This window comes from Arachis ipaensis, chromosome B4, assembly GCF_059453495.1.
Source record: "Arachis ipaensis isolate K30076 ecotype BB chromosome B4, ASM5945349v1, whole genome shotgun sequence".
NCBI classification, from domain to species: Eukaryota; Viridiplantae; Streptophyta; class Magnoliopsida; order Fabales; family Fabaceae; genus Arachis; species Arachis ipaensis.
In genome coordinates this window covers 128,136,714-128,208,802 of record NC_142439.1, presented here as the reverse complement: position 1 = coordinate 128,208,802, position 72,089 = coordinate 128,136,714, and the positions used below count along the sequence as shown (strand labels likewise).

The following is a 72,089-nucleotide window of genomic DNA, read 5'->3' as shown; positions in this document are numbered from 1 at the left end:
CCATTGATTATGTTAGTAATAGTTAGTCTTTGATTATGACCCATCTGATTCTCATTTCAAGGCTAAGATACATGCAAGAAATTTTATGTTATGCATATAGATACATGTGTTATTCCTTTGTATGTACCCTATCAGCTTCTGCACAACCAATATCATAGTTGGTATTTTTATCATATATGCCGAAGGGAGGGAGTATCATGATATCGGTTTATGGTGCAGGGTGTCTGTGGATGCGATAGGTTCGAAAATGGTTCAATTGCAGAAGTTTTAAAAACAATAGTGAAAAAGGATGGATACAGAGGGCTCATGCGAGAATGGATTCCAAGGATGCTGTTCCATGCTCTTGCAGCCGCAATCTGCTGGTCAACGTACGAGGCTGGGAAGTCCTTTTTCCAAGAATTAAATCAGAGTAAAGACAGTGGTTAGTTTATTTGTCAACATCATTAGTAAAGAGCTTCTTCAATCAGGGGCATGGCCTAGCTTTTCAAGTCCTGTGGAACCCTGAAGGATTACATAATTATGAGGCAGGCGTTAGCTTCAGTTAGGGGGTACATTCTTTTTAGTATTGTACACCCTGCCAATTTTGATAAAATATTCTTATAATTATATTTTTTATTATTTTTGTTTAGCTCATTGTAATATTTATACCTTTTACCACAAGGTTATTCCTTGAATACATCCCCTATCCCACGCTTATAGCAAATCCATAGTTTAAGGATTCATGATAATGCATTTGTTTCTTTACCTTTGTATTATTAACATTTGACTGGAAGGGTGGCCCTTAACACTTCATGGAAAGTTCTCTCCTTTGAAACAACTCTTTGGTGTTGAGAATGAGTTTATAGGACCCACCACACACAAAGACTTCAAATTTTAGATTCCCACTCTGTCTTTTTTGCATTTCTTCAATGATCAAATCCATTGTGTGGTTGACTCTTCAACCCTTTTAGGTAGTTCTTATTATTATCTTGTTTTTCTTGAGATTTATACTTTTTAACCGGTCATTTTCCTTAACAAGGTTTTCAAGAGATAAGCATATCAATGGTTTTTGGAACATGCAAATGTGCCATGAATTTTTCTTAACCATTGGCCTTATTATTTCCTTTTTTTGTTTGATATGCTACCTGACACTACAGAATTTTTATTTGTTTGTGGAGGTTTTTTAGTAGGAGTTATTAAAACTTCTATAGTATATTTTATTATAGTATATTTTATTTATGATAATTTTAAATAATATAATAAAAATTCCCACTATTATAATATTCTTAACTCAATTAATTATTAAAAGGCCAAACCAAACAAATTTTAACTGAACATACAAAAGAAAAATCAAGTATATACCCATTTTGGTCCTCAAAGAATTTCAAACTAGACATTTTAGTCTCCAACTAAAATTAATTACTCGATTGGTCCCTAACAATTAATTCCGTCAGTCACTTAGGTCCTTGGCTCCGTCAACTCTAACGGAAGACAAAATGGTCCCTGAAAATTCTAACATGGACAAAATGATCTCTGACAACTCTAACAAGGGACAAAATGATCCCTGACCCCTATATTCGAAAACGACACTGTTGTTCCCCAATTTTTATCATATCTCGCATAACCCTAACATTCATACTCTCCTTCTTCACCTTCACAGTCTTTTTTTTTTCATCTTTTTCTTCCTCCTCTTTAGCTCCAAAATTAAATCATGGTGTAATTGTCACACGTGTCGCACCTACCTCAACATGTCATAGACCATACACTTCCTAAATCTTTGTGATTGGTACATCCACCTCCTCTGCACTTCACCCACCAAAAGCATCCACTTCCACGTCTTTGATAACATCATTCCAACCCCCACAACGTCCACGACATCCTCAAGACCAAGTTCCACAACTACTCCAAGCGCACGCCTTTCTCCACTCTCCGGCAATCAATATAGATTGTTGGACATTAGGACATCATGAGAAGATTATCCTTCAACATCATATGCAAATTCTCATTTGAAATAGACAACGAGTACTTCATTCCTTCTTTTTCGGAGTCTTAACAAATGACTTGCTATCTGGATTCATGGGATCCATCGAAGACGACAACTAGTTGAGAGACATAGGCATTAGTTTTCTGAGTATGAGTTGGTTGAGAACAAGTTGAGAATTTTTTTTTCTTTTTTTTAGATAATTATATCTCCACCCAATTCCAAAAAAAGTGGGCGTAGTTCCAAAAAATAGTAACAAAAACAGAGCAATAACTACAAAGAAAACATAAAAACTAGCATAAAACAGCAAGCAGGGAGCAAAAGATTGATCCTGGCCAAAACCAAATCACACTCCAATCCACCAAGATTGATCCCCACAACTTTCATATACAATCACATAAAAAAAATAAGTGATGTACCATCTTCAATCTATCCTTACATAAGACACAAAAAGATTCTGCTTCTGGTACAATCTTAAACTTACATAATCTATCTCTAGTATTCAATCTTTCTAAAATTACAAACCACATCAGCAACTCAACCCGTGGAGGATTTTTTTTCTTGCGAACATTAAATTTATAGAGTGTGCATTGTGTAGTTTGAAGTTACAATGCTAGACTGTTAGTGTTATGCGAGATATGATGGAAATTGGGAGATAATAGTGTTGTTTCCGAATAAAGGAGATCAGGGACCATTTTGTCCCCTGTTAGAGTTGTCAGGGACTATTTTGTCCTTCGTTAGAATTAATGGAATAAATAACTTAAGTGACTGACCGAATTAATTGTTAGGGACCAATCGAATAATTAATTTTAGTTGGGGACTAAAGTGTCTAGTCTGAAATTCTTTGAGGACCAAAATGGGTATATACTCAGAAAAATCAGAAGAGTTCTAAGAGAGAGAGAGAACGAAAGTCTGGACCCTAAAATATCGATTCTAGCCACTGCCATTCATCTCCTCGCCGCCGTTGCCGCCATGTCTCCACCATGAAAGCGTCGCCGGTGGAGTTATGAGGATGAGGTGATCGTGGAGCTTCTCAATTCGTGTAGCTCTCGCCTCTCGGATGAGTAATGCTTTAGATCTTCCGCTTCTGCGTCGTCTTTCACGGCGGTTGCTGCCGCTGATTCTGCTTTTGCTCCAGCGGCTTGAAGCACTCAGAGAGCGGTTTGGGCGCGGACCCGGTGGCGCTAGCTGAGTAGATCTGTAAGGCGAGCGAGCGAAAGACTTTGGAAGCTTCGATTGAAGCTACGATAGTGCGATCGAAGCTATCAAATCTTGTGGAACTAATTCTCATGTCGTTCCCAGTCATTGAGGTGAGGATTTGTTCCTACTTTGTAAAGGTTTCCATGAACTGAACTAGGATCTTTAATATATCATTGTATAAAAAATAAAAAAGCTTTGATGGAAGTTGTAGTCATATCATCTTTGATTATTTTTGTTCTGTTGCAGATGAGTAACTTCACAAAGCTTTCATGAGGTACAATTTTTTCTTTTGTTTTTTGCTTCAAGTCTTCATTTTTTTTGGTTTTGCTGTGTATTATTTCAGGCATATACGAGGGAATTACAGTTTAAAGTGGATCATTTGCTGGAAGAGAATGCAAGACTCAAGAGATAGCAACAAAAGGCATGCATTATCATTTATATACATAATAAATACACACATTTTTGTTACTAGTGATTTTGTTTGTTTATGTTTTGCTTTAATGGTGATAGTGTGATGATACAACTATCTCTTTTTTGTTTTAGTAATAATATAGTTGTGTATGACTTTCTAAAAAAAAGTGTTTTACCAAATTGAGGTTACAAAATGTGTATGTGATTGTTGCAGCTATGTGAAGCAGCAGTGTTGAATCATCAGCAAAAGAAGAAGAGTACCCTGTACCGAACATTTATGGCACCATTTTGAGTATATATCTAGATTCTTAGTTAGTGTGCCATTAATGCTGCAATGCAATTCATGAAAAAAAAAAAAGCAAGCAAGTTACTGACCATTAATTAAGGAAAGTTGCAAAGACAGAAAATTTGTAGGAATCCCTGGCTTAAGGTAAAAGGGGAGGTTAGGTGAGATGATGTTATATATAAAGGTACACAGCAACCAGCCTTTTTGACTAATTAAGAGCATATATTAACAATTATCAATATATATAATATTATACAGTTGAGAGTAAAGTTACATGGTTAATAGTATGCTTTGTTTACTTCTTACTTCTCTCTCCACTTTGACAGTTGAGGGATGATTTAATAACAATGCTTATTGCTAGTCATGAGACAACAGCTGCAGTTCTTACTTGGGTAACTTTTCTTTTATCTCAAGCATGTTAATCTCAAAGTTGATATAATTGCCTAGTAGTGAAAGACAATTCTGGATCTTTGGTTATCGTAGCTTCTCTTCAGATTTTTCTCTTTGGCCAATACCATCTTACTGATTATTGAACTCAATACAGAACCTGGACAAAATGAGGAAGGCTCAAGCAGAGGTAGATTCACTGTTGGGTACAAGAACACCAACTTACAAATCACTTTAAAAACTGCAGTAGGTGCTCATTTCATGTCAGATTTTTACTTGCTTCCACCTGTTTGATAGCCAATATTTTATTAGGAAATACAAGATATATAAATTTATCATAAACGGTCAATAAATCTTATTTTCTAGGGAAAAGGGAAAGGAAGAGAGGGGGATGCCATGTCGAGATGAAAAACTGGCAGCATTAAAATAGGGACTCTCTTCCCAGAAATTAAAGAGTCATTACAACACGTTTAAATTGAAGATAATTGAAATCCCCTGCTTGCTTTATTTGAATTGTTTTTTAACTGCTATGCAAGCTGTTGGTCCAACTCTTCTCAAGGACTAATCTCTGTTAAAGCTTTATCGCTTGATCAACTTGTAGGTTATGCTTGCTACTGTCCGATGTGAAGAAATTGCCCGGGAGAAGTATAAAGCTGCAAAGGAGGTATTAAGAGCACTTGAAAAAAAGGGGACTCATATTTGACTGAATTAATTGATTGATTTTATTCAATCTACCAACATAAAGATATATATAACTGCTACTGCTGTTTAAAATTTCATCATAATGAAGTTAATTATTGCCTGTATCCTTGATCTATATATGAAGCTGATTAATTCTAATTGCTAGTATGAGATATTTAAGGTGAATGATTATAAGCTAGCTAGCAATATTATTTGTGCATTCCTAATTACTAATGCTAGGGAAGTTTCTTTCAAATCAGGAATTGCATCAACTGGAAGAGGATATGAAACGTAGCCCTACTGAATATTTGAACAGGCTCAGTTCACAAATTGATACTTGTTTGTCAGAGTGAGTACAATTGACTTTTCATGACACCGTAACATTAAATTCTTTGTTCATATTAGACTGCTAGTAGTAGCAATGATTTTGATTGTTCTATGTGTTGGAAAAAGAAGGCTTCATACTTTCCTCCCACTTTAGTTGGAAAAAGATTGATGTTGTAATGTAAGAAATGAAAACCTACCAGGTTCTAGCTCTTAACTGCATGCTTATTGTTTCCTTTGTCATCATTCGTGAAATCGAATAGTAAGGATGGTTGTGAATTTAGGCGTAGTTTATGGGTTAATATTCCACATAAGTTATAACACAAAATGATATAATGAAGATGGAACATCTCTCTGTTTATATTATATATTATTATATTAATTAATGGTGGTTTAGTAACTATTAATTCGTGTCTTGCATCTAGGTCTCTATTTGTTTCTAAGGCGATAAAAGCCGGAGATTGTATTTTGAAGGTTTCTTATAGAGTGGTAGGCATCCACTCTTAATCTTTCCTCGAACTATATGTTATGGCTTGCTTTTTATATGTCACAATGACAAGTCACTCTTGATAACATAGTATTTGTAATTGGTTTTGTAGCAAATAACAGCAGATAATATCCCTGCTAAGATCAAATCTCTGATCAGTGAGGAAGTTGCGAATGTTGCAAAACTTGCTGTTCTTCTTCTAATTGAGGGGAAATTGGGTCATGTACCATTGTTATCATGTTCCTGTAAAAGGTTTCATCTGAAATTTGGGAATTGTTGAACTTTTGCAAACTTTTGAGTTTTGCTCTTGGTAAAATCTAGAAGCTTGCTTGTATGTCTGAAATATCTCTCTCTGTATGCAGGACTCTCAGTGGAATCCTTATATCTGCCGTCTACCATGGCAAGAGGAGCTGCATAACACGGCAGGTTTTCTTTTCATTTTGGTTTTTGAGTAATGATCTTTATCTTTTTAACATGGTAAAAATTGTTCTTGTTACATGGTGTATGACTATGATTTATTTTTCTTTTACACATTTCATTACCTTGTGCTATTATAAACTATATTATTAACTATGGTATTTCTTTTGATCTTAGACTTTTTAGAATGAAAGTGAGCTGGAGATGATTCATCAAAGCTCGGTTTATTGGGAAACAATTAACCAAAAGTCTCAAATTGAAAGGGACTTCTTGGCGATCAGGCCTGTAAGTGCTTTGTGTCGGCAAATGCAAGTCATTTTCTGCCAGGGGAGGAATACACATATATAATAGGATGAAACATCTTAAGAAAAAACTAATCAGAATATAGAAACTTTATACTAGAATAGGTAGTCTTGGAGTATGGAGTATAAGAGGTCATGATGAATTGATTACTTCTATATTTGAAATTTAGAATCATTAAGAGTTCTTTCAATCAAAATTAAAGAAATGTATTGAGGACAGTAGAAGAACAATGTTTGAGATAGAAGATCTTGGGGTTTCTATTCTTTAAGATTTGCATGTACAGCGACAGTCTCTACTGCAAGCAAATAACACGGTAGTGTTTAGCTTTCTTGAATAACTAACGATTTGTCTGCGTATCTTTTGGTAATTAGTTATATTTTAAGAACTATACACCCCTGAAATAAAAACTTAGGCAGTATTTTGACTTTTATCTCTGGAATTTGACTCTCATGTGGTATTTGTATAGTGTGTTTCTAGTTTCTTAACTTTATTTGCGGTTGAAGATATGTTCTTTTGTCTATTGATGGTTATGTCATCTCATGCAGCTTTATGGAGTAATATTCTATAGTTATAATCTCTTCTATAGTTATATTCTATAGTTATGTTCATTGTTCAAGAGTTTGGACATAAGTCTGTATTTTATCATGTTATTTTTAATATTTTGTAGTTGTAATTAATGTGATTGAAAAATGATGGTAGTGTACTATATTTTGTTTTAAAGTATTTCTTTTATTTTAATTTTTTTTTACATTTTTAATGTCTTGCTTAAATATTTTTTTAATAATAAATGATTAGTAGTGTAATAATAATGTAGATTAATTTTTAAAAATTATATTGATAGGTTTGAAACTTCCACAGAATAGCTATTATTTTTAAAATGAAAGTCTTTTTGTGGGGGTTTCAAACCGCCACAAACATTGAGCAATAACTGCCATAAAAGTTCAATATCACCTAAACATACACAACACCCTCCCCCTAATAGATTGTGGAGGTTTTTAAAAACCTCCACAAATTTAAGAACCTCCACAAACCATTCGATGGGGGTTATAAAATCTTGTAGTGTGAGAAAGATTAATAGAAGATTTTTTTTTTGTATCCTTGGTTGTATATAGGGGTATCGATATTTTTTTTACAATCAAAGGTGGAGATTAAATAATAAATTTTATAAATTAAAAAATAATTTTAAATAATTAGAAATTGGAGTTAGTGTGATTCATATAAGGGTATCCATATTTTCCTTTATAGGTAAAAATTGTAAAAAATTAAATGCACTCTTGATGTGAAGTTGATATTTAAGAATTATTAGATGATTTGATATATTTATCATTTAACAATTTTTAATAATTAATTTCACATGTGAATTTTTACTTTTTTATAAATATTTCCATGATTCAAAAAAGCTATCAATTTTAATAAAGTAGTACATTGAAAAATTAATATACTTGGACAATCTGAGTATATTAATTTTTCAATATATTACTTTGTTGAAATTGACCATCATTTCAAAACGGAAGCAGTAACTTTTTCTTTACCTTAGACCTGGCCTCCAATGAATAGGAAGAATAAAAATTTGAATCCATGGCATGAATTCTTGCCAAGTTAGCTAATGCCTTTGCTAGCAACAAAATGAATTTCAGGTTAGCGAAGCTCAAATGGTGGTTTCTAAATTCCTCCAAATGGATCAATCAACAAGAAAGGAAAGAAGGAAGACAATACCAGCCTCAGTAACATCTCTGTTCGTAGCAATGGTTGAAACAATTTCATAGTCAAAAAGACCATCAGACCCCATGACAATTGTATCTCCCTCTATCAACTCCACATTGCTTACCTGTTTTCCCAGCTGAAGAGGTTGGTATGAGAAGACATAACAGAAAGAACCACAAATATCTCGAAGCGAAATTTAGAATATATATCAAAATTGCAAAGCTGTGTGCAAAGGCCAGCACACAATTCTGAGTAAACATTACATGTCTTGAACTTAACCAAAGGAAACAATGAAGAAGTTAAGATGAATGTGAAGTGGTACCGCTGCATCAAGGTATGTTTGGCTGGCCCTCTCGGAGCTCAGTTGGAATGGACAGTCAAAGTAATGTTCTTGTGGTAAAAGTAGAAAAAATTAAACTGCCTGGAAAAAGAAAAACAGCACATAAGAAAACACTTGCTTGATTTTATACCTAATATTTCATTATTATTATTATTATTATTATTATTATTATTTATGTGACTACTAATTTTGTATTTTTTTTTATCCTAATATAGTAATATGTTAAGGAATATAAGAATCAACATCTTTAATTATGTTTAAAAAAATAAAATAATTTATTTATTTAATAATAACTAGGTTCATCCTATTTAATTTTAATAATAGAGTTGCTACAAATAAAATAATTTATATTTTAATTTGTTTGAGTAAATCTAAAATAAAAAAAATCAAAATATTTGAGTAATTCATATTTTCTTTTACTCTAGTATCTTTTTTAACATTTTCTTTTGACATCTTTATTTTTGTTCTATTCTAATAAATCTAGTTTAATTATATATATATATATATATATGACTTCAATTTCAGATACGTTATAATTCAGATTTTACACAGTTATATTATTTTAGATATGTTGTAGAAATTTGATATAATATTTTAAATATGTTTACGACACATCTAAAATAACAAATAACAAAATTAACTTATTAACTAAATAATATCACCTCTTCTCTTTCGTATCCAATTATATCTTAGTTTCATATGTTTATGTTTAAACATTATTTTTTCTTTTTTTCTCGTGTGATTATTTTTGTGGTAGTTTTTTATTATTTTACATATGTTCATAACACATCTAAAATAATAAGATACCACATAAAATACTTTTGGTACACATCCAAAATAATAAGACAATACATAAAATATTTTTGATACACATCCAAAAATTATTTAATTTGTGCTTATATTTTTTTAACAAAATAATTTTTTAACACAAAAAATTCGTTCAAATAATCTATATTTATATTTTTTTAATATAAATAATTTTATAACACATCTAAAATTATAAAATTACACACTAAATAATTTTTTAACACATTCAAAACTCATCCAAAAATGATTATGTTCATTATTCTTATTAATTAGAACTGAAAAAATTATATATACCCATCTTAAAACCGAAAAGAATTTATTTTAATGGGTAAAGTATATTTTTTGTCTTTGATGTTTGGTAAAAGTTTCAAAAATACTCCTAAGTTTTATTTTATTTCAATTTTGTTCCAAAAGTTTTCGATTTGCATTCAAAAAATTTAAGACTAATCTAACAATAACGCATAAAAATTATACTTGATTTGCTTGTGTTGAGGGTTGTTCTTATAAAATTATTGTTGAATTGGTCTTAAATTTTTTGAAAAATTAGCCGTCAAGGGTATATTTGATGCAAATCGAAAACTTTCGGGACAAAATTGAAACAAAATAAAATTTAAGGGTATTTTTGAAACTTTTATCAAACTTTAAGGACAAAAAGTATACTTTACCCTATTTAATTTTAGTTTAGTTAAAATTTGATTTTGTTTTGTTAGATTTAAATTTAAATTTAAATATTTTAATTTTAAAGAGATATAATTTTAAAATTTAAATATATAAAAAAAGGTTTAAAACATAATATCTAAAAATAATTATTATAATGAATAATAAATAATAACTAATTAAAAGATAAATTATAAATTTATAATAGAATATTAGATACCTGATTGCACACTTGCACCGATACTTTGTTAGCTCTTTTGAAATGGAGTCCACTGGGGCAGCGGCTAATCACAAGGGAAAGGGAAAGCTTCATTATACGGCCATGGATTCCTTGCTCCTACATTTTTATAGGTTTATCATTAACCATCATAAAAATAATTACAAAATGTACCCCATTTTTTTTTTTGAAAAATTTATTAAATAGATTTTAATTCCTTTAACTTTTGTTATTTATACTTTTTCCCTTTTTTTTTTAGTTTCAGATTCAAAGGCATTTGGAGAAGAGAGGTCTGCTAGGGTTTCTCTCTTTATCAATTTCTGCTAGAATTTTCAATCTCTGTCTCTCTCTCTCTTCCTCTTCCCTTATTGGAAATCTCAATATCTTCCTCTTCCCCTCGCTGCCGCAACCTGCGTCCGCCGCCGCACAACATACCGCCACCGCGCAAGACGCCGCCGCCGCCGTGCAAGACGAGAAACTGAGAGAGATTAGAGTTCTTGGAGAGCATCAACGAGACTGATTAAATCTCCTTCCGAAATAGAGTTCTGAGTTTTCTCCTGAGTTTTTTTCTGCCGTCGCATCTGACTTTCTTCTATTTTGTTCTGTTGTATTCTGTCAAACAACTTCCGAGTTTTCTTCTGTTTTCTTCAAACCGAACCCTTAGTTTTGGATGTGCTCTAATTTTGAACCATTGCATAACCCAGTTTCAGGAAAGATGAAATGGTACAGAACTACAGATTTTAAAATCTCTCAATGTTGAACTTTTCATTTCAACGGATCCTGCTGTAAGTTTCTTCCTCACTGTGGTTCACTTTTTGATTAGTTAGGACTTAATTAAATTGCATGAATTAATTTGATAGGATCACAGCTTTTTCCTTTGCTGTGTAAATAGATTATGTTTGTTGTTTGTATATTGAATTAGTAGATTACTGCTAGAGTAGGAAGGGATTTGAGCTAATTTAACACGTCTAAGAATCTTAACACGTCGAAAAGTTTTCTGAAGATTCTCTCATCATTATAAGTTGAACCTTGCATCATCTAACCAACCATCCAACAAAGAAGAAAGAAGAAGAGAGCCATCATCAATCATGGCTTTGAGTTTGAAGGAAACTTTCTATATATCTCATGGATCACCCATGTTGGCCATTGATGATTCAATTGAGATAAGAAAGGTGCTCAAATCATGGAAGAACATCTACCCTCAGACCCCCTCTGCCATTCTCATCATCTCTGCTCATTGGGACACTCGTGTTCCATCTGTCAACATTATTGAGAAGAATGACACCATTCATGACTTTTATGGATTCCCTAAACCTCTCTACCAGGTTTCTTTCCTTTAGATTCATTCATTTCCTTCTTTGTCATCCTTCTTATGCAAAGTTTCATTACTTAAGAAAGACAACACTTTTGTATACATGTGTGGACTCAAAGGCATGGAAAAAGGAATTGATGACATCATGGTTTCACTTGCTGCCAGAGTTGGTAACAAACATGAATCTACTTTGTCACTTTAACTTGGATTTTATCAAGAGAAAAAACTTGATTGATCATGGTGTGTTATTTGTGTTGTAGGCATTGATTGAACTGAATACAAGAGGCAATTGAAGAAGGCAGAGCAATGGAATGTGAAAGTCTACTAATTTATATGATCACTTTCTGTAGATATAAAGCCATGTTAGTTTTTCTATGATCATCATGATTTTCTCCTCCTTCATGAAACCACTTCATCATTTTGAGGGTCATACAAATAATATAGATGAAGGCAACATTGTTTTATTTACCTATTTCCCACCAGATCTTTTGTGAGGATTTCTTTAATACCATATAGTTTCCTTAATGATTAAAATCATAGTTTCGACACAGTATAGTTATAAAGCAATAATTTGTTTTCAGTAAGCTATTTTGTATCACTTTTGAGACATTTAAATTTAAATTGAAACTAAATTTGATTTCACAAACATTAGAAACATTCAGTAGTGTTGGTGCTTGAAGGTGGTCAATATAAGGGTTAACTTGGCCATCAATAAATGAGTTTATGGTGGCTGAAGATCATGCCAAACCCCTTTAAGCTAGCCAAGCAAAGTTTCTTAATTGAATATCTTATTCTTGTTTAAATGAACTATGATTTAAATTGTTTCAATGGAACCAAATTTAGGTGCTCAACTGCTCACAGAAACTATATGCATATATAATCAATGAGGAAAATGCTATTTCAGATAGAATTTTTAGTTATTAGCAGAGCTAATCTTAACAAATTATTTTGTTATTTGTAAATTATCAGTCTATAATTAGGAGTTTTAATTTATCTTTTTATTAAATATCAAGAAAAAAATGATCTTTATAGTGATTTTTAATTCAAACAAGTACAAATATCAAATTTCTAATTGACTTGTATATAAGAAAAAATCTTTATTCAAATATATGGGTTTAACATTGTCTTGTGATATGAATTAGCAATCTGGTATATCCAAGAAAAAATCTGGCCAACAGATTATTACTTTTACCATAACAAACGAAGGAATCAAGATCTGGAATATCTCTTGGAATCATAAAATCAACGAGGCATTCTGTTATTTGCTTGTTCTTAGTACTGTAATGATGCCTTGATCTCATTATCCAATTATCTTTATTTGATTATTGTCTTAGTGATAAGTTGGAATTTCTGATGAGAAACAAACAATTTGCAAACCCAGCAGCTTAGTTAGATCATGGCTTCTCCTTCTCAAACTCACTACAATGTTGCAATGCAGGTCCTTCTCAAACATCTAAAGGTCGATTGTCATTTTGTTTGACAAAAAGTTCAAGCGGGTGTGATGAAATTACTTTCAGTTCCTTCTTCTCAACAATTGACCGACATCCTTATCAAATCTTCCTCCACTCAATCGTTTCATGCTAATCTTTTCAAGTTGAAAATTCTTAACCTATATCATCTTCAGCTTGTGGGGGCATATTAAATCGACTATCTTCATATAACCAAAAACAAACTCAAAAAACATAATCAGCATTTCCTTCCTTTCTACTACTATTTTTCATCACATGTTTCTATTCTCATATATTATTCTAAAAATAGTGAGTCATCATAATTCTGTTAGTCATTAGAAATCTCATAGATTTTAAAAGATTTAATGAGTAGTAGATTTTACATAAATTGTATATATATTGCACTCACCTTCTCTGTTTTTTAATAAGAAAATAGAAACACATTTTTTTCTCTGTATATATCATCGTTATTTACGGAAATAAAATATATAGGTTATGAATAATTTATATTAACCGATAAAGTAAAGGAAATTAGTAATATATAGAAAGATAAATTAGTGTAAAAACTAATGAAACATAGCTTAGTAATTTGTCTTTCAAAAAAAATATTAAAAATATCTAAAAAGATAATTACTCATTCCCAAATGTCTTCATGCTGTGCTTCCACCTTGGTCCTATATTGCCAAGTTCCACCTTGGTCCTATATTGCCAAGCATTTTCTTGTATTACTTTTCTGCTTTAAGTTTTTTAGCAAGTAATAACCCTTTTCTTTATGTTCTGAGTGAGATCAAAGTGCTAATAAGAGGAAAAAGCAGTGTTATTTTCAGAAGAAAGAAGAAAAACTCAAAAAGGTGGTTGTGGCAATTCATCAAGTACAAAATGTGCATGATGAGATAGATGAGGTGTTTAATTTTCTCTTTCTCTATTGTGAAAGGCACTTTCCTATGCCAGCTACTGCATCAGCACACAGAAGAGGTTTTGGCCATTTGTATAGAGTGGTGTCAAATTTATAGAGAGAGAGAGGTACTCAAATCCATAGAACACGAATGTGAGGAAATTTATTTATTAAAAGTATTGTGTTTGGAATCTTAGGGTTCTTAATTGCTAATGACTTGGAACAACATGACAACTATTTTGGACAAACCATGTTCAGTGGCACCATTAAATACAACAACATTACAAGCCTTATAATAATTAATAACTATTCATTATTTCAATCCTTTCATTCAACTGTAAAATCTGCATATGTTTTAAATTTTCAAACTTGTATCATGTCATTAAGATACAAGGTCAGAGGACCATTTTGTGACACTTGATTCTCCGTATAAAAAAAATTAACATGATTTAACAAAAAATATATATATATATATATATATGCTTACAAGTTACAAGAGCATAAGAAAAACACCTACTTGTAACATAGGATGGTGGTGAAGTCACAAGATATGGAAGCTGTGATATGTTTAAGAACTAATAACCAGAGCACAAATGAAGTAGATATGTCACATATATGGTATACAATAAATCAAGTGCTACTTCATCCTAACCTTTTGATGTTATCAAATAGTGATCTGCTAGAGTGAAGACTCAAAGAATCCAGATGAAGTATGATTGGCCCTGATTCATCACCTTTATCCGGGATACAAATAATGATCAAGCTCCAATGAAGACTGAATACGTGAAACATTAGAAGAAAAAGAATCCAGAAATGAGAATGGACAGCTGTGAATTGAAAATATTCGAAATGATGAATTGAAAACAAATCTTTAAAGATCGTCTTCACCCGAAGTGGACCATATATCCCTTCCCCTCCAGATGGTGCAATACTGCAATGCTTGACTCAATTATTCTTCTAAAAGCTTATACAGAAAATACATTGTGTTTGATATTGGATACAAACCAGTATTATCAAAGGCAATGAAAAACTAACTGCAATATGAACTGACAATCAATGTACAGAGAAATAGCTTATCCCTCATGCCCAACGATGCACTTATCAGTTATCAATAACATTCTTCTGATGTTTCTTGCTTTATCAATAAGTAGCACAAAATAACAAAGAACATTGAAAGCTTCTCATAGACAAAAATGTGGTGCTAGCATCAGGTGAAAAATAGATAGATAATACAAAGTGAGACTTACAGCAGCGTCAAACCTCTGAACAGTTGTGAGAGGAAAATATCGACCCCCCTTCAATTGTTTCTAAAACGCCGCACAAAAGTATGGTAAGTATAAATTGCCAAGTATAAGCATGCAAAGGGAGAAACAGATTATAGCCAAAGAACGAGCAAACAAAAAAGTAATAGAAATATGTTCACCTCAGCGGTGAAAATTAGCATCCATGTCCTCCCAGGAGATTCATTGCCACCCAGGGTTTCAAGAAAGCCAGAAGGATCAATTTTCGCTTTCTCAATGACAGAAAGTGCAGACAGAATCTTCTCTGCTGCTACCTTTCTCGTCTTAGCTGCATCTTTTAGCACTTTTACACTTTCCTCTACTTCCTAAGCAGACATGAAAATAAATAAATAAAGCATATCAAACTCATCATGGCCATTAAAATAGAAATTAAAAATACTTTGATATTGTTATCCGGCTTAAGCAGATGCATTATTCCATTTCTCTTCTTATGTGGTCCTCAAATATTTATTATCATTATTAATTAATAATTATCATTGTTAGCCGTTGAAATTCGTGACACAAAAAAGAAAGAAACAACAGCCTCTAATAGCAATACCACATTTCCTCGGCTTAGTGTCACTTTGTATTTGCTTTTTCAGTTTTTTCAACTTATAACTGTACTCGCAATAAGAATTTAGGGAGTAAAAACCGTACTTACAAATGAGGTTATCTTGGTTTGAAATTTAATGTGTAATTTCACACATCAAACTCATCCAAAACTATGTAGTCCAAATTGAGTCAATTTGACTAAAAACACATTTAATATTTATGTCTCATTAATTTCCAAATATTTGCTTCTCAAAACCAAATTCAGCATACTTATAATGAGAATTATGAGCAATCCCCTCAAACAATTTTGGCAGCTAAAAAATATTCACTTCACAGATGCGATCAAGAAGACTCCATTAACCACTATAGACGGTGGTAACCCACTTGAAAATTCATCATAAAAATTTCACAGGAATACCATAGAGTAAAATCACATATCAACATAAAAATAAATATACTGGTCAACTGTGAATTGAAAACATACGAAATGATGAATTGAAAAGGCATAATGATTAACTAACCTCCAAGCGTTTAGGCAGAGTCCTGCACGGCGGCGGTGGAAGCAGCGCGCGGCGGCGGAAGCAAGGCGCGACGGCGGACGCAGGGAGTGGCGGCGTCTGATGCGTGTTGTGGCGGCGAACCAGAGATACAGTAGAGGAAGAAGATGAGAAAATGGTGTTGTTTGAAATTGAACCTATAAACCCTAGCAGACCTCTCTTCTCCTTTGAATCTGAAACTAAAAGAAAAAGGGAAAAAGTGTAAATAACAAAAGTTAAAGGGATCAAAATCTATTTAATAAATTTTTTTTAAAAAAATGGGGTACATTTTGTAATTATTTTTATGATGGTTAATGATAAACCTACAAAAATATGGGAGCAAGGAATCCATGGCCTATATATATATATGGCCATGGATTGCTTGCTCCTACATTTTTGTAGGTTTATCATTAACCATCATAAAAATAATTACAAAATGTACCCCATTTTTTTTTTGAAAAATTTATTAAATAGATTTTGATCCCTTTAACTTTTGTTATTTACACTTTTTCCCTTTATCTTTTAGTTTCAGATTCAAAGAAGAAGAGAGGTCTGCTAGGGTTTATAGATTCAATTTCAATCAACGACATTTACTCATCTTCTTCCTCTGCTGTATCTCTGGTTCGCCTATTCTTGCCGCCACAACACGCATCAGACGCCGCCGCTCCCTGCGTCTGCCGCCACTCCTCACAGACTCGGAGGAACGAACTATCAGTATCACCACCCTGTTAAATTTCGCAGAGAAAGAATGAGAACCAGAGCGACCCTTGATGACACTGAAATAGGACAACTTTTCTCAACCCTACTTCTTGTTGAGGACGACAAACCCAGCAAGGTATACTTTTTCCTCTGCCTTTTTTCCAGTTCGGTTTGATTCTTTTAGAATAGTCAAGATGATGAATTTTGAATCCTTAGGGTAGCTTTTCAGGCAATGATTTTTGCCCTGCTTCGAGTTTCCTTGGTGTTTTGATTTGAATTTGATATGCTTTATTTATTTATTTTCATGTCTGCTTAGGAAGTAGAGGAAAGTGTAAAAGTGCTAAAAGATGCAGCTAAGACGAGAAAGGTAGCAGCAGAGAAGGTTCTGTCTGCACTTTTTGTCATTGAGAAAGCGAAAATTGATCCTTCTGGCTTTCTTGAAACCCTGGGTGGCAATGAATCCCCTGGGAGGACATGAATGCTAATTTTCACCGCTGAGGTGAACATATTTGTATTACTTTTTTGTTTGCTCGTTCTTTGGCTAGTAGTTTGATCATGGCCTTGACATTTGTTTTCAGTCTATGGAGTATGTAGTGATAAAATTATGATTCTTCCTCAGCTTAATTTGCTCTGTGCTGCATTATTATGATTATTGTTATTTCTTTGCTCTCACAAATATATTAATGTTTTTGACGGCTCTGATATGTCAATTCAAGTGATTCTTGGGTTATTATAGTGTCACAATCATTCAGTTGGAGTTTCGAGGCTCACTCCCTCACTCCTGCTCGTGCAGCTAACGATTCAGCAGTGGAAGCACAGTCGCCGGGCTCACCTCCTGCCTCCGTCGCGAAGCTCTGTTCCACAGTTGCCGGCGCCATCTCTGTTCCACCAGTCAGCGCTGCTCCCCCTCTTGTTCAGTATCTGCTCTGTTCTAGCTTCTAGCTTCTAAGTTCGATTTTAGGATTTTTTATCATATATCTGTGTATTCTTAATTTACTTTGGTGAATTTGTTAATTATTATAGCATTGTTCTGATTTATGTGATTTATGTTAATTATAATTTATATTTCTGATTCTGATTATTCTTGGAATTTTGATTTTCTTCATTATAATTTATATTTCTGGATTGTTTGTGATTTGATTTCTGTGACTTCTTTAAAATTTTGTGATTCTTGGGACAGGCTTTAATTCAAGATGGTATGGTATCGTTTCTGTGAATCAATTTCATTAGGGTTTGGTTTATTGATTCTTTCACTCTACTCCCAGGGAATGGTGGTGGATTGGATTATTGTTGATAAGATTTTATGACTTGTTTCTGTAGATGTTGTTGTGATCAATGTGGTTGTTGGTGGGGGAGTGGTCGAAACGCAAAGCAGTTTCCATGGCTGAAAAACTTGAACTAGAGAATCTGTATAGAGTTTCATTATCCTTTTTCTTTCAATGCATGTGTACTAGTAATTTGTAATTCAAGGAAGGTAGCTTGCTTAGAATCTCCATTAGCCTAGGCATTAGTAGTGTTATTCTGTTTCAGTAAACTAGTAATGTCTCTTTTGTAACTGCCTATTAACTCTAAAATTCTTACTTTGCAGGAAACTAAAACCAAGATCAAAGAGCTTACTTTGCTAGAAAACATCAAGAGCAACCCATCACAAAGTAATAATATTTTTTATGATCTAAATTTAATGTTAGAATTTATAGATTAACCTTTTTTCTTTGAAGTAAATAAAAATAATATTTTTTCCATCATCAAGAATATATTCAAACATTTCAGGTAAGACTGTTAACTAGAAATATAGCAGTGTTGATGCATATGTTTGTAGTTTTTATGCTTCAGTTCATATGTTGTGATTGTGTTGGTTTTTTTGTTATTTGACTTTTGAATTTGTATTTGAATGAGATAATAACATTGTGATTTATGTAGTATTTTTAATTTGGATAATATTTTAAAATGTATATTAGACTATAATTATGTTTTAATGTGTTTATTTATATTTTATTTATTATTTTATTATAAAACAATATTTTCGGTTGAATTACGATCGAATCAGTTGAACTAATAAACCAGTAAACTAGTAGTTAGAGCGATTCGATAACCGGTTCAGTTCTCAGAACCTTGTTGTAAATAAAACAGATACGAACAAACAAAGGAGTATATATAATTAATCAAAGTTCTGAAAAATCGGATTGGACCGTCCGATTCGACCAAAAACCAATTCTTTGGCCGGTCTGAATAATGCCCAAAACTTTGTAGAAACCGGACGAACCAACGAACCTTTTGAACCGGGCCGCTTTTTAGGTTACTGGTTTGGAATTTTATATATATTAACAAAAACAAAAGTTTCAGAACCCCTTTCCCTTTTCTCCCACACCCACGGCTCAGGCACGGACCTACGTGCAATGAAGAGGGGGCATTTACCCCCATAAAATTTTTAAAATATACACACACACACATATATATATATATATATATGTATATATATATATATATATATGTTATTATATTATGTTTATTTTAAAATAAAATATAAATATTTTTTTTGTGTTTTATGTTAAAATTTTGTTATTAAACTTAACATATAATAATAATAATAATTATATTATTAAATTTGAGTTAGTATAATAATAAAAAATAAATAAATAAATAAATGAACTCAAAAACTAGTAATAATATTAATTTTATTATATTAGTTAATTAGTTGATAATTAAATTAAAACTTAATTTTTTAATTAAATATAACTTAAATTATTAGTAATTTTTTTAAAAATTATTTAAGATAAAAAAAATATATTATCTATATATTAATATTTTATATTAATATTCATTATTAAAATAGTCTTAATTATAGTAATTACTTTGGTTAAAAAAATTATTTATACCATAAAGACTATAATAAATAGACTTAACAGTTAAATATGAGATAATAAAAAATAAAATAATTTTTTAAGAATATATATAAAAAAATTAATATTGTCATGTTAAAAATAAAAAGAAAGTCATTATAAGTGACTGTGTGTATATTTTTAGTTTTTATTAATATGTATAGATAGTTATAATTTAAAATTTTAAATATATCTAAATCAATTTGGATTAGTCGAGTAATCAGCTTAGTCATCGTCCGCTTAAGCAAGTGTTGGGAGTTCGAATTTCATATCGTATAGCAACTTATTGGCCAATTACAGACTTTTAAATGAAATTCAAATTCATAACGGATTAGTCCTTAACTTGTTGAGTATTGTAGAAAACCAAAAAAAATATATCTATACCTAAATTTTATTATATTTTTACCCCGCTGCAAAATTTTTCTGGGTGCGTTACTGCCTCGGCCCCATCCCCAGCCCTTCCCCCTCTCTCTCTCTCTCTCTCTCTCTCTCTCTCTCTCTCTCTCTAAGTTCAAACTCACCCGCCGCCTTCTCCATCGCCAAAAACTCACGTCCACCGCTGTCTCACCGCTGCTGTCGCATATGCTCCAGTCGCCATCCCCACTACTCAAGCTCGTCTCCTCCGTTGCAACGCGTTTCGCGTTGCCACTTGTCTCCTCTATCTCCCCTGTTCTGCCATCGCCACTACTCGTCTCCTCCATCGCACAGTCCCTGTTCTGCCGCGCTCCAAGGCTGACCAATTTGAGCTTGTTGGGCTCTTCGAAGCTTGGGGGTAAGGTTCATCTTGGCGGTACTTGAACTGGGATAACTTCCACTCAAACTCCAAAAGATAGACTGCTGCAGAGAGAGAACTGGCATAAGGAAATTTCAGGAGGGATGGCCCTCCCTGCTCCAGTTCGCCGCGCTCCATCTTGTGTGTGCGTCGTGCTCCCTCTCCCTCACCTTTGTGCTCTATGCTGTGAAATTTATTTTTAGTTATTCTTATTTTCTGAGTTAATTCTTGTGTGTCTGAGTTGATTTGCTGAGGTAGTTATTGTTGATTGTTAATTTTTTGAGTTTAGTGTGTTCTTGAGTTTGGTATGTTCCTTAGCTTTTCCTTGTTGACTGTATGTTGAGGTGTCTTCTATTCTTCTAATTCTTGTTCTGGTTTTTTTTTTTGTGACTAAATAGAAAAAAAAGAAAAAAATAGAGACAAAGCCAAATTAATTGGCTAGATTCATATCTAAATCTATTAGATGTTGAAGCTCACTCCATGGTTGGCTCCAATTTGAGTAAATATCCGCGCCAGAAGCAGCTGCTTTAGCCATACAATCTGCAACACTATTTGCATTCCTCTGAATTAAAAGAATAGAGACTCTCCAATTCCAATTCATAACCTCCTGTATATGCTTTGCCAAATCCCATTCCGGAATATCCTTACCAAGCATTCTTTGGTTTACCAAGGAAAGAGCTTCTAAACAGTCTGTTTCACAAATAACCTCACGAAATCCACTCTCCCAAGCAAGAAGTAAACCTCTCCAAATTGCATACAATTCAGCAAAAAGAATACTGCACACTTCGACTTTCCCAGTGCAACCTTTCAACCAACATCCATCAGGACTGCGAATGATACAACCAAAACCAGCAAAGCCAAAAGGAGCAAAACAACTAGCATCACAATTCAATTTAACAAAATAAACTGGAGGTGGAACCCAATGCAAACAAAGTGAAGGAGGAGACAAAGATTGATGCATAGCAAAAATAGTGTGAAACTCCCTTACTGAACTACGAATCAAACTCACCACTTTACTAGCACTCAAAGAATCATCTATATTAAATAAGTCATGATTCTTGCTTCTCCAAATCCACCAGATGGTCGAAAAGAAAAGAAAAACATCTCCATTCCTTGCACCTTTGTAGAGCCAATCACGTAAATATGAGTTATCTGAATACAGGCCTAAAAGGTTCCAGACCTCCTTGGCACTAGGGCACTCCCGAAGACAATGAAAAATGGATTCAGAACCATTCTGACACCGATGGCAGGTGCTAGATAAAGCTAAGCCATGACCCAAACGAAACTCTGTCGTAGGAATAGCATTATGAAGACTGAGCCAAATCAAAAACTTGTACTTCTTAGGAATAAGCAGTCGCCATACCCACAACCAATTATCATGCTCATTCCAAGGAAACTTTCTTTTTGCTAGCCAACTGTACCCACTCCTAGCTGAGTAGAGTCTAGAAGATGCCATACCCCACGACCAACCCGAACTCTCTCCAGCATTCAAATCCAGATTATAAGCATTCAAACGCTGTTTGACATCTTCTGGAATGATAGAGAAAATATCATGGAGATTCCATTGACCATCTTTCTAAACGTTTCTAATAGTTAAATCAGAGTCAGATATATATACAAAAGGGACATCTTGAGCAATTGGGCCCTCAATACTCCAATTGTCAAACCAAAAAGATTGATCAAGTGACCCAACGCACCAAGAGAAGGCATCCTTAAGAGCACCAAAAACCTTTGAGATACTCTTCCAAACATGAGAAGCGTTGCAAGGAACAGGGCCATCTAAAACTCCCTCATTCCTCAGATACTTCGCCCTCAATAGAGCAACCCAAGGCTTGTCCTGACAATGAAAAAGTTGCCAAACCAATTTATCAAGTAAAGATATATTAACACACACAGGATCTCTAACACCCAGGCCACCAAATTTCTTTGGAGTGATCACGGTCCTCCAATTAACAAGAGAAAGACCTCTACCATCAACTTGACCCTTCCAAAGGAACTGTCTCATCATAGAAGACAATTTATCACAAACCTAATTTGGAAAAAAAGATACCTGCATATGATAGACAGGAATGGATGCTGTAACAGAATTGATCAGGCAAAGTCTCCCTGCTTTATTTAGAAGCCTTCCTTTCTAGTTAGCTAATCTTCCCCTCACCTTTTCAATCATCGAATGAAAAGAAGCCCTACTGGTACGGGAATGATTAAGGTTAACTCCAAGATATCTTCCTAAGTCCAAAGCAAAACGTATTGAAGAAACACTAGTAAAAATATCTCTTCTACGAGCAGTCACATTTTTAGAACAAAAAGCTTTAGACTTTTCAAGATTCACTTTCATGCCAGATGCCTTGCAAAAAAGGTTAAGAGAATGTATGACCATTTGGACCTGACTCTTTGTAGCCTGACAGAAAAGTAAGAGATCATCTGCAAACATTAAATGAGAAAATTTTGGGCCATCCCTAGTGATAGAAACTGGTTTTCACACACCCTCGACCACCTTATGAGATATATAGCAAGCAAGTCTTTCCATACAAAGCACAAATAAGTAAGGAGACATTGGATCACCCTGTCTAAGCCCCCTTCTAGGAGCAAAACTATCCAATCTATTCCCATTCCACATAATAGAAAGAGATGATGCACGGACACAATTCATAATCAAATTAACAGTGATGATAGGAAAACCAAAAGCAATGAGAGTACTCTCCAAAAACCTCCAATCCATCCTATCATAAGCTTTTTCAAGATCAATTTTAAAAGCAAGAGTACCTTTCTTGGATTTTGTATGCTTCATGAAATTCAGAATTTCTTGGGCCACAATAATATTATCAGGAGCACCACGACCCAGAATAAAACCTCCTTGCAAAGGACTAACAATATCTGGAAGAAAAGGCCGAAGTCGATTAGTCAATACTTTGGTGATAATTTTATAAACAACATTACACAAGCTAATATGCCTGAAATCCTTCATAAAGGTAAGGTTATCAATTTTAGGAATAAGCACAATCAGAGTTTCCATGATGCTAGGATTTAAGTACTCTCCCAAGAAAGCGCTCCGGACAATATTCCAAATCTTAGTGCCTACTATCTCCCAATATTCTTTAAAAAAATAAGCTTGAAAGCCATCTGGACTAGGAGCCTTAAAAGGGCTCATACTGAATACTGCTGACTTGACTTCCGCAAAAGAGACAGGGTCAATTAACCTAGCACAAGCCTCGGTGCTTAGAGTGGGTATCGGAACATCCCCTAAACAATCAACCTCAACCTCTTCCGTTGTACCAAAGAGTTTCTTGTAAAAAGAGAGGGCTTCTTCCTGGAGAATATCTGGATCAGTAGACCAAGACCCATCTCTAACATATAATCCATGTACTCTATTATGGTTTCTACGCACCAAAGTCTGAAGATGAAAGAATTTAGTGTTTCTATCCCCATACTTGACCCACTGCTCCCTAGATTTCTGGTACCAAAAAAGTTCTTCTTGCAATAAAAGCCTATTGTAATCTTCCCTCAGTTCAGCTTCTTTAATTCTCAGAGATAACACATCGCTAACCTCCAAACGCCGTCGAATCTGATCAATCTGATATTCCAGCTTACTTTTTTTGCACAAAAATATTTCCAAAAATCTTTGAGTTGAAGTCCAAAGAAGCCTGTTGAACCATCTTAAGCCTTTTAGTAACGCCTCCAAACTCTTGATTCCAAGCCTTACTAATAACATGTTTATAAGAAGGATGTGTTGCCCACGCAGCTTGGAACCTAAAAGGACGAGAACCTTTCACTCTGGGGCCACCATGACAATGAACTAAAATAGGACAATGATCAGAATGAAGCCTGCTAAGAATTTTAGAATAACCCTCAGGAAACATTGTCATCCACGCCTCATTAACTGGAGCTCTATCTAACTTTTTAGCCAAGTTCCTGCCAGCCTGAACTGCTCTATACCAAGTATATCTCCTACCAGTCACTTTAAGATCAAAGAGCTCACAGTCATCTAGAGTAGCAGCTAATAGACTAGCTCTGTGAGAAGAAAAATAAGCACCTGTACTCTCATCTGGCGCCACAATCTCATTAAAATCACCAACGGCCATCCACGGTCCATTATGGCCTGAATTAATAGAACGCAAATGATCCCAAAGCATACTTCTTTTTTCGAATTGAGGACTCCCATACACTGCACTACAAAGCCAAACTAAGTTACCCACACTCACTTTCACTATGATACATTGGTCAATTCGGTCAATAACCACACAAGAAGCATTAGCAATAGAAGATAGAAACCAAATGCCACCCCTGTGTCCTACTGCTTCCTCAATACCAACACAATGAAAACCCAACTTATCCCAAAAATTCTTCAAATTATTAAACATGGTATGAGTCTCAAAGAGAAAGAAGAAAGATCGTTTATATATTCTCACAAAATTTTTGCAATGCACACGGGCCATCTTGTTAGACGCATCCCTCACATTCCAGGCTATGATATTGAAACTATCCATAAAAAACAGTAAAAAGGGAGCTCCAATAACAAACCCGAGACTCAACATGATGTCCCTGTCTCCAACGATCCCGCCTTTAATGGACTCTCAAGTTGCAGCACAATTTTCGCTGTTGAAACTTGCGCCACACCCATCGTCGATGCTCCATCCTTATCTACTGGTGAATTCTGCAAAGAGTTTGGGCGAGGACGCTTTCGCACAGTGCCATTTGTTGTCTCACCTTGCTGCTGATGGTGAACGTTGTGTCGGGTCCCCGAAGAAGCCACACTAACCGGTTTTCCAATATTGATGCCCCTGCTTAATTTTACTTTGGATCCAGTAGCATGTGTTGTACGTTGGTGATTAGGCCTTGTCCAAGTATTGGTAGCCTTGTTAGGAGTCTTCTTTGCTTTTGGTTGGACCTGATGGGTGCTAGGAGAAGGCTTTTGACCCATTTTATATTTTCCTTTCCTAATCACCTGAGTCCAGCCTTCCAAATCCTCATGTTGTGCATGGTCTACATGAACAGCATGCAAATCACTCTCCACCAAATCCAGGACAGCAACATTTACAGTCTCATCTCCAAGATTCTTGCCAAAATTAAAACTTTCCTTTTCCACATGCACTAGATTTTTTGAATTTGAACTTTCTGGCTGCTTTGCTACATCGCCGACCACCCTGGCATTAGTTCCTCCTCCCGCATTGCTGGCAGTCTTGCACACCTTCATATCATGACCAAACTTGAGACAGGAGCCACAAATAAGGTGAAGACTTTCATATTCAACCTCATATTCAACACCTTCAACAAGAATCTTCTTAGTCACTGGCAATCCTAAATCTATCTGAACACAGGCTCGAGCATATCGTCCTCTTTCAGCTAATTTTGTTGCCAAATCAATCTTGACGGGAATGCCAACTACAGCCGCAACACGGAGCATTGCATCTTCTTGGTAGCACCAAATTGGTAATCCAGAAATTCTAATCCACACTAAAATTGCTCCAAAACAGTTTTCACTTGATCTAAACTCTTGATCCCAAGGCTTCACTGCCACATAATTTCCCTCAATTATCCATGGGCCTCCTAAGAGAACTTTTTCTCGCTCCTCAGCCACATCAAACTTCACAAGAAAGTAGTCAAACCCTACGTCCAATAAATCAAAACCTCCCTTAATCCGCCATACTGTTCGGAGTTTATGAGACAATGCAGTGTAGCTATAATGTTTACCTAACACCTTAATCACTATAGCATCCTTATATGGTTCTACCAAACAATTCTTAGCTTCTTGGGTAAACGTGACACTCGGTGGCAAGAGATCTCCTTGCTTCCCAGAAACTACCGCAATGTTATCTCCCAACAAAGTTTCAACGAGTGAAAAAGCTTTAGCAATCTTAGAACCCACAACTTTATCCCTGAAAGAAACCTTCAAAGGCTTAGAAACCCCTCCCGAAGTATGATCCTCCTTTTTTCCTGATGCAAGCCCTCCCCCGCTCTCCCCTTTATCTCTTCTGCCGACATTATCGGCTGCCTCAAAGTCTCTTCCCCGCTCACTCCACCGCTCATCTTCAATTTTCAAAATTAATTCTTGTTCTAGTATGGCTGTTGATATGTTTGTAATCATTTTTAATAATTTTATTAAAAAAGCATATATATTTGAATCTTGTGGGTTTTGGCCCGTGATTTTTCATGTTAAAAATAAGCAAAATTAACTAAATTTTTTATTTTTTTAATTTTTTTTTCAAAATCCTCCCCTCTTACTATTGTACTGTTGGCGGAGCGTCACACTGTTTTGTTTTCTTTAGTTTTTTTTCCCCTCTAATTGGGAGAGAATATTTGGAGTTGTTGTGTACTTGTGTTCCCTCTTTTTTATGATTTTTTCCCATTTTTCATTCATTATTGCCCCTTAAAGCACAAGAGAAGAAGATATATTAATAGATTAGATTAATAAAAAAGAAAGGGAGACATATATTTTGACCATTTTTTTAAAAGAATTTTCAAAGCAATAATAAATTAACAAAGGAGAATATTATGAGACCTCAATCACTTGTGTATCTTCAAATCCACTAATATTGTGTTTGGATATTTCTTTATTATTAATATTAGTAGGAATTGAAAGTACTAGATCCATTACACAAGTCTAATAATACTTTTAATTTATATGATATATATGATAAAGATACACAATTTTAAGTTTAATTTTTGTGGGCCAACCAGATACAAATATGCCTTAATATTATTTATATATCTTTCAATTGGATAAGCAACTATCTAGAGCTATTTCATTAATTAGATACAAAAACACAATATTCATTTTGCAATAATTTCTTTTAATACAAATTACACACGCAATTTAGCAAATTATATTCATTTTTTATTTAATTAATATATTAACTAATTTACTAACGAAGTCAATATTTGTATAATACATAATAACATAAATAATTTAAACATTTTTTATTTTAACTAAGATTGTTTTAAAGTACAATAACAAAAAAGTTAATTCTATAAGTTTAACCATAAATTAAAGTTTTATATAGATTAATATTATCAATAGATCAAAATATCCTTAAGTCTTGTGGTCATCATTTTGACACTCTTATGTGATCACCATTTTAGCACTGCTGAAAATATGGCAAACCAAAATAAAAATTAAAAATAACATATAAAATTAATTATAATTTACACTACTCATTTATATATGATTGATTTAAAGCAATAAAACAAGAAATGAACATTTCAATAGTTGTCAGAATTGAAACTCAAATATTTTCTTTATATAATCATCATGATGATCTTGCATTGTTTCTTCAATAAATAAGCAAATAACTCTCTAAGTCAGCCAAGAAAGTCATTAATTACATGCAGAAAAGTAAAATTACTTTAAGATTTATAATTATTTCTAAACAGAATCAATAATCTTTTAGCTCAATTGTTACTTAAGAGATATACAAACATAATATACAAGTAAACATGCAATTCAAAATTCAAAGTGTTATAAAGGCACTTGACGTGCATGAATTAAAAAAAAATAATTATAACAATCCAATTAAATTAAATGTACGTAATTCTTTAATTTTAAGCACAAGAGATTAAAATCAATCAAAATTTATTATCTAAACCATCAACAATACCAATCTCAATAATTAGAATAATATATTTAAAATTCACTAGTTAAAGCTAATTCCAATTTCAAATTAAGTTAAACCTAAAAATTTAGGTCCAATTAAATTTAAATTAAATCTGAACAACAAAATTAAAACTAAGAAGAATTTTTGAGTTTTAAATTATAAACACATACCTTTTGTTTAGGTGAACCTAATCATTTAGTTCTTCAATTATCGAATTTGCTGTGTCATATAATCAGCTATGAGATGCATCTGAATGCTGTAAGAGAGGTACTATCGGAGAAGATATGATGGACTCTAGTGATATTGATTCAAGTTTTTCTTGTAACATTTCCACCACTTTACACATTTTTGGTCTATCTGATGGATTCATTTGGATGCACCATAAACTGACAAATAAAATCTTTTTTATTATATCTTCATCATCTTTTCCAGAAGCAAATCTCAATAGATGAATTTTATCTTCTTTGATATCCTTCAAAATCTAATCAGAAAAGTATTCAGTACTATGAGATTCTCCAATATCATAATTATCGTTTCCTCCAATCATTTCAAGAATTAGCATTCCATAACTATATACATCTGACTTGTGAGAAACTCTACCATTCCTTCGACTAAACATTTCTGGTGAAATATAACCCGGAATCCCTCTTCTGTCTAATATAGACACAACACTTTCATCCTTTTTGCATATTCTAGCTAGTCCAAAATCAGCAATTTTTGGACAAAATTTTTCATCAAGAAGCATATTTTGGGGTTTGATATCAAAATGCAAAATTCTTGTATTGCACCCTCGATGTAAGTAGTCTAACCCTTGAGCAACGCCAGTTACAATCTGAAGTAGTGTTTTCCAATCTAACTCGGAAGATCCCTCTTTACATTTATATTTATCCAAAGAGCCCTTAGACATGAATTCATAAATAAGAGCCTGTTTATTCATTTCATAGCAAAATTCCAAAAGTGAAACAATGTTCACATGAGATGTTCTACTGATAGTAACAACCTCGTTTACAAATTCTTCTACACTTCCTTTCATCTCCTTAAGTATCTTCACTGCCAGTTGACAACCATCATTTAAACTTCCTTTGTATACAATACCAAATCCTCCTTTTCCTAACTCTTCTTGAAATGAGTTTGTCATCTGTTCTACTTCTGCATAAGTATATCTCACTAGTGTTGCATTATTTATTTGCTCCCCAAATTGTCGAACAAGAGATGTTTCTTTGTTCAGCATTATCCTACTGAAATGTCTCTTGCAATAATAAGAAATTGCAACAAAGATCATTACAATAACACCAACACCAGCTGATATACCTGTTTGCATACATTGAAGTGAGGAATAATTACAAAATAAAAATTTAGATTAAAAAAATGCCAAATTAAATAAATGTATTGTACAATATTTTTTACAAATTAACTTTTAAGTTTAATATTAATTCACATATTATCTAATATATCCCGAAACAATATATATATATAGCGTTTTAGATTTATACTATATAATATAATTAATTTAGCTCTTTATGCCCGGATCTTAATCTAGTATATATATATTTCTATAAATTTTTAAGTTTAACATAGTTTTAATTTTGTTATTTTTTTGTTTCCCATAAGTTTAACATTGCTCAATGTAGAGATAATAATGAGCGTACCTATAATGAAAGTAGAAGAGAGCGAGGTTTTCGGCGAGTGAGACTGCTGGAGAAAAGCATTGCCTGTGGTAATGACAATGGTTTTTTTTGAGAACGGTGGAAGACTTCCCGATAAATTATTGTTAGACACATCCAGAATCTTGAGTTGTCGTAGACTTGTCAAGATATCTAGTATGGAACCGTTCAGTCTATTTCCACCAAGATACAATCCTTCCAGAACCGTTAAATTCTTGAATGAGAGAGATATTGTTCCCGTCAAATTCAAGTTGGTCAAATTTACGGTTCTGATGTTGCCCTTATCATCACAGGTGATAAAATTCCAATCTTGACACGGATTGTTTCCTCGCCACGATTGTGCCAGCAGAAATGGATAATAAAGTGTCTGAGCAACTTGAAGCAGAGTGATGACTCTGTGATCACAAGGTCCAGGATGGTCTAAACAGAATCCATTAGAAGTGAAATTTAGCTTTGGAGCCCGACTCTTATTAAATGCAGGAAGAGGACCCTGCAACCAGTTGTTTTCCAATGAAACTTGAGAGATATTATTGAGAAATCCCAGAAAAGGTGGAACTACACCCGTTAACCGATTGTTTGCAAGCAATAGATATTGCAAGCTGGTGGAATTGGATAAGTCTGGGATAGAACCCTCGATGGAATTCCCCTCAAGATTCACTTCAACCAATTTTGGCATGGATGAAAGAAATTGAATCGTACCCGACAACTTATTATTATGCTTTTGGTTGCTGAGATCCAATCTCTATAGCTTGGTTAGTTTTGAAAAAGACTCAGGCAACACTCCAGTGAGATTGTTTTCTGAGAGATAAAGAAGAGTCAATATGGAAAAAGAATCAAATGTGTTTGGCAAGAAGCCCATGAGGTTTGTAGCCGAGAGTCCGATGGATACAAGGCGTGAGTAGTTATTTAAGTCGGTGGGGAATATCCAAGGTGGGAGCTTGGGGTTGTTTCCCAAGTCAATGAGCGCCAAACTTTCTAAACCCTGAAAGCAACCATGAGGGATGGAATTGAAATTGTTGCTGGACAAAAATATTTGTTCGAGGTTGGAGAGGCTCGAAAAAGAAGGCAAAGGACCACTGAAAAAGTTGTCTCGAAGATCGAGGCAGGAGAGTGCGACAAGAGATTCATTGAGATTTAAAGGAAGTATTCTGTTGAGCCTCCTTGACTTGAGTTCGATCCATTCTACGAAACGGAAATTTTGTGGAGTGTAACCACAAACCACGCCAGTCCATTGGCATATGGTTGTACTGTTGTCAAACCAATTAGAAGGAAGATTTTGTATGGCTTCCCTAAACTGCAAGAGGTATACGGTTTCTTTATTATTAATCTTATCATGGGACAAGACACATGCGCACATGATAAAGAAGAAGAATGTTGGTAAGGTTTTGTTACGAGGCATTGTGATTAAGAATAATGAAGTAGAAGAATGATAAAGTAGTTTTAAGAAGAAGAATGATGAAGTTGTTTTGATTTAACTTTGGCTTTGGAGGGTATTTATAGGAGTTTAGGCATAGTTGTAAGAACCAGACCGAACCGATCGGTTCGACCGGTAAACCGATGAACAGAACTCTCAACTGGTTCGGTCCAATCTTTAAATCGCTTAAGAAATAGAACCGATCAAAGTTGATAAGAACCGGTTAAAGTCGGTGAAAATAATATTGATGAAGATGTAGTTTAAACCTGGATCTTCTTTGTACTTACATGCTCTCCTTGCCACTAAGCTATGTTGATCCTTATTATTTTAAAGAGGAGTGTTAGGGGCCAGTAATTTTTGTGTTTTGTAACCATCAATTGGCCATTAATAGTGTTTTTAATGGTGTGAGATTACATCCAATGGTGGGAGATCACTCACTTTTCTTTTGATGGTTAAGTGCTGGCTACAAAATACAAAAGTTGCTGGTCCCTAGACTTTTTCTATTTTAAATACTAATTATTAATTATATAGTAAAAACTTACAAAAACTTTTTTAGATATTATTTTAATTTTATACTCATTTATATTTAAATTAATTATATTTTTTATTATTCATAAGTATTAATATAAATGTAATTAAATATGTATAAATAAAAATATCAAATATTTTTATTAATTATAATATAATTATTTTTTATGATTATATGATATTTATTAATATTATTTTTCAATAAATACATATAGTATATAATAATATAATAAATATAAATTAATTAATTAGTTATTAAAATAAAAAATATTTACTTTACTAAAAAAATAAAATTAAAAAAATTTTGTTGTGGAAAAATACTAGAATTTTATATTCTTATTTAATAATAACTAGATTATAACTTGTTGATTATAATTTGTTGAAACTTGATTGTTTTTAAAATATTAATGAAGATATATATATATATATATATATATATATATATATATATTTTAAAATTTAGTTTTAAGTTTTAGACTATTTTATATTTTTTATTTACGTAAGACCGGTTTTGCCTGTTCAACCAGTAACTCATCATTTGAACTAATAAACCAATAAATCAGTTACCTAACCGGTTCGATTACCGATTCGGTTTTGACAACTATGGTGCTAAGCATAATTGTCAGAACCAAACCGATGATCGAACCGATTAGGCTATTGGGTCACTGGATTACTGGTTCAACTGGTGGGTCACTAGTTAAACCGGTAGAACCGCTACTATATAAATAAAAAATATAAAATAGTCAAAAACTTAAAACTAAAATTTAAAATACATATTTTTACTAATATTTTAAAAACAATCAAGTTTCAACAAATTATAATTAACACATTATATTATAATCAACAAATTATAATTCGGTTATTATTAATAAGTATATAAAATTCTAATATTTTTTATAATAAATATTTTTTAATTTTATTTTTGTATTAAAGTATTTTTATATTTATTATATTATTATATATTGTATGTATTTATTAAAAATAATATTAATAAATATTATATAATCATATAAAAATAATTATATTCTAATTAATAAAAATATTTGATATTTTTATTTATACTAGTTTGATAATATTTATATTAATAATTATGAATAATAAAAATATAATCAATTTAAATATAAGTGAATATAGAATTAAAATAATATTTAAAAAATTATTGTACAATTTTATTATATAATTATTAAGTAGCATATAAAATAATAAAAGATAATATAATTTGGTGGTAAGAAAAATATGTAATACAAAAATTTAAAGAGGATCCAAATTTAAATTATATCTTTATTAATTTTAAATTTTTTTCTCAAATGATTCAGTTAAATTGGATTTTATCGGTTTTAATTGATTCTCATTAATTCTAATCTTTAACGGTTTAACCGGTCTTAGATGATCAAATTTTTTCATACACGTTGTAGGAATTTTTGACTGGTAATTTTGACACATTGTAAGAATGTTTCAATAGTGTCATTATTTAAAGGGGGGATTAACTGATCAGATCATATAGTAGTTGGAAATTTTCCACACTTCAGTACCTACCAAATACATTCAATTAGTTTACTATAATTGAAAAATTTTGGCATTTATTAACATACTTGACCAATGTAATTTTAAGGGATAAGTACGATTTTGGTCCCTTAAGTTTAGTGCCAGAATCGAATTCGTCCCTCTTGTTATTTTGCAATTAAAGTCATCCTTAATGTTTTTTTTCGTATTAAAATCGTCCTTTTCAATAAAATTTCTTGTTTTATTCCTAAACTACCCCTATCCTATTTTAATAATAAAAATTATAAAAAAAAAAAAGAAAACGCGTAAAAACGCGTTGGGGGGTGGGGGAAGAAAAGGGTATACGAAGGAGGGAGGGGAGGGGAGGGGAGGGGAAGGGAAGAGGGGGAGGGGAAAGGGGGATGGGGGAAGGGGGACGGCACCAGGGAGCCTCCGTCGTCGCCGCCGTGACCTCATCGTCGCCGCCGCCTCCTCCAGAACTCTGATGATGATGACGATGAAGGGAGAAGAGAAGCCTCCGTCCCGCCGCCGCAGTCTCGCCGTCCCGCCGCTGCAGCCGCTGCCTTTCTTCGAACCAGATCTCTTCTTTGTGCTTTGAATTTCTGTTTCTCTGTGTTTGTCTGTTTCTGTTTCTCTGTTTCTCTGGCTTTGTGTTTCTCTGTTTCTGTTTGGGGGTGGGGGAAGGGGAGACGGGGAGGGAGAGGGGACGCGGGGTGGGGGTGGGGGTGGGGGGAAGGGAAGACGCGCAGGGTGGGGGTGGGGGGAAGGGGAAGGGGACGTTGGTGGTGGTGTTGGGGAGGGGGAGGGGACGTCGGGGTGGGGGGAAGGGGAAGGGGAGGCGGGGAGGCGGGGAGGCGGGGAGGGGGAGGGGGATGGCAGAGGCATTGGTGGTGGTGTTGGGGAGGGGGAGGGGACGTCGGGGTGGGGGGAAGGGGAGGCGGGGAGGGGAGGGGGAGGGGGAGGGGGAGGGGGATGGGGGAAGGGGGAGGGGGATGGCGGCGGCGTTGGTGGTGGTGTTGGGGAGGGGGAGGGGACGTCGGGGTGGGGGGAAGGGGAAGGGGAGGCGGGGAGGCGGGGAGGGGGAGGGGGAGGGGGAGGGGGAAGGGGGATGGCGGAGGCGTTGGTGGTGGTGTTGGGGAGGGGGAGGGGACGTCGGGGTGGGGGGAAGGGGAAGGGGAAGGGGAAGGGGAGGCGGGGAGGGGGAGGGGGAGGGGGAGGGGGATGGCGGCGGCGTTGGTGGTGGTGTTGGGGAGGGGGAGGGGACGTCGGGGTGGGGGAGGGGGAGGGGGAGGCGGATGGAGGAAGGGGGGAGGGGGATGAGGGTATTTTTGTCCAAAAAAAATAAAAAGGACGATTTTAATACGAAAAAAAACATTAAGGACGACTTTAATGGCAAAATAACAAGAGGGACGAATTCGATTCTGGCACTAAACTTAAGGGACCAAAATCGTACTTACCCCTAATTTTAAACTAAAACAGTAATACATCCAATTAACTGCAAAATAATTAATGAGGTGATTGTGATTATATAGGTAGACCACCATAGTTACCCAGTTTAGTAGCCTCTCCTCCCTATATCTTTTTTTGACTTCTAATGGATCCCATCAATTCTTCTAAGGGGAGATCCTACTGATACATGCACCGAATGAATCACAAATTATACACAATATTATTATTATTATTGTTATTATTATTATTATTATTATTATTGTTGTTGTTGTTTTTTTAGTAGTTAGGATTATGTTATTGCTGATAAAAAAAATTAATATTGATTTATTTAGAGTAGTAATTTAATTTAGATATTATAATGAAATGTTATTATTATTATTATTATTATTATTATTATTATTATTGTATAAATTAACAAAATAGTTATAATAAGCTTTTTTAATTTATCAAATATTAAACCAGTATTTTTCAAAAAAAAAAAGCTTTACTAGTTACAAAGTCTATCTTTTTAATCATGCTTTAAAAATTGTAATTTAAAATAATTTAATACAACAAAAATTCAAATAAAAAAATTAAAAAATATGTATGATAGATGAACTATGAATAAATTTTGTATTATTAATTACATACTTCTATAATAATTCAATGCTGTATACAGTGGTGGATCTAGAAATTTTATAAGAGGGGCCAAATTAAATATAAAATAAATTAAAATATAATAAAATAAAAAAATCAACAAAATATAATTTATAGTATATAAGTTAACATTAATAATTATATTATATAGAAATTAACATTTAACTACATATTTTAGAATTTTTATATTTTTAAATTTATTCTGTGATATTTTATATAACTAAAATTATAAATTTATCATCTGAAATAAATTTTGAAGCATTCTCTTCTTTAACATATATAATCATATAATCTGCTAAAAATTTATCTTTTATCTTATTTTAAAGTCTTGTTTTAATAATTTTTATTGTTTAAAAAGTCTATTTAATTGTTTCTATTGTCATAGAAAGAATCAAAATAAGAAATTTTTTTATAGTTGTTATTTTTTTACATTAATACAAACCTATATTTTTTAATAACTTTTTAATTATTTATATATTTATACATTTTTATTTTTTTAACCTATTTATTAATTACTACTAATATATTATAATACACATTATAATTTATACATATTAAGTTACTAATATGTAAATTTTTTTAGTGTATTAATATACTAAAATATATTTAATCTATAATATATATAAGTTACGAATTTGGCCATTTATGCAATATAATATATAATTGATGCAGTCAATGTAAATTTGTTAATGTATTCAAATGAATAAACTCTAAAAGTTGGAACTCTTTTAAGTAAATATTGAAAAAATCTTTTTGCTATAAATATTATAAAGAATATGTCTTTTAACGGAAAAATTTAAGAAACTATTTTTATTTGAGTCATTTTAGAATATGTATGTAATATATTTTATAATCTACAGATTATATCAATCCTTCATTTTCTTATCTTAAACCTATTTTTCCTTGAGGACATATATACATATATATTTTTTTGGGGTAAACAATTGAATTGGTTTCTAACAAATTTTACATCGGCTACTTAAATCTCAATAAATTTTAATTATTTTAAAAATTATTGATAATTATTTTCGTTAGACGAATTGATTCCTTTGTTAAATTTAATAAAATTTTTAATATGTATATTGAACCAAAAAATTTTATCATAAGATAAATTGATCAATTCAATCTTGAATATTTTCAAAATAATAAAAAATTTGTTAAATATTAAAATGTTCGATTTAAAATTCTTCAAAAATTAATTTGAGTATTTTTTTATATTTACCACTAAATAGAGTAGATACATATATTTATATTTTTCAAAAAAAAATGATAAAAATATAAAAGTAAAAAAAAAACTTGAAAAGTAGAAATTAATAAAATAAAATATTAATTAATATTAAATGTATTGCTTTGATCGTACATAAATCTCATTCTCTCAATTTAAAAGCGATTAGCTTATTAATTTTTTTCTAGTTATCAACTTCTTTCCCTTTAAAAATAACCTATCCATTAATCCATATGAAGAGTATCTAGTATCTACTATCTACCGTTAAATCCTAACTCTGTTTAATATATTTGACCCTTTTAAGATTCTTTTATCCACGCACTCTTTAACTTTTTATATTAACATGCGCTCTCACGCTCTTTCTCCAGAATTCCCACTCAATAAGAAGAATGCGTGTAAATCACTAACTGTGAACAACAGCTCAACAACACAGCCTCTCGTGAATATCAAATCTCTCATGTTAAAAAAATAAGTCAAAAATTGAGTAAAAGTTTTTTTCTCTAAATTTGTGAAAAATATTTTTAAGTTTTATTTTATTTTAATTTTTTAAAATTTTTTTATTTACATCAAATGTATCTTTATAGTTAATTTTTAAAAAAATTTAGGACTTGTGTATTAATAATACTTGACAATTAGAAGTCATTTCACTTATGTTAAAAGTTGTCTTTGTAAAATTATTGATAAATTAATTTTAAATTTATGAAAAAACTAATTATTAGGGATACATTTGATGCAAATTAAAATAAAATAAAATTTGGAGGTATTTTTAAAATTTTTAATAAAATTCAGGGACAAAAAATATACTTTGCTCATGAGAATAGTAATCAATTCGGATTGGTCGAGTGGTTGACTCACCTGCTCCTAAACAAGTGTCGAGAGGTTCAAATATCGCCTTGTGTATCAATTTGTTGGCTAAAACAAATTTTTAAATAGAGTTTCGATTTACGACAGATTAGTTTTTTCTTACCAAACTAAATAATATATTGAGAAATTAAACAAAGAAACGAGAATAATATGTCATAGGAACTTAGACCGCTTACGCGCTGGTAAACGAAAACCATCTCGACCGAATCAGAGTAAACAACAATGTCGAATCAGGCCGCCCCTTGCCTTGAAAGAATTCACAGGCAACCACCTGCTTTCCCAAAATCAATGAGGGGAGATCTGCTGCTTACTGCTCACGGAAACATCTGACCTATACTATAGTCAAGTCGTCCGCGTATCTTTCTGATCTCTCTGCCTTCTATTTATTAGATTATTGGCTTTGACCAATTCAAGGTGAAAAAAAGGGGTTGGCTAGCTCTAAAAATATAAATTTCTTTGGAAAAAAAATGAATAATTACTAATTTAAATAAAGAGTTAATAGTCAAAATCGTCCCTTAAAAATACTCCGATCTTTATTTTGGTCCTCGAAAGACAAAATTAATCGAAATCGTCCCCGAAAGATACACGACTTGGTCACGTTAGCCCTTCCGCCAATTGGATGATGACGTGGTGGGTTAATGCCACGTGTCACAAGATGATTGGTTGACGTGTTAGATCAGTGACACGTGGTGTATAAAAAAGTTATTTATAATCAAAATAGTGCTTGAAAGTTCAGACATAAGTCATTTTCATCCCTAAAATTTTAAAAATTAATCAAATTAGTCCTTATATAATTTTTTTATTTTTTCTTGATAATATTAAATTTGAAATATTTTTTGATACTACTAATTTTAATAAAAATGTAATTGACAAACAAAAAATTAGTAATAGTATCTTTTCTTTTTAAAAAATTTTCAATAAAATTATCTCTCTCCTTTAATTCTTCTTAAAATCTCTCTTATTCTTTTATATTCTAAAACATTTTTCTTACATTATTACATTTTCCTGGAATATATATATATACTCAAAATTAAAATGTATGTATTTGTTAACCTAAACAAAGTTATATGCTCAAAATCAAAATTTATGTATGTTAACCTAAACAAAGTTATACTACTATTTTTTTCTACTACATCTTTTTTTTTTTATATTACGGTATTACTTACATATAGGATGTAATGGTAGTGATATTAAAAGTCAAAATTCAAGAAGATTCACAAATTTTGCTTCAATTTTAAACTTTACAAAATATTAAAAATTTGTTGCTTAATTATTATTATTATTATTATTATTATTATTATTATTATTATTATTATTATTATTATTATTATTATTATTATTATTATTATATATGCTAAACGAATTGCTTCTTAAGCGTACTACATGCAAAGATCATAACTTTTTTTGTGTGTTTCATATATTTGAGATAGATTATATAATTTTTCTTTTAATATCACTACCATTACATCCTATATGTAAGTAATACCGTACAACAACAACAACAACAAAGCCTTATCCCACTAAGTGGGGTCGGCTACATGAATCAAACGACGTCATTGTGCTCTGTCATATATCATATCTACAGAGAGACCGTTTACATGTAGATCTCGTTTGACCACCTCATGGATGGTCTTCTTAAGTCTTCCTCTGCCTTTCGCCCCTTATCCATCTTCCATCTCATCCACCCTCCTGACTGGATGTTCTATCGGTCTTCTTCTCACATGTCCAAACCACCTGAGACGCGATTCAACCATCTTTTCCACAATGGGTGCTACCCCAACTCTCTCCCTTATATCTTCGTTCCTTATTTTATCCAATCACGTATGACCACTCATCCATCTCAACATCTTTATCTCTGCCACACTCAGCTTATGTTCGTGCTCCCCTTTAGCCGCCCAACACTCCGTACCATAAAGCATAGCCGGTCTTATAGCGGTGCAATAGAATTTACCTTTAAGTTTTAAAGGCACTTTTTTGTCGCATATAAAACCAGATGCACTCCGCCATTTGACCAACCTGCTTGGATCCTATGATTCACATCCTGTTCAATCTCTCCATTATCCTGTATGATGCACACAAGATACTTAAAACTTTTAACTTTTCGTAGGATGTTTTCTCCAATCTTCACCTCTATATTAGGGTTTTTCCTTCTCATATGTAAGTAATACTGTAATGAAAAAAAATATGTGGTAGAAAAAAATAGTGGTATACCTTTGTTTAGGTTAACATATATAAATTTTGATTTTGAGCATATAACTTTGTTTAGGTTAGCAAATACATACATTTTAATTTTGAGTATATATATAGGGCCATGGATTCCTTGCTCCCATATTTTTGTAGGTTTATCATTAACCATCATAAAAATAATTACAAAATGTACCCCTTTTTTTTTTAAAAAAAATTTATTAAATAGATTTTGATCCCTTTAACTTTTGTTATTTACACTTTTTCCCTTTTTCTTTTAGTTTCAGATTCAAAGGAGAAGAGAGGTCTGCTAGGGTTTATAGGTTCAATTTCAAACAACACCATTTTCTCATCTTCTTCCTCTGCTGTATCTCTGGTTCGCCGCCACAACACGCATCAGACGCCGCCACTCCCTGCGTCCGCCGCCGCACGCTGCTTCCACCGCCGCCGCGCAGGACTCTGCCTAAACGCTTGGAGGTTAGTTAATCATTATGCCTTTTCAATTCATCATTTCGTATGTTTTTAATTCACAATTGACCAGTATATTTATTTTTATGTTGATATGTGATTTTACTCTATGGTATTCCTGTGAAATTTTTATGATGAATTTTCAAGTGGGTTACCACCGTCTATAGTGGTTAATGGAGTCTTCTTGATCGCATCTGTGAAGTGAATATTTTTTAGCTGCCAAAATTGTTTGAGGGGATTGCTCATAATTCTCATTATAAGTATGCTGAATTTGGTTTTGAGAAGCAAATATTTGGAAATTAATGAGACATAAATATTAAATGTGTTTTTAGTCAAATTGACTCAATTTGGACTACATAGTTTTGGATGAGTTTGATGTGTGAAATTACACATTAAATTTCAAACCAAGATAACCTCATTTGTAAGTACAGTTTTTACTCCCTAAATTCTTATTGCGAGTACAGTTATAAGTTGAAAAAACTGAAAAAGCAAATACAAAGTGACACTAAGCCGAGGAAATGTGGTATTGCTATTAGAGGCTGTTGTTTCTTTCTTTTTTATGTCACGAATTTCAGCGGCTAACAATGATAATTATTAATTAATAATGATAATAAATATTTGAGGACCACATAAGAAGAGAAATGGAATAATGCATCTGCTTGAGCCGGAAAACAATATCAAAGTATTTTTAATTTCTATTTTAATGGCCATGATGAGTTTGATATGCTTTATTTATTTATTTTCATGTCTGCTTAGGAAGTAGAGGAAAGTGTAAAAGTGCTAAAAGATGCAGCTAAGACGAGAAAGGTAGCAGCAGAGAAGATTCTGTCTGCACTTTCTGTCATTGAGAAAGCGAAAATTGATCCTTCTGGCTTTCTTGAAACCCTGGGTGGCAATGAATCTCCTGGGAGGACATGGATGCTAATTTTCACCGCTGAGGTGAACATATTTCTATTACTTTTTTGTTTGCTCGTTCTTTGGCTATAATCTGTTTCTCCCTTTGCATGCTTATACTTGGCAATTTATAGTTACCATACTTTTGTGCGGCGTTTTAGAAACAATTGAAGGGGGGTCGATATTTTCCTCTCACAGCTGTTCAGAGGTTTGACGCTGTTGTAAGTCTCACTTTGTATTATCTATCTATTTTTCACCTGATGCTAGCACCACATTTTTGTCTATGAGAAGCTTTCAATGTTCTTTGTTATTTTGTGCTACTTATTGATAAAGCAAGAAACATCAGAAGAATGTTATTGATAACTGATAAGTGCATCGTTGGGCATGAGGGATAAGCTATTTCTCTGTACATTGATTGTCAGTTCATATTGCAGTTAGTTTTTCATTGCCTTTGATAATACTGGTTTGTATCCAATATCAAACACAATGTATTTTCTGTATAAGCTTTTAGAAGAATAATTGAGTCAAGCATTGCAGTATTGCACCATCTGGAGGGGAAGGGATATATGGTCCACTTCGGGTGAAGACGATCTTTAAAGATTTGTTTTCAATTCATCATTTCGAATATTTTCAATTCACAGTTGTCCATTCTCATTTCTGGATTCTTTTTCTTCTAATGTTTCACGTATTCAGTCTGTAATACCCGGTCTAACCGAAATTGATTAAATAATAAGTTAAATGGGAGCGAATATGGTTGGAAGATTCGGCAATTGGAATTTGATCATCTAAATATGATATTTAGATTCAGTGAATTTTTCCGAGTCGGAAAATATAGTTTTCTGCGCAAAAGCGCGCAGTGAAATTTTGACCGGCAGTACCGGCTGAGATCTGTCTGGTACTACAGCTGAGGAAATTGATTATGGGTAAATAAGATTAAGAAATGAGGAATTATAATTGGGGAAGGTAGAAATATTTAAAGTGCAATTTAGAGTACTAATCTTAAAGGTTTTGGCCCAAAATTGGGCCAATGGGCAAAAATAAGTGAACCGGGCCTAAGTGGGCCCAAGACCCAACATATATAAACACTAGTTGTAAGAATTTCAGCTCATTTTGCCCTAAAGAAGGGGTGTTGGGCGCTGATTTGAGAAGAGAGAAGAGAAGAGAGAAAACCTAACTCTCTTTGATCTTCAAACCACCATAACTTGAGCTACGGAGCTCCGATTGACGAGCCGTTTGCGGCCACGCGTCGCTCTTCTCATCCTCTACAATTCTATCTAAGTTTTGTGGTGACTATTCCATTCATCTCTGCCCAGTTTTCGAAATTCCCCACTGTTACACGTTTTTGGGTAGTTAGTGTTGAAATCTTGTGATTTTGGGTGTTTAGGGATACTCCAACATGGATTCCAAGTGGGTTTTATCCCTACTTCATATGGGCTGAGGTAAGAAGTGCTCAAACCCTTGCGATTTGTCATTTTTATGAGCCCTAGGTTGATGTATGTATGTGATATTGGTTATGTTAGTGTATTTGATGATCTTGGTGCACAATTGGGAGATTGGTATTGCTTGAGGAGCTTTGATGAGGCTTGGAGCTAAGGTTGGTGAAGACTTCCAAAGAAGAGGCTCAATTGGTTTGGCTATAAGAGGTACGGTTTAAGTTTCATTTAAGTACCGTGTGTTGTGATGAGAATTCCTAGGCTAAATGCCCCTAGGATTAAGTTTGGATTTGCGTAAGTGGTTGGTGCTAATATGCATAGTTGGTATGTAATGTGAATTAATGATTTGGGTTGAGAATTGTGTGGTCTTGTATGCTTGGTGTATTGAGAATTTGATGTACTGGTTAATGAGTATTAATTTGTGGTTTATGCATTTAAATTGTGAAAATTGGGCCGGAGGCCGTGAATTTTGGGCCGGGGGCCAGAAAGAGGTAAGAAAGGTAAGTCGATGTGTGCATTGTATGATGGCACAAGTGATTGGATGAATTTCAGATAATGAATATATGAATGATTAGGTTGGTTATTAAATAATAAGGTTTGAGGAGTTGAAGTGTGGAATTTGGTAATTTTGGGTGAAATTATGTAGATGAGGTATGTTTGATTTGGTTGAGATATATTATGTGATCATATACGTGATTATGATTATTGATGCCTTGATGGTATGATGATGCATTAGAGATATGTATGTTGTGATATATGCTTGAGGAATGATTAAGGTTGATTTGTGGGTGAAACCATGTGATAGTGAGTATGATGTTGATTAGGTATAATGATGGTTGATTGGAAATGGTATTATTGGAAATTGGGAGGAGGAAGGATGTACGACATGATATTGTGTTTATCCCTTAGCCATTTGATTGAGAAGTGTTTAAATGGTTGGATGTGGTTTTGGGAATTTTGGTAAAGTGTCAATGTATGAGTTGAGGATGGCTTGATGTTGATTTTGATACATTTTTATTGATTTCAAAAAGGGTTGAAATTGGCATGTTTTGGTTGATTTTGAAAATAGTTGAAAATGGCTTGTTTCGAAAATGGCACTTTGTGGTTTTGTATGAAAACATGGTTTTTGGGCATACTTTGACGGGACATAACCTGGACTACGGATCTCTGTTTTCTGCCAAATCTGTTTAGAAATGAAATTGGATCCGGGATGTCCATGCCGTTCGAAGAACGGGTGAAAAACGATTTAAAATGAGAGAGTTATGTCCGTCGGAAGATTGGGGGTTAGATCTGTAAATTCTGCAGCTTTTAACTTAGAAAATTTTTAACAGAACGACCCTACGCGCGTAGGCACACCTAGCGCGTGCGCGCCGTTCTTCGAGAAAGCACCATCCACACGTACGCGTGGTGTGCGCGAGCGCGTCGATGCGCTGTACCAAATGCCCAGCCATTTTCCAGAGAGTTGTGCCAGAGTTGTACCAGTTTTGTGCCTGGGGCGCAAGAGCACCCACGCGTACGCGTGGCTGACGCTTGCGTGTCGATTTGCTATTTTTCAACCCGCGCGTCCGCGCGTATGACGCTTGTGCGTCGATGAGTTTTTGGTCATCCACGCGTGCGTGTGGAGTGCGCGTACGCGTGGCCCTGTTTTCATGCCAAAGTTGATTTTTGAGTTTTTAAAGCCAAATCTCATACTTCTAAGCCTCCGATCTCACCCCTTATGTATTAAATCATTATGGTATGCCTAGCAATGAGGAAGGAGCTAGGGGATGTGGTAACTTGCGAGTGAAGCAAGGGAAAAGGTTATGATCAATGATGATCAGATATGATTATATGAGATATGGAGGATGACGGTGGAAGTACCGTGTATGCCATGAGCCGAAAGGCTATAATTATTGATAAATGGCCGGTTCTTGATTGAACCATGGGCCGGATGGCTGAGTTATTGCCGGGTTACGGCAAAGCCATTATTGTTTATGGCTGAGTATAAATGCATATATGATTAATGAATGAATGTGTTAAATGGATAATAATGAAAAAGGTTGAAATGTGATGTGTTACCCTGGGTAGTAGGCAGTGGCGTTGTCCACTTGCTCCGGGTATGAGACAGGAAAGGATGTTTATGATAAATGAGTTTAATTATGGAGTTTTGAATAAATGTGTATTTGTGATACCTGGGTAGTAGTAAGGGTTGTGGTTCGTCCCACTTGCTCCAGGTTAATGTTTGAGATTTGATAACAATGAGGATTTATAATATGAATTGAGATTGAATGAATATATGTTTGAGATACCTGGGCAGTAGCAAGGGTTGTGGTTCGTCCCGCTTGCTCCGGGTCAATGCTTAAGATACCTGGATAGTAGCAAGGGTTGTGGTTCGTCCCACTTGCTCCAGGTCAGAGATGGTGACGCCTGGGTAGTAGCGGCAGTAGTGGTGAATCCACTCGCTCCAGGTTGAGCTTTTAAACACCCGCCTGGGTAGTAGCCGCAGTAGTGGTTATTCCACTGGCTCTAGGTTGAGCGGGTAGTAGCAAGTGGGTTGTAGCTCAAACCTACTTGCTCCGCAAAGGGTGTTTCGGTCCAATAGTTAGCTACCAGGACATGTCGGGTTGGCTATATAACCGACAGATGATATCATCAGCCATAGGGCAGGCATTCATCATTTGCATATGTTTGAATTGTTTGGGTTTACCATTTGTTTTGGATTTCTACATCATATATGCCATGTTATCTGACTATATGCTACTTGTTCTACTTGTACCATATTTGTGTATTACTTGCCTGTATTGCTTGTGTTTGTACAATTGAGAGGCCCCTCATGCTGGTGTCGGTGGGTGTGAGGGCTGTTCTTGATGGGATGAATTGATGATGCGATTGCATGATGATGGTGATTATTGAATGAGATAATTTGAGCCCCTGGGAAGACGCAGTGATGTGGTTTCACTGGCTCCAGGTGAGAGTATGATGTATTGATACAAAATTGCTGAGGCAGAACAACTGGTGATGGTTTTGCTTATAATTTTGAGTCTGATTCGTGGAAGAGTCAGCGAGTTGGGAAACATGTGTAACAGGAACTAGATTTAGTATCCCCTTACGATAGTTGCCTATTCATGGATTAGCGAGAACCTAGGATGAATAATTGGCGAAGAAGTTTAGGATGCTTAGTGAGTTTTTATTGCAGTGCATTGTATTTATTTGGCACTTTTACCGTACTGGGAACCCATGGGCCCGGGGTTCTCATTCCGTATATATCTCTTGTTTTTCAGATACAGGTCCAGGTGCTCAGAAGTGAGTTGTGGGTCGTCTGAGAGACGGCGAAGATCTTTATTTCCTCTACTTTGTGTTTTGATTAGAATCTCTCCACCTTTGTTTTGGAAAGATTATATTATGTATTGAACTCTTTGAATTTGCCTATAGAGGCTCTCATGTTTCCTTCGGGAGAGATTAGGATATACTGTTGTCAACTACTTTCATACTGTACCCTAGCCGGCCTAAACTTCGCGGGGCGCGACTAGTGGATATTTACTTATGCTATAAATATCTATCTGTTATCTATCTCTTAATCTCCTTTATGCCTTGTCCGTATATCGCGTTCGGCTTAGCAGTTTATCTTTTCGTTGTCGAAATGTGAGTGATACGTCTTTGCGATTTTATTTCTACTCTTTTCAGGCTTCTTGATTAATACTCCTTTCGAAATTACCTATATTTATATATTAAAAATCCACCTGAGAGTCGTACCACCGTAATATCATTGACTTATGACTCGAGCATAAGGATTTGAATATTAGGGTGTTACATTATGGTATCAGAGCAGTTCGTCCTCGTGAGCCTGAGGGAGGGAACTGCTTATGCTTCAATGCATACTCTGAGTCTGTGCCTGTGCTAGTTAGGGTATCTAACCGATACATCTAGCATGAAGTCCATGAGTGTACCTTTGGTACTTTGAAGCACTATACTTCCGATATTGAGACTGATCAACTTAATATCGATTGTTTAGTGTGTATAGGAACCAGATGGCGCCTCGTGGACCCGATCGTAGACGTGAAAGAGATCGTACTAATACACAGGAACCGAAAATTAACCCGAATAACCCGGTAAACCTTATGGTGGCGTTGGAGAATATGGCTGCGGCTATGCAGGCCACTGCAGAGGCTCTTGGGCAACAGATAAACAATAATGGCAATGGCGGAAGGGAAGCTCAGGGCCCGATGACACTGGCAACTTTCTTAAAGGTTAATCCACCTAAGTTCAAGGGAACCACCAATCCGACTGAAGCTGATACTTGGTTTCAGGCCATGGAGCGAGCACTGCAAGCACAGTTGGTGCCTGAAGAGCAGTGTGTTGAATTTGCTACCTATCTGCTCACGGGGGAAGCATCGCATTGGTGGCAAAGGGCTCGACGTCTCCTGCAACAGGGGAATGATCTTATCACTTGGGATGCCTTCCAGGTGGAATTCTATAAGAAGTACTTTCCGAATTCTGCCAGGACAGCCAAGGAATTGGAGTTACTGCAGCTGAAGCAAGGTGCTATGTCCATATCTGAGTATACAGACAAATTTGAGGAGCTATTCAGGTTTTCCCGCATGTGTCAAGGAGCTCCGGGAGACTTCGAGGAATGGAAATGCATTAAGTATGAAGGAGGGCTCCGGAGCGACATCTTAAGTTCAGTGGGACCAATGGAGATCCGAACTTTTTCAGAGTTAGAGAATAAGAGCAGAATTGCTGAAAAGTGTGTGAAAAGGAGGGTTGCAGAGAAAGGAAGTCATAGAAAGCACAACCAAGGATTCGCACCAAGGGGTCGAGAGTTTAAGGAGAAAGGATACGTACAACACTTTCCCCAAGGACAGACTAACTTTGCGACGAGTGAGGAGTCCCAAAGGAATGGTAAGGGAAAACGGGCAGCGGCTGCTTCTGATGTTTTGAGCTGTCAGAGATGTGGGAGTCATCACCCAAATGGGCCGTGCCGATTGGGGTTAGGTATATGTTACAAGTGCGGGTTACCAGGGCATGTATCAAGAAATTGCCAACAAGGAGAGAGTCAGGATGCGGGCCGATTGCGACAGTAAGATTGAGGTAATTGCAATAATCAGGCTTAAAGGATAGTGCATGATTTTATAATACCGCCTGTACAATAAAACTGGGAATGTTGAGTTTAATATTAGATTGAGAAGCAAACCGGATGGTCCGAGTAAGGATTTGCCTTAATACAAATGGATAAATGCCTGAGATGTAAATGATTTTCTGTTGAGAATGATGCGTTGTGTTTGTTATGTAGTTGGTTGATTTCTGGATTTTTGGTGAAATGGATTGAACCCGTGACTTTTAGTTCCTTTGATTTAAATAGATAAAGAATGGTCCTAAATGATGGATTTGGAAACGTTGATTTGAAATGTCAGTCATGCTAGGTTGTGGTTGAGTACTTGAGGAAGTAAGTGATAGAGCTCGTACTAGACGAGAGATCAGAATAAAGCAGCAGAAGCTTGCGGAAGTAGTAATACAGGATAGCTACGAATAGGAGCTGTGAAAGTTTACTATAATATCTTAAGTTCGAATACTAGAAGGGGTAAATGGGTTACTGCAAGTAATGATCCCCAATAGTTGGAATTGATTGCAGCTGCGAGCTTTGATGGTTCTAAAGCGGATGAGGAAATTATCATTGATGCATAATTGGATTTAGATGATGAGAGAGTGCAAGTTGTCGTGTTTGAGAGATGAGTACCATGATGTTTGGTCATAGTGACCTTGGGATTAGATTGAGATTCATAATGATTGGTTTTGAAATACGAATGTGAAAACCATTAAATTGAAATGTTAATGCGGTACTGAGATTGGTTTGAGGGAACCCGTGACGGGTGGTAAACTCCAATTTTTGGGGAGGTACTGTTGAAAATTATTCCCAAAAAAAAAATTGAAAGAGCATTGGTTATGGTTTTGAGGATGATTTTTTATATGAGTAACTTTAACAAAAGAGATGTGTCTCGAATGCTTTTATAGATTATTAAAGGAAAGTGGATTCTTATGATTTTGTTAAATTGTTATTTCAAACTCATTTGCTTTCTAGAAATGAAAGGGTTTCTGATTGATGAGTCAGAGACTTTATAACAGCACATCATGTAGAAATTCGAGGATTTGAGAATAAGAATGTAAGTTTAGAGGTTATGCTTGGAGTTGAGCTATGATTAGTGGTAATTGGCTTGGTAGAGAGAGAGGATAGTGATGGAGTATCATTAAGGTGTGGTGATGATCTTTGATTGATTATAGTGATGTGGGACGATGGCTGTGATTAACGACGATGGAAATATTATTGATGACATGATTTGAGATTTAATAGGGTGAGTTGATGAGACGATAAAAGTAAGGAACGAGACTATTGGTCGGCGTTGGACAAATGATCGAGAACCTCGAATATAGAGAAATCAGAGCGCGGCAACGGAAGCGCGCAGAATAAAAGGACCTTGGGACTGTTATGCGTTGGATATAGAGGCAGACTATGCTCGCGTACTCGCAGTGATGGATGGAATTTTCGAGGGCGAAAATTTCTGTTAGGGGGGTAGAATGTAATACCCGGTCTAACCGAAATTGATTAAATAATAACTTAAATGGGAGCGAATATGATTGGAAGATTCGGCAATTGGAATTTGATCATCTAAATATGATATTTAGATTCAGTGAATTTTTCCGAGTCGGAAAATATAGTTTTCTGCGCAAAAGCGCGCAGTGAAATTTTGACCGGCAGTACCGGCTGAGATCTGTCTGGTACTACAGCTGAGGAAATTGATTATGGGTAAATAAGATTAAGAAATGAGGAATTATAATTGGGGAAGGTAGAAATATTTAAAGTGCAATTTAGAGTACTAATCTTAAAGGTTTTGGCCCAAAATTGGGCCAATGGGCAAAAATAAGTGAACCGGGCCTAAGTGGGCCCAAGACCCAACATATATAAACACTAGTTGTAAGCATTTCAGCTCATTTTGCCCTAAAGAAGGGGTGTTGGGCGCTGATTTGAGAAGAGAGAAGAGAAGAGAGAAAACCTAACTCTCTTTGATCTTCAAACCACCATAACTTGAGCTACGGAGCTCCGATTGACGAGCCGTTTGTGGCCACGCGTCGCTCTTCTCATCCTCTACAATTCTATCTAAGTTTTGTGGTGACTATTCCATTCATCTCTACCCAGTTTTCGAAATTCCCCACTGTTACACGTTTTTGGGTAGTTAGTGTTGAAATCTTGTGATTTTGGGTGTTTAGGGATACTCCAACATGGATTCCAAGTGGGTTTTATCCCTACTTCATATGGGCTGAGGTAAGAAGTGCTCAAACCCTTGCGATTTGTCATTTTTATGAGCCCTAGGTTGATGTATGTATGTGATATTGGTTATGTTAGTGTATTTGATGATCTTGGTGCACAATTGGGAGATTGGTATTGCTTGAGGAGCTTTGATGAGGCTTGGAGCTAAGGTTGGTGAAGACTTCCAAAGAAGAGGCTCAATTGGTTTGGCTATAAGAGGTACGGTTTAAGTTTCATTTAAGTACCGTGTGTTGTGATGAGAATTCCTAGGCTAAATGCCCCTAGGATTAAGTTTGGATTTGCGTAAGTGGTTGGTGCTAATATGCATAGTTGGTATGTAATGTGAATTAATGATTTGGGTTGAGAATTGTGTGGTCTTGTATGCTTGGTGTATTGAGAATTTGATGTACTGGTTAATGAGTATTAATTTGTGGTTTATGCATTTAAATTGTGAAAATTGGGCCGGAGGCCGTGAATTTTGGGCCGGGGGCCAGAAAGAGGTAAGAAAGGTAAGTCGATGTGTGCATTGTATGATGGCACAAGTGATTGGATGAATTTCAGATAATGAATATATGAATGATTAGGTTGGTTATTAAATAATAAGGTTTGAGGAGTTGAAGTGTGGAATTTGGTAATTTTGGGTGAAATTATGTAGATGAGGTATGTTTGATTTGGTTGAGATATATTATGTGATCATATACGTGATTATGATTATTGATGCCTTGATGGTATGATGATGCATTAGAGATATGTATGTTGTGATATATGCTTGAGGAATGATTAAGGTTGATTTGTGGGTGAAACCATGTGATAGTGAGTATGATGTTGATTAGGTATAATGATGGTTGATTGGAAATGGTATTATTGGAAATTGGGAGGAGGAAGGATGTACGACATGATATTGTGTTTATCCCTTAGCCATTTGATTGAGAAGTGTTTAAATGGTTGGATGTGGTTTTGGGAATTTTGGTAAAGTGTCAATGTATGAGTTGAGGATGGCTTGATGTTGATTTTGATACATTTTTATTGATTTCAAAAAGGGTTGAAATTGGCATGTTTTGGTTGATTTTGAAAATAGTTGAAAATGGCTTGTTTCGAAAATGGCACTTTGTGGTTTTGTATGAAAACATGGTTTTTGGGCATACTTTGACGGGACATAACCTGGACTACGGATCTCTGTTTTCTGCCAAATCTGTTTAGAAATGAAATTGGATCCGGGATGTCCATGCCGTTCGAAGAACGGGTGAAAAACGATTTAAAATGAGAGAGTTATGTCCGTCGGAAGATTGGGGGTTAGATCTGTAAATTCTGCAGCTTTTAACTTAGAAAATTTTTAACAGAACGACCCTACGCGCGTAGGCACACCTAGCGCGTGCGCGCCGTTCTTCGAGAAAGCACCATCCACACGTACGCGTGGTGTGCGCGAGCGCGTCGATGCGCTGTACCAAATGCCCAGCCATTTTCCAGAGAGTTGTGCCAGAGTTGTACCAGTTTTGTGCCTGGGGCGCAAGAGCACCCACGCGTACGCGTGGCTGACGCTTGCGTGTCGATTTGCTATTTTTCAACCCGCGCGTCCGCGCGTATGACGCTTGTGCGTCGATGAGTTTTTGGTCATCCACGCGTGCGTGTGGAGTGCGCGTACGCGTGGCCCTGTTTTCATGCCAAAGTTGATTTTTGAGTTTTTAAAGCCAAATCTCATACTTCTAAGCCTCCGATCTCACCCCTTATGTATTAAATCATTATGGTATGCCTAGCAATGAGGAAGGAGCTAGGGGATGTGGTAACTTGCGAGTGAAGCAAGGGAAAAGGTTATGATCAATGATGATCAGATATGATTATATGAGATATGGAGGATGACGGTGGAAGTACCGTGTATGCCATGAGCCGAAAGGCTATAATTATTGATAAATGGCCGGTTCTTGATTGAACCATGGGCCGGATGGCTGAGTTATTGCCGGGTTACGGCAAAGCCATTATTGTTTATGGCTGAGTATAAATGCATATATGATTAATGAATGAATGTGTTAAATGGATAATAATGAAAAAGGTTGAAATGTGATGAGTTACCCTGGGTAGTAGGCAGTGGCGTTGTCCACTTGCTCCGGGTATGAGACGGGAAAGGATGTTTATGATAAATGAGTTTAATTATGGAGTTTTGAATAAATGTGTATTTGTGATACCTGGGTAGTAGTAAGGGTTGTGGTTCGTCCCACTTGCTCCAGGTTAATGTTTGAGATTTGATAACAATGAGGATTTATAATATGAATTGAGATTGAATGAATATATGTTTGAGATACCTGGGCAGTAGCAAGGGTTGTGGTTCGTCCCGCTTGCTCCGGGTCAATGCTTAAGATACCTGGATAGTAGCAAGGGTTGTGGTTCGTCCCACTTGCTCCAGGTTAGAGATGGTGACGCCTGGGTAGTAGCGGCAGTAGTGGTGAATCCACTCGCTCCAGGTTGAGCTTTTAAACACCCGCCTGGGTAGTAGCCGCAGTAGTGGTTATTCCACTGGCTCTAGGTTGAGCGGGTAGTAGCAAGTGGGTTGTAGCTCAAACCTACTTGCTCCGCAAAGGGTGTTTCGGTCCAATAGTTAGCTACCAGGACATGTCGGGTTGGCTATATAACCGACAGATGATATCATCAGCCATAGGGCAGGCATTCATCATTTGCATATGTTTGAATTGTTTGGGTTTGCCATTTGTTTTGGATTTCTACATCATATATGCCATGTTATCTGACTATATGCTACTTGTTCTACTTGTACCATATTTGTGTATTACTTGCCTGTATTGCTTGTGTTTGTACAATTGAGAGGCCCCTCATGCTGGTGTCGGTGGGTGTGAGGGCTGTTCTTGATGGGATGAATTGATGATGCGATTGCATGATGATGGTGATTATTGAATGAGATAATTTGAGCCCCTGGGAAGACGCAGTGATGTGGTTTCACTGGCTCCAGGTGAGAGTATGATGTATTGATACAAAATTGCTGAGGCAGAACAACTGGTGATGGTTTTGCTTATAATTTTGAGTCTGATTCGTGGAAGAGTCAGCGAGTTGGGAAACATGTGTAACAGGAACTAGATTTAGTATCCCCTTACGACAGTTGCCTATTCATGGATTAGCGAGAACCTAGGATGAATAATTGGCGAAGAAGTTTAGGATGCTTAGTGAGTTTTTATTGCAGTGCATTGTATTTATTTGGCACTTTTACCGTACTGGGAACCCATGGGCCCGGGGTTCTCATTCCGTATATATCTCTTGTTTTTCAGATACAGGTCCAGGTGCTCAGAAGTGAGTTGTGGGTCGTCTGAGAGACGGCGAAGATCTTTATTTCCTCTACTTTGTGTTTTGATTAGAATCTCTCCACCTTTGTTTTGGAAAGATTATATTATGTATTGAACTCTTTGAATTTGCCTATAGAGGCTCTCATGTTTCCTTCGGGAGAGATTAGGATATACTGTTGTCAACTACTTTCATACTGTACCCTAGCCGGCCTAAACTTCGCGGGGCGCGACTAGTGGATATTTACTTATGCTATAAATATCTATCTGTTATCTATCTCTTAATCTCCTTTATGCCTTGTCCGTATATCGCGTTCGGCTTAGCAGTTTATCTTTTCGTTGTCGAAATGTGAGTGATACGTCTTTGCGATTTTATTTCTACTCTTTTCAGGCTTCTTGATTAATACTCCTTTCGAAATTACCTATATTTATATATTAAAAATCCACCTGAGAGTCGTACCACCGTAATATCATTGACTTATGACTCGAGCATAAGGATTTGAATATTAGGGTGTTACATTATGGTATCAGAGCAGTTCGTCCTCGTGAGCCTGAGGGAGGGAACTGCTTATGCTTCAATGCATACTCTGAGTCTGTGCCTGTGCTAGTTAGGGTATCTAACCGATACATCTAGCATGAAGTCCATGAGTGTACCTTTGGTACTTTGAAGCACTATACTTCCGATATTGAGACTGATCAACTTAATATCGATTGTTTAGTGTGTATAGGAACCAGATGGCGCCTCGTGGACCCGATCGTAGACGTGAAAGAGATCGTACTAATACACAGGAACCGAAAATTAACCCGAATAACCCGGTAAACCTTATGGTGGCGTTGGAGAATATGGCTGCGGCTATGCAGGCCACTGCAGAGGCTCTTGGGCAACAGATAAACAATAATGGCAATGGCGGAAGGGAAGCTCAGGGCCCGATGACACTGGCAACTTTCTTAAAGGTTAATCCACCTAAGTTCAAGGGAACCACCAATCCGACTGAAGCTGATACTTGGTTTCAGGCCATGGAGCGAGCACTGCAAGCACAGTTGGTGCCTGAAGAGCAGTGTGTTGAATTTGCTACCTATCTGCTCACGGGGGAAGCATCGCATTGGTGGCAAAGGGCTCGACGTCTCCTGCAACAGGGGAATGATCTTATCACTTGGGATGCCTTCCAGGTGGAATTCTATAAGAAGTACTTTCCGAATTCTGCCAGGACAGCCAAGGAATTGGAGTTACTGCAGCTGAAGCAAGGTGCTATGTCCATATCTGAGTATACAGACAAATTTGAGGAGCTATTCAGGTTTTCCCGCATGTGTCAAGGAGCTCCGGGAGACTTCGAGGAATGGAAATGCATTAAGTATGAAGGAGGGCTCCGGAGCGACATCTTAAGTTCAGTGGGACCAATGGAGATCCGAACTTTTTCAGAGTTAGAGAATAAGAGCAGAATTGCTGAAAAGTGTGTGAAAAGGAGGGTTGCAGAGAAAGGAAGTCATAGAAAGCACAACCAAGGATTCGCACCAAGGGGTCGAGAGTTTAAGGAGAAAGGATACGTACAACACTTTCCCCAAGGACAGACTAACTTTGCGACGAGTGAGGAGTCCCAAAGGAATGGTAAGGGAAAACGGGCAGCGGCTGCTTCTGATGTTTTGAGCTGTCAGAGATGTGGGAGTCATCACCCAAATGGGCCGTGCCGATTGGGGTTAGGTATATGTTACAAGTGCGGGTTACCAGGGCATGTATCAAGAAATTGCCAACAAGGAGAGAGTCAGGATGCGGGCCGATTGCGACAGTAAGATTGAGGTAATTGCAATAATCAGGCTTAAAGGATAGTGCATGATTTTATAATACCGCCTGTACAATAAAACTGGGAATGTTGAGTTTAATATTAGATTGAGAAGCAAACCGGATGGTCCGAGTAAGGATTTGCCTTAATACAAATGGATAAATGCCTGAGATGTAAATGATTTTCTGTTGAGAATGATGCGTTGTGTTTGTTATGTAGTTGGTTGATTTCTGGATTTTTGGTGAAATGGATTGAACCCGTGACTTTTAGTTCCTTTGATTTAAATAGATAAAGAATGGTCCTAAATGATGGATTTGGAAACGTTGATTTGAAATGTCAGTCATGCTAGGTTGTGGTTGAGTACTTGAGGAAGTAAGTGATAGAGCTCGTACTAGACGAGAGATCAGAATAAAGCAGCAGAAGCTTGCGGAAGTAGTAATACAGGATAGCTACGAATAGGAGCTGTGAAAGTTTACTATAATATCTTAAGTTCGAATACTAGAAGGGGTAAATGGGTTACTGCAAGTAATGATCCCCAATAGTTGGAATTGATTGCAGCTGCGAGCTTTGATGGTTCTAAAGCGGATGAGGAAATTATCATTGATGCATAATTGGATTTAGATGATGAGAGAGTGCAAGTTGTCGTGTTTGAGAGATGAGTACCATGATGTTTGGTCATAGTGACCTTGGGATTAGATTGAGATTCATAATGATTGGTTTTGAAATACGAATGTGAAAACCATTAAATTGAAATGTTAATGCGGTACTGAGATTGGTTTGAGGGAACCCGTGACGGGTGGTAAACTCCAATTTTTGGGGAGGTACTGTTGAAAATTATTCCCAAAAAAAAAAATTGAAAGAGCATTGGTTATGGTTTTGAGGATGATTTTTTATATGAGTAACTTTAACAAAAGAGATGTGTCTCGAATGCTTTTATAGATTATTAAAGGAAAGTGGATTCTTATGATTTTGTTAAATTGTTATTTCAAACTCATTTGCTTTCTAGAAATGAAAGGGTTTCTGATTGATGAGTCAGAGACTTTATAACAGCACATCATGTAGAAATTCAAGGATTTGAGAATAAGAATGTAAGTTTAGAGGTTATGCTTGGAGTTGAGCTATGATTAGTGGTAATTGGCTTGGTAGAGAGAGAGGATAGTGATGGAGTATCATTAAGGTGTGATGATGATCTTTGATTGATTATAGTGATGTGGGACGATGGCTGTGATTAACGACGATGGAAATATTATTGATGACATGATTTGAGATTTAATAGGGTGAGTTGATGAGACGATAAAAGTAAGGAACGAGACTATTGGTCGGCATTGGACAAATGATCGAGAACCTCGAATATAGAGAAATCAGAGCGCGGCAACGGAAGCGCGCAGAATAAAAGGACCTTGGGACTGTTATGCGTTGGATATAGAGGCAGACTATGCTCGCGTACTCGCAGTGATGGATGGAATTTTCGAGGGCGAAAATTTCTGTTAGGGGGGTAGAATGTAATACCCGGTCTAACCGAAATTGATTAAATAATAAGTTAAATGGGAGCGAATATGATTGGAAGATTCGGCAATTGGAATTTGATCATCTAAATATGATATTTAGATTCAGTGAATTTTTCCGAGTCGGAAAATATAGTTTTCTGTGCAAAAGCGCGCAGTGAAATTTTGACCGGCAGTACCGGCTGAGATCTGTCTGGTACTACAGCTGAGGAAATTGATTATGGGTAAATAAGATTAAGAAATGAGGAATTATAATTGGGGAAGGTAGAAATATTTAAAGTGCAATTTAGAGTACTAATCTTAAAGGTTTTGGCCCAAAATTGGGCCAATGGGCAAAAATAAGTGAACCGGGCCTAAGTGGGCCCAAGACCCAACATATATAAACACTAGTTGTAAGCATTTCAGCTCATTTTGCCCTAAAGAAGGGGTGTTGGGCGCTGATTTGAGAAGAGAGAAGAGAAGAGAGAAAACCTAACTCTCTTTGATCTTCAAACCACCATAACTTGAGCTACGGAGCTCCGATTGACGAGCCGTTTGCGGCCACGCGTCGCTCTTCTCATCCTCTACAATTCTATCTAAGTTTTGTGGTGACTATTCCATTCATCTCTGCCCAGTTTTCGAAATTCCCCACTGTTACACGTTTTTGGGTAGTTAGTGTTGAAATCTTGTGATTTTGGGTGTTTAGGGATACTCCAACATGGATTCCAAGTGGGTTTTATCCCTACTTCATATGGGCTGAGGTAAGAAGTGCTCAAACCCTTGCGATTTGTCATTTTTATGAGCCCTAGGTTGATGTATGTATGTGATATTGGTTATGTTAGTGTATTTGATGATCTTGGTGCACAATTGGGAGATTGGTATTGCTTGAGGAGCTTTGATGAGGCTTGGAGCTAAGGTTGGTGAAGACTTCCAAAGAAGAGGCTCAATTGGTTTGGCTATAAGAGGTACGGTTTAAGTTTCATTTAAGTACCGTGTGTTGTGATGAGAATTCCTAGGCTAAATGCCCCTAGGATTAAGTTTGGATTTGCGTAAGTGGTTGGTGCTAATATGCATAGTTGGTATGTAATGTGAATTAATGATTTGGGTTGAGAATTGTGTGGTCTTGTATGCTTGGTGTATTGAGAATTTGATGTACTGGTTAATGAGTATTAATTTGTGGTTTATGCATTTAAATTGTGAAAATTGGGCCGGAGGCCGTGAATTTTGGGCCGGGGGCCAGAAAGAGGTAAGAAAGGTAAGTCGATGTGTGCATTGTATGATGGCACAAGTGATTGGATGAATTTCAGATAATGAATATATGAATGATTAGGTTGGTTATTAAATAATAAGGTTTGAGGAGTTGAAGTGTGGAATTTGGTAATTTTGGGTGAAATTATGTAGATGAGGTATGTTTGATTTGGTTGAGATATATTATGTGATCATATACGTGATTATGATTATTGATGCCTTGATGGTATGATGATGCATTAGAGATATGTATGTTGTGATATATGCTTGAGGAATGATTAAGGTTGATTTGTGGGTGAAACCATGTGATAGTGAGTATGATGTTGATTAGGTATAATGATGGTTGATTGGAAATGGTATTATTGGAAATTGGGAGGAGGAAGGATGTACGACATGATATTATGTTTATCCCTTAGCCATTTGATTGAGAAGTGTTTAAATGGTTGGATGTGGTTTTGGGAATTTTGGTAAAGTGTCAATGTATGAGTTGAGGATGGCTTGATGTTGATTTTGATACATTTTTATTGATTTCAAAAAGGGTTGAAATTGGCATGTTTTGGTTGATTTTGAAAATAGTTGAAAATGGCTTGTTTCGAAAATGGCACTTTGTGGTTTTGTATGAAACATGGTTTTTGGGCATACTTTGACGGGACATAACCTGGACTACGGATCTCTGTTTTCTGCCAAATCTGTTTAGAAATGAAATTGGATCCGGGATGTCCATGCCGTTCGAAGAACGGGTGAAAAACGATTTAAAATGAGAGAGTTATGTCCGTCAGAAGATTGGGGGTTAGATCTGTAAATTCTGCAGCTTTTAACTTGGAAAATTTTTAACAGAACGACCCTACGCGCGTAGGCGCACCTAGTGCGTGCGCGCCGTTCTTCGAGAAAGCACCATCCACACGTACGCGTGGTGTGCGCGAGCGCGTCGATGCGCTGCACCAAATGCCCAGCCATTTTCCAGAGAGTTGTGCCAGAGTTGTACCAGTTTTGTGCCTGGGGCGCAAGAGCACCCACGCGTACGCGTGGCTGACGCTTGCGTGTCGATTTGCTATTTTTCAACCCGCGCGTCCGCGCGTATGACGCTTGCGCGTCGATGAGTTGTTGGTCATCCACGCGTGCGTGTGGAGTGCGCGTACGCGTGGCCCTGTTTTCATGCCAAAGTTGATTTTTGAGTTTTTAAAGCCAAATCTCATACTTCTAAGCCTCCGATCTCACCCCTTATGTATTAAATCATTATGGTATGCCTAGCAATGAGGAAGGAGCTAGGGGATGTGGTAACTTGCGAGTGAAGCAAGGGAAAAGGTTATGATCAATGATGATCAGATATGATTATATGAGATATGGAGGATGACGGTGGAAGTACCGTGTATGCCATGAGCCGAAAGGCTATAATTATTGATAAATGGCCGGTTCTTGATTGAACCATGGGCCGGATGGCTGAGTTATTGTCGGGTTACGGCAAAGCCATTATTGTTTATGGCTGAGTATAAATGCATATATGATTAATGAATGAATGTGTTAAATGGATAATAATGAAAAAGGTTGAAATGTGATGTGTGACCCCGGGTAGTAGGCAGTGGCGTTGTCCACTTGCTCCGGGTATGAGACGGGAAAGGATGTTTATGATAAATGAGTTTAATTATGGAGTTTTGAATAAATGTGTATTTGTGATACCTGGGTAGTAGTAAGGGTTGTGGTTCGTCCCACTTGCTCCAGGTTAATGTTTGAGATTTGATAACAATGAGGATTTATAATATGAATTGAGATTGAATGAATATATGTTTGAGATACCTGGGCAGTAGCAAGGGTTGTGGTTCGTCCCGCTTGCTCCGGGTCAATGCTTAAGATACCTGGGTAGTAGCAAGGGTTGTGGTTCGTCCCACTTGCTCCAGGTCAGAGATGGTGATGCCTGGGTAGTAGCGGCAGTAGTGGTGAATCCACTCGCTCCAGGTTGAGCTTTTAAACACCCGCCTGGGTAGTAGCCGCAGTAGTGGTTATTCCACTGGCTCTGGGTTAAGCGGGTAGTAGCAAGTGGGTTGTAGCTCAAACCTACTTGCTCCGCAAAGGGTGTTTCGGTCCAATAGTTAGTTACCAGGACATGTCGGGTTGGCTATATAACCGACAGATGATATCATCAGCCATAGGGCAGGCATTCATCATTTGCATATGTTTGAATTGTTTGGGTTTGCCATTTGTTTTGGATTTCTACATCATATATGCCATGTTATCTGACTATATGCTACTTGTTCTACTTGTACCATATTTGTGTATTACTTGCCTGTATTGCTTGTGTTTGTACAATTGAGAGGCCCCTCATGCTGGTGTCGGTGGGTGTGAGGGCTGTTCTTGATGGGATGAATTGATGATGCGATTGCATGATGATGGTGATTATTGAATGAGATAATTTGAGCCCCTGGGAAGACGCAGTGATGTGGTTTCACTGGCTCCAGGTGAGAGTATGATGTATTGATACAAAATTGCTGAGGCAGAACAACTGGTGATGGTTTTGCTTATAATTTTGAGTCTGATTCGTGGAAGAGTCAGCGAGTTGGGAAACATGTGTAACAGGAACTAGATTTAGTATCCCCTTACGACAGTTGCCTATTCATGGATTAGCGAGAACCTAGGATGAATAATTGGCGAAGAAGTTTAGGATGCTTAGTGAGTTTTTATTGCAGTGCATTGTATTTATTTGGCACTTTTACCGTACTGGGAACCCATGGGCCCGGGGTTCTCATTCCGTATATATCTCTTGTTTTTCAGATACAGGTCCAGGTGCTCAGAAGTGAGTTGTGGGTCGTCTGAGAGACGGCGAAGATCTTTATTTCCTCTACTTTGTGTTTTGATTAGAATCTCTCCACCTTTGTTTTGGAAAGATTATATTATGTATTGAACTCTTTGAATTTGCCTATAGAGGCTCTCATGTTTCCTTCGGGAGAGATTAGGATATACTGTTGTCAACTACTTTCATACTGTACCCTAGCCGGCCTAAACTTCGCGGGGCGCGACTAGTGGATATTTACTTATGCTATAAATATCTATCTGTTATCTATCTCTTAATCTCCTTTATGCCTTGTCCGTATATCGCGTTCGGCTTAGCAGTTTATCTTTTCGTTATCGAAATGTGAGTGATACGTCTTTGCGATTTTATTTCTACTCTTTTCAGGCTTCTTGATTAATACTCCTTTCGAAATTACCTATATTTATATATTAAAAATCCACCTGAGAGTCGTACCACCGTAATATCATTGACTTATGACTCGAGCATAAGGATTTGAATATTAGGGTGTTACACAGTCTTCATTGGAGCTTGATCATTATTTGTATCCCGGATAAAGGTGATGAATCAGGGCCAATCATACTTCATCTAGATTCTTTGAGTCTTCACTCTAGCAGATCACTATTTGATAACATCAAAAGGTTAGGATGAAGTAGCACTTGATTTATTATATACCATATATGTGACATATCTACTTCATTTGTGCTCTGGTTATTAGTTCTTAAACATATCACAGCTTCCATATCTTGTGACTTCACCACCATCCTATGTTACAAGTAGGTGTTTTTCTTATGCTCTTGTAACTTGTAAGCATATATATATATTTTTTGTTAAATCATGTTAATTTTTTTTATACGGAGAATCAAGTGTCACAAAATGGTCCTCTGACCTTGTATCTTAATGACATGATACAAGTTTGAAAATTTAAAACATATGCAGATTTTACAGTTGAATGAAAGGATTGAAATAATGAATAGTTATTAATTATTATAAGGCTTGTAATGTTGTTGTATTTAATGGCGCCACTGAACATGGTTTGTCCAAAATAGTTGTCATGTTGTTCCAAGTCATTAGCAATTAAGAACCCTAAGATTCCAAACACAATACTTTTAATAAATAAATTTTCTCACATTCGTGTTCTATGGATTTGAGTACCTCTCTCTCTCTATAAATTTGACACCACTCTATACAAATGGCCAAAACCTCTTCTGTGTGCTGATGCAGCAGCTGGCATAGGAAAGTGCCTTTCACAATAGAGAAAGAGAAAATTAAACACCTCATCTATCTCATCATGCACATTTTGTACTTGATGAATTGCCACAACCACCTTTTTGAGTTTTTCTTCTTTCTTTTGAAAATAACACTGCTTTTTCCTCTTATTAGCACTTTGATCTCACTCAGAACATAAAGAAAAGGGTTGTTACTTGCTAAAAAACTTAAAGCAGAAAAGTAATACAAGAAAATGCTTGGCAATATAGGACCAAGGTGGAACTTGGCAATATAGGACCAAGGTGGAAGCACAGCATGAAGACATTTGGGAATGAGTAATTATCTTTTTAGATATTTTTAATATTTTTTTTTTGAAAGACAAATTACTAAGCTATGTTTCATTAGTTTTTACACTAATTTATCTTTCTATATATTACTAATTTCCTTTACTTTATCGGTTAATATAAATTATTCATAACCTATATATTTTATTTCCGTAAATAACGATGATATATACAGAGAAAAAAATGTGTTTCTATTTTCTTATTAAAAAACAGAGAAGGTGAGTGCAATATATATACAATTTATGTAAAATCTACTACTCATTAAATCTTTTAAAATCTATGAGATTTCTAATGACTAACAGAATTATGATGACTCACTATTTTTAGAATAATATATGAGAATAGAAACATGTGATGAAAAATAGTAGTAGAAAGGAAGGAAATGCTGATTATGTTTTTTGAGTTTGTTTTTGGTTATATGAAGATAGTCGATTTAATATGCCCCCACAAGCTGAAGATGATATAGGTTAAGAATTTTCAACTTGAAAAGATTAGCATGAAACGATTGAGTGGAGGAAGATTTGATAAGGATGTCGGTCAATTGTTGAGAAGAAGGAACTGAAAGTAATTTCATCACACCCGCTTGAACTTTTTGTCAAACAAAATGACAATCGACCTTTAGATGTTTGAGAAGGACCTGCATTGCAACATTGTAGTGAGTTTGAGAAGGAGAAGCCATGATCTAACTAAGCTGCTGGGTTTGCAAATTGTTTGTTTCTCATCAGAAATTCCAACTTATCACTAAGACAATAATCAAATAAAGATAATTGGATAATGAGATCAAGGCATAATTACAGTACTAAGAACAAGCAAATAACAGAATGCCTCGTTGATTTTATGATTCCAAGAGATATTCCAGATCTTGATTCCTTCATTTGTTATGGTAAAAGTAATAATCTGTTGGCCAGATTTTTTCTTGGATATACCAGATTGCTAATTCATATCACAAGACAATGTTAAACCCATATATTTGAATAAAGATTTTTTCTTATATACAAGTCAATTGGAAATTTGATATTTGTACTTGTTTGAATTAAAAATCACTATAAAGATCATTTTTTTCTTGATATTTAATAAAAAGATAAATTAAAACTCCTATTTATAGACTGATAATTTACAAATAACAAAATAATTTGTTAAGATTAGCTCTGCTAATAACTAAAAATTCTATCTGAAATAGCATTTTCCTCATTGATTATATATGCATATAGTTTCTGTGAGCAGTTGAGCACCTAAATTTGGTTCCATTGAAACAATTTAAATCATAGTTCATTTAAACAAGAATAAGATATTCAATTAAGAAACTTTGCTTGGCTAGCTTAAAGGGGTTTGGCATGATCTTCAGCCACCATAAACTCATTTATTGATGGCCAAGTTAACCCTTATATTGACCACCTTCAAGCACCAACACTACTGAATGTTTCTAATGTTTGTGAAATCAAATTTAGTTTCAATTTAAATTTAAATGTCTCAAAAGTGATACAAAATAGCTTACTGAAAACAAATTATTGCTTTATAACTATACTGTGTCGAAACTATGATTTTAATTATTAAGGAAACTATATGGTATTAAAGAAATCCTCACAAAAGATATGGTGGGAAATAGGTAAATAAAACAATGTTGCCTTCATCTATATTATTTGTATGACCCTCAAAATGATGAAGTGGTTTCATGAAGGAGGAGAAAATCATGATGATCATAGGAAAACTAACATGGCTTTATATCTACAGAAAGTGATCATATAAATTAGTAGACTTTCACATTCCATTGCTCTGCCTTCTTCAATTGCCTCTTGTATTTAGTTCAATCAATGCCTACAACACAAATAACACACCATGATCAATCAAGTTTTTTCTCTTGATAAAACCCAAGTTAAAGTGACAAAGTGGATTCATGTTTGTTACCAACTCTGGCAGCAAGTGAAACCATGATGTCATCAATTCCTTTTTCCATGCCTTTGAGTCCACACATGTATACAAAAGTGTTGTCTTTCTTAAGTAATGAAACTTTGCATAAGAAGGATGACAAAGAAGGAAATGAATGAATCTAAAGGAAAGAAACCTGGTAGAGAGGTTTAGGGAATCCATAAAAGTCATGAATGGTGTCATTCTTCTCAATAATGTTGACAGATGGAACACGAGTGTCCCAATGAGCAGAGATGATGAGAATGGCAGAGGGGGTCTGAGGGTAGATGTTCTTCCATGATTTGAGCACCTTTCTTATCTCAATTGAATCATCAATGGCCAACATGGGTGATCCATGAGATATATAGAAAGTTTCCTTCAAACTCAAAGCCATGATTGATGATGGCTCTCTTCTTCTTTCTTCTTTGTTGGATGGTTGGTTAGATGATGCAAGGTTCAACTTATAATGATGAGAGAATCTTCAGAAAACTTTTCGACGTGTTAAGATTCTTAGACGTGTTAAATCAGCTCAAATCCCTTCCTACTCTAGCAGTAATCTACTAATTCAATATACAAACAACAAACACAATCTATTTACACAGCAAAGGAAAAAGCTATGATCCTATCAAATTAATTCATGCAATTTAATTAAGTCCTAACTAATCAAAAAGTGAACCACAGTGAGGAAGAAACTTACAGTAGGATCCGTTGAAATGAAGAGTTCAACACTGAGAGATTTTAAAATCTGTAGTTCTGTACCTTTTCATCTTTCCTGAAACTGGGTTATGCAATGGTTCAAAATTTGAGCACATCCAAAACTAAGGGTTTGGTTTGAAGAAAACAGAAGAAAACTCAGAAGTTGTTTGACAGAATACAACAGAACAAAATAGAAGAAAGTCAGATGCGACGGCAGAAAAAAACTCAGGAGAAAACTCAGAACTCTATTTCGGAAGGAGATTTAATCAGTCTCGTTGATGCTCTCCAAGAACTCTAATCTCTCTCAGTTTCTCGTCTTGCACGGCGGCGGCGGCGTCTTGCGCGGCGGCGGTATGTTGTGCGGCGGTGGACGCAGGTTGCGGCAGCGAGGGGAAGAGGAAGATATTGAGATTTCCAATAAGGGAAGAGGAAGAGAGAGAGACAGCGATTGAAAATTCTAGCAGAAATTGATAAAGAGAGAAACCCTAGCAGACCTCTCTTCTCCAAATGCCTTTGAATCTGAAACTAAAAAAAAAGGGAAAAAGTATAAATAACAAAAGTTAAAGGGATTAAAATCTATTTAATAAATTTTTCAAAAAAAAAATGGGGTACATTTTGTAATTATTTTTATGATGGTTAATGATAAACCTATAAAAATGTAGGAGCAAGGAATCCATGGCCGTATAATGAAGCTTTCCCTTTCCCTTGTGATTAGCCGCTGCCCCAGTGGACTCCATTTCAAAAGAGCTAACAAAGTATCGGTGCAAGTGTGCAATCAGGTATCTAATATTCTATTATAAATTTATAATTTATCTTTTAATTAGTTATTATTTATTATTCATTATAATAATTATTTTTAGATATTATGTTTTAAACCTTTTTTTATATATTTAAATTTTAAAATTATATCTCTTTAAAATTAAAATATTTAAATTTAAATTTAAATCTAACAAAACAAAATCAAATTTTAACTAAACTAAAATTAAATAGGGTAAAGTATACTTTTTGTCCTTAAAGTTTGATAAAAGTTTCAAAAATACCCTTAAATTTTATTTTGTTTCAATTTTGTCCCAAAAGTTTTCGATTTGCATCAAATATACCCTTGACGGCTAATTTTTCAAAAAATTTAAGACCAATTCAACAATAATTTTATAAGAACAACCCTCAACACAAGCAAATCAAGTATAATTTTTATGCGTTATTGTTAGATTAGTCTTAAATTTTTTGAATGCAAATCGAAAACTTTTGGAATAAAATTGAAATAAAATAAAACTTAGGAGTATTTTTGAAACTTTTACCAAACATCAAAGATAAAAAATATACTTTACCCATTAAAATAAATTCTTTTCGGTTTTAAGATGGGTATATATAATTTTTTCAGTTCTAATTAATAAGAATAATGAACATAATCATTTTTGGATGAGTTTTGAATGTGTTAAAAAATTATTTAGTGTGTAATTTTATAATTTTAGATGTGTTATAAAATTATTTATATTAAAAAAATATAAATATAGATTATTTGAACGAATTTTTTGTGTTAAAAAATTATTTTGTTAAAAAAATATAAGCACAAATTAAATAATTTTTGGATGTGTATCAAAAATATTTTATGTATTGTCTTATTATTTTGGATGTGTACCAAAAGTATTTTATGTGGTATCTTATTATTTTAGATGTGTTATGAACATATGTAAAATAATAAAAAACTACCACAAAAATAATCACACGAGAAAAAAAGAAAAAATAATGTTTAAACATAAACATATGAAACTAAGATATAATTGGATACGAAAGAGAAGAGGTGATATTATTTAGTTAATAAGTTAATTTTGTTATTTGTTATTTTAGATGTGTCGTAAACATATTTAAAATATTATATCAAATTTCTACAACATATCTAAAATAATATAACTGTGTAAAATCTGAATTATAACGTATCTGAAATTGAAGTCATATATATATATATATATATATATATATATAATTAAACTAGATTTATTAGAATAGAACAAAAATAAAGATGTCAAAAGAAAATGTTAAAAAAGATACTAGAGTAAAAGAAAATATGAATTACTCAAATATTTTGATTTTTTTTATTTTAGATTTACTCAAACAAATTAAAATATAAATTATTTTATTTGTAGCAACTCTATTATTAAAATTAAATAGGATGAACCTAGTTATTATTAAATAAATAAATTATTATATTTTTTTAAACATAATTAAAGATGTTGATTCTTATATTCCTTAACATATTACTATATTAGGATAAAAAAAATACAAAATTAGTAGTCACATAAATAATAATAATAATAATAATAATAATAATAATAATAATAATAATAATAATAATAATAATAATAATAATAATAATAATAATGAAATATTAGGTATAAAATCAAGCAAGTGTTTTCTTATGTGCTGTTTTTCTTTTTCCAGGCAGTTTAATTTTTTCTACTTTTACCACAAGAACATTACTTTGACTGTCCATTCCAACTGAGCTCCGAGAGGGCCAGCCAAACATACCTTGATGCAGCGGTACCACTTCACATTCATCTTAACTTCTTCATTGTTTCCTTTGGTTAAGGCCAAGACATGTAATGTTTACTCAGAATTGTGTGCTGGCCTTTGCACACAGCTTTGCAATTTTGATATATATTCTAAATTTCGCTTCGAGATATTTGTGGTTCTTTCTGTTATGTCTTCTCATACCAACCTCTTCAGCTGGGAAAACAGGTAAGCAATGTGGAGTTGATAGAGGGAGATACAATTGTCATGGGGTCTGATGGTCTTTTTGACTATGAAATTGTTTCAACCATTGCTACGAACAGAGATGTTACTGAGGCTGGTATTGTCTTCCTTCTTTCCTTTCTTGTTGATTGATCCATTTGGAGGAATTTAGAAACCACCATTTGAGCTTCGCTAACCTGAAATTCATTTTGTTGCTAGCAAAGGCATTAGCTAACTTGGCAAGAATTCATGCCATGGATTCAAATTTTTATTCTTCCTATTCATTGGAGGCCAGGTCTAAGGTAAAGAAAAAGTTACTGCTTCCGTTTTGAAATGATGGTCAATTTCAACAAAGTAATATATTGAAAAATTAATATACTCAGATTGTCCAAGTATATTAATTTTTCAATGTACTACTTTGTTAAAATTGACAGTTTTTTTGAATCATGGAAATATTTATGCTTTGCTACGGAGTGTTATGTTGTGCATCATGCATTTAGAGAGTGTTGTATAATGTGATATTCTATATAATTAATTTTCTGTTTCTGATGAGCTACAAATTAAAGAGCCAGTGAGTATACTAACACAGTAGTTGCCAGAATATATGACAATCCTTCTGGTCAAATGTTAATAATACAAATGCATTATCATGAATCCTTAAACTATGGATTTGCTATAAGCGTGGGATAGGGGCTGTATTCAAGGAATAACCTTGTGGTAAAAGGTATAAATATTACAATGAGCTAAACAAAAATAATAAAAATATAATTTTAAGAATTATTTATCAAAATTGGCAAGGTGTACAATATTAATTATTTAATCTTACTCATTCATTATAAAAAAGTAAAAATTCACATGTGAAATTAATTATTAAAAATTGTTAAATGATAAATATATCAAATCACCTAATAATTCTTAAATATCAACTTCACATCAAGAGTGCATTTAATTTTTTACAATTTTTACCTTATAAAGGAAAATATGGATACCCTTATATGAATCACACTAACTCCAATTTCTAATTATTTAAAATTATTTTTTAATTTATAAAATTTATTATTTAATCTCCACCTTCGATTGTAAAAAAAATATCGATACCCCTATATACAACCAAGGATACAAAAAAAAAATCTTCTATTAATCTTTCTCACACTACAAGATTTTATAACCCCCATCGAATGGTTTGTGGAGGTTCTTAAATTTGTGGAGATTTTTAAAAACCTCCACAATCTATTAGGGGGAGGGTGTTGTGTATGTTTAGGTGATATTGAACTTTTATGGCAGTTATTGCTCAATGTTTGTGGCGGTTTGAAACCCCCACAAAAAGACTTTCATTTTAAAAATAATAGCTATTCTGTGGAAGTTTCAAACCTATCAATATAATTTTTAAAAATTAATCTACATTATTATTACACTACTAATCATTTATTATTAAAAAAAATATTTAAGCAAGACATTAAAAATATAAAAAAAATTAAAATAAAAGAAATACTTTAAAGCAAAATATAATACACTACCATCATTTTTCAATCACATTAATTACAACTACAAAATATTAAAAATAACATGATAAAATACAGACTTATGTCCAAACTCTTGAACAATGAACATAACTATAGAATATAACTATAGAAGAGATTATAACTATAGAATATTACTCCATAAAGCTGCATGAGATGACATAACCATCAATAGACAAAAGAACATATCTTCAACCGCAAATAAAGTTAAGAAACTAGAAACACACTATACAAATACCACATGAGAGTCAAATTCCAGAGATAAAAGTCAAAATACTGTCTAAGTTTTTATTTCAGGGGTGTATAGTTCTTAAAATATAACTAATTACCAAAAGAAACGCAGACAAATCGTTAGTTATTCAAGAAAGCTAAACACTACCGTGTTATTTGCTTGCAGTAGAGACTGTCGCTGTACATGCAAATCTTAAAGAATAGAAACCCCAAGATCTTCTATCTCAAACATTGTTCTTCTACTGTCCTCAATACATTTCTTTAATTTTGATTGAAAGAACTCTTGATGATTCTAAATTTCAAATATAGAAGTAATCAATTCATCATGACCTCTTATACTCCATACTCCAAGACTACCTATTCTAGTATAAAGTTTCTATATTCTGATTAGTTTTTTCTTAAGATGTTTCATCCTATTATATATGTGTATTCCTCCCCTGGCAGAAAATGACTTGCATTTCATAAGATAGAATATATATATATATAGCCGACACAAAGCACTTACAGGCCTGATCGCCAAGAAGTCCCTTTCAATTTGAGACTTTTGGTTAATTGTTTCCCAATAAACCGAGCTTCGATGAATCATCTCCCGCTCACTTTCATTCAAAAAAGTCTAAGATCAAAAGAAATACAATAGTTAATAATATAGTTTATAATAGCACAAGGTAATGAAATGTGTAAAAGAAAAATAAATCATAGTCATACACCATGTAACAAGAACAATTTTTACCATGTTAAAAAGATAAAGATCATTACTCAAAAACTAAAATGAAAAGAAAACCTGCCGTGTTATGCAGCTCCTCTTGCCATGGTAGACGGCAGATATAAGGATTCCACTGAGAGTCCTGCATACAGAGAGAGATATTTCAGACATACAAGCAAGCTTCTAGATTTTACCAAGAGCAAAACTCAAAAGTTTGCAAAAGTTCAACAATTCCCAAATTTCAGATGAAACCTTTTACAGGAACATGATAACAATGGTACCTGACCCAATTTCCCCTCAATTAGAAGAAGAACAGCAAGTTTTGCAACATTCGCAACTTCCTCACTGATCAGAGATTTGATCTTAGCAGGGATATTATCTGCTGTTATTTGCTACAAAACCAATTACAAATACTATGTTATCAAGAGTGACTTGTCATTGTGACATATAAAAAGCAAGCCATAACATATAGTTCGAGGAAAGATTAAGAGTGGATGCCTACCACTCTATAAGAAACCTTCAAAATACAATCTCCGGCTTTTATCGCCTTAGAAGCAAACAGAGACCTAGACGCAAGACACGAATTAATAGTTACTAAACCACCATTAATTAATATAATAATATATAATATAAACAGAGAGATGTTCCATCTTCATTATATCATTTTGTGTTATAACTTATGTGGAATATTAACCCATAAACTACGCCTAAATTCACAACCATCCTTACTATTCGATTTCACGAATGATGACAAAGGAAACAATAAGCATGCAGTTAAGAGCTAGAACCTGGTAGGTTTTCATTTCTTACATTACAACATCAATCTTTTTCCAACTAAAGTGGGAGGAAAGTATGAAGCCTTCTTTTTCCAACACATAGAACAATCAAAACCATTGCTACTACTAGCAGTCTAATATGAACAAGGAATTTAATGTTACGGTGTCATGAAAAGTCAATTGTACTCACTCTGACAAACAAGTATCAATTTGTGAACTGAGCCTGTTCAAATATTCAGTAGGGCTACGTTTCATATCCTCTTCCAGTTGATGCAATTCCTGATTTGAAAGAAACTTCCCTAGCATTAGTAATTAGGAATGCACAAATAATATTGCTAGCTAGCTTATAATCATTCACCTTAAATATCTCATACTAGCAATTAGAATTAATCAGGTTCATATATAGATCAAGGATACAGGCAATAATTAACTTCATTATGATGAAATTTTAAACAGCAGTAGCAGTTATATATATCTTTATGTTGGTAGATTGAATAAAATCAATCAATTAATTCAGTCAAATATGAGTCCCCTTTTTTTCAAGTGCTCTTAATACCTCCTTTGCAGCTTTATACTTCTCCCGGGCAATTTCTTCACATCGGACAGTAGCAAGCATAACCTACAAGTTGATCAAGCGATAAAGCTTTAACAGAGATTAGTCCTTGAGAAGAGTTGGACCAACAGCTCGCATAGCAGTTAAAAAACAATTCAAATAAAGCAAGCAGGGGATTTCAATTATCTTCAATTTAAACGTGTTGTAATGACTCTTTAATTTCTGGGAAGAGAGTCCCTATTTTAATGCTGCCAGTTTTTCATCTCGACATGGCATCCCCCCTCTCTTCCTTTCCCTTTTCCCTAGAAAATAAGATTTATTGACCGTTTATGATAAATTTATATATCTTATATTTCCTAATAAAATATTGGCTATCAAACAGGTGGAAGCAAGTAAAAATCTGACATGAAATGAGCACCTACTGCAGTTTTTAAAGTGATTCGTAAGTTGGTGTTCTTGTACCCAGCAGTGAATCTACCTCTGCTTGAGCCTTCCTCATTTTGTCCAGGTTCTGTAGTGAGTTCAATAATCAGTAAGATGGTATTGGCCAAAGAGAAAAATCTGAAGAGAAGCTACGATAACCAAAGATCCAGAATTGTCTTTCACTACTAGGCAATTATATCAACTTTGAGATTAACATGCTTGAGATAAAAGGAAAGTTACCCAAGTAAGAACTGTAGCTGTTGTCTCATGACCAGCAATAAGCATTGTTATTAAATCATCCCTCAACTGTCAAAGTGGAGAGAGAAGTAAGAAGTAAACAAAGCATACTATTAACCATGTAACTTTACTCTCAACTGTATAATATTATATATATTGATAATTGTTAATATATGCTCTTAATTAGTCAAAAAAGCTGGTTGCTGTGTACCTTTATATATAACATCATCTCACCTAACCTCCCCTTTTACCTTAAGCCAGGGATTCCTACAAATTTTCTGTCTTTGCAACTTTCCTTAATTAATGGTCAGTAACTTGCTTGCTTTTTTTTTTTCATGAATTGCATTGCAGCATTAATGGCACACTAACTAAGAATCTAGATATATACTCAAAATGGTGCAATAAATGTTCGGTACAGGGTACTCTTCTTTTTTTGCTGATGATTCAACACTGCTGCTTCACATAGCTGCAACAATCACATACACATTTTGTAACCTCAATTTGG

At 34.8% G+C, this 72,089-nt stretch overlaps 1 pseudogene; it reads right to left on the bottom strand.

The window, feature by feature from the left end:
- Positions 1-28,330: 28,330 nt before the first annotated feature.
- Positions 28,331-31,206, bottom strand: LOC148569157 (receptor-like kinase TMK3; annotated as a pseudogene).
- Positions 31,207-72,089: the final 40,883 nt, after the last annotated feature.